The sequence below is a fragment of the Lissotriton helveticus genome, chromosome 11, assembly GCF_964261635.1.
Source record: "Lissotriton helveticus chromosome 11, aLisHel1.1, whole genome shotgun sequence".
Classification (NCBI taxonomy): domain Eukaryota; kingdom Metazoa; phylum Chordata; class Amphibia; order Caudata; family Salamandridae; genus Lissotriton; species Lissotriton helveticus.
The window spans coordinates 181,735,289-181,807,377 of record NC_136072.1 but is presented as its reverse complement, the minus strand read 5'-3'; the positions used below and the strand labels follow the sequence as shown (position 1 = coordinate 181,807,377).

The window sequence follows — 72,089 nt, the reverse complement described above, 5'->3', positions numbered from 1 at the left end:
GAATAATTACCTAAATTATAAACTTCATTTTCTAGATCTAACCCTGTTCTATGGGTGAGACCTTGCTTGTCTGGAAAACATGTACTATTCAGAAGGGACATATCTGTTGAGGATGACGTTAACGTGGACCATGCTCCACACGAACCATTATGTGAAAATGGATAAGGAAAGAGTGGCAGAACTCCCTTCGGTGTCTGGAAAGGGGGGAGTCGACCACACACCCAACAATTAGTGGCATTGCTGGTCTGGTGTGAATAGTGTAAAATACGGATAAATGTATTATTTCTCATAGCAAGACGATAGGATAGCTCGTGAGGAGGCAGATCACTAAATGTGTGCTCTACTGTAGCATTAGAAAACTTATTTACATGAGAAATTGGAAAACATAAATGCAATGCATAACTTGTGCAGGTAACCATCAAACTCAAAAATAGAAGAAAACATAGAATAACGATACATCTGATAGAGTTTTGACTAACTCTCTCACTATGGGGGTCTATCTCATACATGTCAGATACCTGTCTAACCGTTTCACCCGAGGGGGACTTAGACAATTAAACTGGCTGACTTATTTTACTAGACCGTAGTTTGGATTTATACTCCTGCTGCGGAGTTTCCTCTAACAGGGGAGGCTTGGAATCAAAGTCACTTTTTAGGCAGTCCTTAGGAATGGAACAGTCCAATGTTTTTATGCGACATCCATGGAATTTCTTGACGTGAGACAGGTGGACCCACCCCTTACGGCCTTCCAACTTCACGGCCGTACGGGTGGTCAGAAGGACAAGTTGAGGTTGTTTCCAGCGGGGCTCCAGCGGTCTTGAACGATCAAAATTCCTCACAAGTACAAAACATCCTGGAACGATTTCATGCGGTTTCACCTCGGTATTGTCTGGAAATGCGGCGGCAACCTGTGAACGACAAGAGTGTAGGGCAGACATCAAGGAAGCTAGGTAATCTGTCAGCATATTACTGGAAACATCTGTAATACTGCGGGGTCTAGGTGTACCCCACATGTTTGGGGGGCGGCCGAATACGACCTCATAAGGGGACAGACCTGATCTGGAGTGTGCGACCATGCGCATAAAGAACAAAGCAACTGGCAGGGCTACTAGCCAGTCTACACCTTTCTCTTTACATGTCTTGGCAATACGGATTTTTAGAGTCTGGTTATGTCTCTCTACGAGACCTGCTGCTTCAGGATGGCGCACACAATGAAACTTCCACTGGTACCCTAACAGAAGGGACACATGCTTCATTAACTCAGATGAGAATGGCTGGCCGTTGTCTGAATACACGACCCTCGGGAGTCCATAACGAGGGAAAAATTCACGAACCAGCTGCTTGGCAGTGGTCGCGGCTGTGTAATCTGGAACTGGATATGCCTCTGTCCACCTGGACAAAGCGCATACAACTACAAGGACATACTTGAAACCTCGACATCGCTCCATCTGAATATAATCCATCTGGAGGACCTCAAAAGGGTGGTCAGGAGGCTGGAATCCCCCTTGTTCCACCGGGACACTTTTACCTGGATTGAACTGACAACATATCATACAGGTACGGACTTTCTGCTTGGCTGCCGCTCGTAAATGCTTGTTGAACCAAATGTTCTGGATACTGTCTAACATGGCTTTTTCTCCTAAATGTGCAGACCTATGTGCGGTATTGATAATTACTTGAACCATTGAGTCGGGGAGAAACCATGTGGCTTTTCCCTTCGTCACCCATCCCTGATCTGTCTGGACCCCTCCTTGTTCGGACCATTTCCTGATTTCTTCAGGAGTAGCATGTAACTGTATGTCTATGACATCTTGAGTGGGGTCCTTAACTGTCATACAAGTAGTCGGATCTGGAGTGAGTGTCTGTGTCATGTTAACTGGAATGTCTGGGGTCTGAGCTGTAAGCTTGGCTGTTCGATCTGCTAGATCGTTACCTTGGGAAATAATGTCAGTAACTTTCGTATGTGCTTTGCACTTCATGATAGCGATAGCTGTCGGTAAATGTATTGCTTCTAACAGAGTTTGAATGAGGAGACCATGCTGAATCTTGGTTCCATGAGAAGTCATAAAACCTCTTTCCTGCCAGAGCACTCCAAAGTCGTGTACGACTCCGAATGCATAACGTGAATCTGTGTAAATATTAACTTTCAGGTTCTTGGCACGTATGCAGGCTTGGGTCAGAGCGACTAGCTCTGCTGCTTGAGCGGACAGGGTGTCAATACGGTGTGTCTCTATAACTTCAGTGTCAGTAGTCACTGCATACGCGGCTACTAGTTCTCCTGTACTTGTTCTCATACATGAACCATCCACATAAAGTGTCAGGTCGGGATCAGGTAACGGAATATCTGTCAGGTCTTGTCTTGGCTTTGTCATGGTGTTAACAACTTCCACACAGTCATGTGTGGCAGGATTTGAAGTAACTGACGGTAACAGTGTAGCAGGATTTAGAACGTTGCAGCGACTTATTTCTATGTGTGGCTGGAACAGTGTCAATTCATAACCTGTTAAACGTGCAATTGTCAAGTGTTGGGTCTGTGTTCGGTTTAAAAGAACTTCCACGGAGTGTGGAACTTGTACTGTCAGGGAGTGTCCTAACACTATGGAATCACTTTGTCTGATAGCTAGTGCTGTGGCTGCAACTGACTTGAGGCACGCAGGCAGAGCCTGGGCTACTGGATCTAGTGTGCTCGAAAAATAAGCACAAGGCTTGTACTGTCCGGCTTGATCTTGTGTGAGAACAGATAATGCAGTACCATTACGTTCTGTGACAAAAAGTGTAAAAGGCTTACTGTAGTTCGGTGTAGCTAGAACAGGTGCTTGGCATAAGGCTTTCTTTAATTCATTAAAACTAAGTGTATGTTCAGATGTCCAAGGGAGGACAGTCGATACGGCTGCCTCCTGTGTTGTTAACTGTATCAGTGGCTTAGCTAGAAATGCATACTGAGGAATCCATTGTCTGCAATAGGAAGTAAGGCCGATAAAAGCACGTACCTCCTTCTGTGTCTTGGGCTGTGGAAGACTCGCTATTAACTGGATACGGTCTGGTGTCAACTGCCTACCCCACTTGGACAGTAAGTGGCCTAAGTAGATCACTTGCTGGACACAGAACTGAAGCTTCGAAGGGGACACCTTGTGCCCCATCTCGGCTAGAAAATATAGAACTGTAAGTGACGCACGCTCGCAGTCACGTTCAGAACGGGCTGTGATCAGTAGATCATCGACATACTGGAGCAGGGCAGTGTCAGTTGGCATGTGAATATTGTCTAGTTGTCTCTTAAGTGCTTGACTGTAAATACTAGGACTTTCTGTGAAACCTTGAGGAGCTCGTGTGAATTTATAGCTCCTTCCATTTAAACAGAATCCGAAAAGGAACTGGCTGTCTGGATGAATGGGGACACTGAAAAATGCGTTCTTGAGGTCTATGACAGTGAAAAACGTAGCTTCAGAATCAATGGCTGTCAATAGGGAAGAAATATCTGGAACAACTGGGTACTGGGGAATGATACATTTATTAAGTTCTCGAAGGTCAATCACTAATCGATATACTGGAGGTGCTTTTGAATCAGTACGTTTCATGACTGGAATGATAGGAGAATTACATACATTGGAGTCAGTTTCTACAACCACTCCTTGAGCAATGAGCTCGTCAATAATTTTGGATAAGGCTGCTACAGCCTCAGGTGGCAATCTGTACTGTCTGATTCGTGGTAACACTACACCTGGTTTGAGAGTCACACGATGGGGTGTGATTTGCATAAAGCCAACATCAGTTGGACCTTGTGCCCATAGATGCTGCAGGACATTCAGTAATCTTGGATCAAAATCACGTAATACATAGTGACCCTTAAAGTCACGTAAAAACAAACGTATTCCTTCTGGGGAGCAGCAAATAACTGCACCTAATTCTTTTAATGTTTTAATGCCTAACAAATTTTCTGGACATGATTTCGTAAGTAATAAATCAGTAGTTCGGGACAATGGACCTACTTCTAGAGTAACTGGTTTGGAAATCTCGTTAACTATTGGCTTTCCTGAAAATCCAAGGGATACATTTCTAGAGCCTGAGAGCGGAGCCCCTGGAACCTCGTCATGACTGATAGTAGTCCTACTTGCCCCTGTATCCATCAGAAACGTTCTGTCTTTCCCTAATACTTGACTGTGAACATAGGGACCCTCTTGATCTACAGGTATCTCGATGAGAGGCAAGCCTACCTCCCTCTCTAGGCTGTTTCATGAATACGGCTGGTACTCTGGATACTCGGACTGGGCATACTGGTACATCTGCTGTGTAACATGCTGTGTTGCAGCTATAGGCTGCGGTGCTGGAACTGTCTGTTGTGCATTCTGTGGTTGAGAAGTCTGTGAAACTTGCTCTTGTCTAGGCGGACGTGGTCTTTCTTTAGTCTTACCGGTAGCTATGTTGTGTTTCAGAACTGCACACTCGTTTATAAAATGACCTGGTTGTTTACAATAATTGCATGTCCCTTTAACGGGAGCTGCAGGATGACTGGCTTGATTCGTACCCCTCTTCTGACTGTCTTGAGGAACAGATTGTGCAACTAATACTTTCATTTTCGTGTCTTTCATACGTCTCCTTTCGTGTTCTTGCTCTTCCCTGATTCTATTCTGGTGATACTGGAGCATCTGTAACATCTGTGACGGGGTACTAGCTTGCCAGGTACTTTCGACTTTCAAAACTCGATTTTTAACTTGTGGACTTGAATTCTCGACTAATTTAGTAACAAAAAGATGAGGGTATGACTCGCTACTCATCTTCAAACCACTGTTGATGATAAAGCATTTCTCAAATCTAGAATAAAAATCACTAGTATCTTCGTCTGGTTTCTGTTTACAGGCTGAGATTGCATCCCAGTCTTCCTTTTTCGTGGCTAGTAATCTTGGCAAAACCTGAATCAATAACTCTGGTAATTCTTTACATTTATCTCCTAGACCGGTACCTGGTACTCGTATCTTATCTTCAGCTTCTAGAACTGCCCAATCGATCTTTTTCTCTCCCACCTCCCATTCTTTTTCCTTGAGTTTTTCATATACCCCTGCGGGCAACAGGACCTTTAACATTTTAATAATATCTGGATACGTGTATTCTCCCATACGGAGCATGTCTTTTAATTCTCGATGGAACCCTGCTGGATCTTTGTCGTGACAGGGAATTAATTTCTTCATCTCTAAGAGTTCCATCTTTGTAACAGGAGTGTAAACAAACACTCGTTGCATTTCACCAGCCGGTGTCCTAACTGGATGTACTTCTCGTAACGGATGCTGTCTATCCATGTAAAATCGTTTACTTTCTGGAGGTGAGACGTGAACAAAATGCGGATTCAAAAATGTTCTATATTTGTGGCGCTGTTCTAGAATGACACTAATTAAATCGGTACCTAGACCTTTCCATCTATACTGGAGTAACTCGTTCAGAACATCATGTAACGGACCTGGATCAGAATGTTGACCCTCATACAGTGTAATGAGGTGTTGGATCATATACATACCCACCAGTCGCTGCTCGGCTGGGGGCAGTTTCAGAAACATTTGTGCCACTATTTCATCTGGAAAAGTGGTAGAATCAGTAGCCCATCGGACTGCTGATCGGGCTAGTTCTTGTTCATGCATGGTACTAAGTTCACTATAACCGATTCGTGATTTCAGAATATGATCGGTAGCTTGAAATACTTGTTCTAGAGAACCTTGTTCTGGTGCTGGAAGATGAAAAACTTTCTTGTGTTCTAGGCGTAAATGTCGGTCTGGAAATCTAGATTTACCTACATACGCTATTCTGGCGGTATTCTCGTCGTCTACCTCTTCAGTAGAAGAGTTGTCTTCTTTCTCACTTACTTGTGCTGCTTTACGATTGTCGTGTAACCTTATTATTTCCTTACGAATTTTCTTGTACATACTCTCTATACTGCTGAGTGTCTTGTGTCTTCCCTCGGCTATATGATCACTCCATTTTGTCAGAACTCTCATTTCGGTCGGATCTTTAGTCGGATAATCTTGTTCCCTTATTAAACAATTAATCAGAAACTTTAATAGCATGAGCTGGATCTCAGCTTTCCTTTGAGACATGGCTTCGCCAATACTTTCTGGGTCTGTTCCTGTACGAATGAAACGATATATTCTGTCTAGATCTTCTTTCATATTTGGTAGGGTGTCCAAATACTCGGTCACCCGTCTTACACGAAATGAATATATGACCATACTATCATCACCTGGGACTGGATCATAACGGCATTCGGTAAGAGCTCGCCTGATATCTGCAACGGACTGATGTTTGGGCGTACGCTGTAACGCACGTTCATGTAACTCGGCTAATATTACACGTTTGTGTGGCGGCGGGGTACCAGGAGGACCTCCTCCCGCGGCCCCTAAACTGGAATCGTCGACTGATACTCTTCGTGCTGGTAGAGTGACTGATGTAGCGGGAACTTGTACTATGGGCTGGACCAGGGGTACCGTAACAGGTACTGTAACAGGTGCCCCCGGTGTCTGGAGGAACAGGAATTACATTATTTACAGGAGCTGGCGGAGCAGGATTCGCATATTCTGGGACTGTGTCGTCCAAATAGGACGAGAGAAAAATATCAGCTGCGGTCGGTTTGTGACGTAGCTTAATCGGAACTAATGGCGGCGGAAAATTACATGGTGCTTCCGGGGTTGCTTTTGGCAAGCCCTCGGCAAGAAGAGGATACATACCCTTAATGAGGGCATTTCTCTGTCGGTCTGACTGTTCGGTTTTAACTCGTTCACCTACTTCAATTAATTCCCTTTCTTGGGCTCTTTCTGAGGATTCTCTACTTAATTCTGACTTTCTGATTTCTTTTTCTGTTCTTTTATGAGATTCTTTGCGCCATAACTCGATGGCATCTTTCTGGGACTGTCTGGCTTTCTTTTTCCATAATACTTCTTCTACTCGCATGATGCACTCGGCATCCCATGTACCTGATACAGGCCATCTATATTTCTCTTCTAGATCTTTAGTATACTCGACCCATAAGTCTAGATATAATATGGCACTTATGCCATGCTTATGATACATAAAATGACCTGGACTGTCCCTAGGCGGGACAGGAACTGCTTCCTCGAGCAGACCTTTCTTAGTTCTTAACTGACGTAATTTGGAGAACAGAGGCATGACGCAAACTGGGATCTGGACACAATACAATACACAATGAACACAATAATGACTGAGGGAACAACTCATTCATACCACGACATTGAAAACACATTGAAATGACATTAAAAATAACAGTTCGGACAGAAACATTACCTGGAATACTTGAGAACAAAAACACATGAATTTCTCGAGAACAGAACTTACTAGAATTACTAGATGCACTGCTGAAACAGTACGAAACATACCGGTCTCATAAAGAGACACGTCAGGACCCGCATCCACCTAGGTGGACACTTCGTATTGGATTTGCGTACCCAAACCCACGGACCAGAGACAAATTAATTGACCCTGTCTAGATACTACCCCAGCAACGGTACTCACCGGGCAGCAAGAACGGAAGGCCTCGGACTGGACTGGACTACTACGACGACGGACTACGAACTTCGGACTTCAGTTACGGGTGGGCCTCCGGATACCTCGGACCTTGGACTCTCGGCTTGGGCTCTGGTCGGGACTCGCCGCGTTCCTCCACCGCCTCGTCTGGATGCTGGACCGCAACCTCCGTCTCCTCCGTGGACCTGAGGGATACTTAAAGCAGAAATATCTGCCGGTGCGCAGGATGGTTCCGTCACGGCTGCAGAGGGTCAGGGGGCTTGCGTGGCTTCTCCGGCGCGTGGGGAAAGGGCAAGTCCCTGTTCGGGCGCCATTATGTGGTAAATAAATAATTAAATACCGGTTCTATTTTTGACTAGATATACGATAACAGATAGCTCAATAAATAAGAGTCAAGATTCGAGGTATCTTGAGTTTGCAGGTTTTAATACAGCATAAAGGACAGCAACAGGACAGCCTGCATGGGAATGGGATGGCAGCTGCCGGGGGGCAGGATCTGGGCAAGAGTGGCAACTTTTAATAACAGTGCACAATATTTATAGTTAAACAATAGCATTACAGTTAATACAGTAGGCGTAGCAGTGGGCGGAGTTCGTAGCAGTCGCGAAAGATAAGGCAGTAAGTAGGTGTAACAAGAGGCGTGTACATAGACATGTGATGTAAACGTAACAGAATAGGTCATAAATGGGGCGGAAACATGGAGGGGGCTACCTAAGGAGCCGGGACCTCTGACCTAGTGGTGCGCGCAAGCTGGCAATGACGTGTTACTAGGGAAAAACTGGGGGCTATGACTTCTGCGCTAGAAGAAGAGACTAATAGTCTGGAGAGTCAGAGCGACATGTACCTAAAGCCTATCTAGTATCTAGTGTTTAGAGAACATGTTGATAGAATCCAAAAGTTATCAGGGCAAAGGCTAACAGACACTAAGACTGGTGCATACATAATTCTACATGTAGTGCGGGTGCAGGGAATATTCTATGAATATTAATACAGTATTTCTCTTACATGGAGACATAAAGGCTAGACCATGACGGAAACTATTGATGCGATTCAGTAGCTTAGGAATGCAGAGAAGGAGAGCTGGACTGATAACTAGAATCATAACATACTCTTGGCAGACTGGCAGGCAGAGCCAGGCACTGTGAGGCAGGAAGTAAGCTAAGGGTCAGGGATACAGGTGGGGGCTGTATCGCTCCTCAGCGAGGGTTCAGGAGACAGAAGCTGAATCTGGTGTCCGGGCCCTTTTGAGGCCTAGAAACGGGGACTTTTACTGAATTAACGTGCACACTGTGAAACGTGGCAACATAGCTTTACATAGGCTTAATACTCGTAGCTTTCACGAGAACTGGAAACTGGCATACTAAAGTTGGACACAACTGTACATGCGTCTTTAATCGATCATAAGGGAATACATATGCATATTAATCATGCACATATAACATAAGATGGGGAACACGTAGGGACATATAACATGGCAAAATTTACTTTTCCACAATATAACGATTGATACCATTGTTACAGTAAAAAGAAAAGGAAACTAAAGTTATGTATTTAACAGAACATCCATAATGAAATAGTTTTGAGCGGTAATTATTTACTGAACTTCTTTTCTCCGGGGGGGGGGTGAAAAAATTAGATCTTCGTGGCGACAGGTCATAAACTCCACTGAGTTCATGACGATGAGAATAATAATATGTATATATTCTCACAGCATATGATCACAAGGGGAAAATAGACTGAAAGCCGCAAGCCGGTAACGTTGCTTACTTATCGTTACTGTTTGTGACAACGGATTGTGAATTCCGCTAGGATCACTAAGGCTGTTAATGTTATAATATACATATTAACAGTATGTGATCTCTAGGGGAAAACATAATAACAAGTGTATGATTGTCACGCTGATTGTAAATGATTAGGGTTTGCGTCGACGGGTTAGCAACAATTCTCGAGTGAAGTACAGTATCAATATTATAATATATTAGTCACTATATATAAGGTAAAAGGAGCCAGAAAAGGAGTAATATTTGTTATAATATATCTGTTTCTAAGAACAAGCTGCTGATGTTACAGAGAAAAAGCAAAAAACATACAGTAACATTCTTTTCTACATATAAATGTTTAAATATTGACAAATAGTCACAATTTATAACTAAGTACTCTGCCTATGCTATCTTGAAACAACTTACAACTCCGGAATATGTTTGTTGACGCAAAAAGAGAATCTGATGCTAGAGAACGGAACATGCCACAGAGATTGGCGAGTCAGAAATAACTCGGGAAAACAAAACTAATAGCACAGAAGGTGTGGTTTATATAGTTTTTTATTGTTTAGTAGTCTATGGAAGGAAGATGTGGCTCCGCCTATGTAGATGGCACGTTTTGCAGTTTACACGTGCTCACGTTTTAACTGTTTTTCATCCGCACGTGTTCGGAAAAGTTTCAAACTGTGAAGCCGTAAAGGTTTCGATTTTGATAGTAAGACATAGAAAGTAATATTATCTACATACTTTGGAGAGTTTAAAAAGTGTTACTTGGTAAAATGTGTTCTTTGCATTTTCATGATTAAAAGCATCTAAATAGAAGACGTATAAAAAATATAGTTATCATTAGAAGAAAGAAAAAAGGTTTAATATTTGTTATTTTTATGGTTCTTAATTTAAAAAATGCTAGCATTTGTAAATCGTAATCCTACCCTCGTAAAGGTGTGCTGGCGCTTGGGGATTTGGGAAGGTTATTAAATAATAAATGCCCTTTTCTATGCACCTGTAGACTTGGCTTTTAAAGTTTCAATTCCCTAGTCTGTATATTTACACTTCCTCCAAACATTTTAGCACTGCTATTTTAGTATTGTAGTGAGCCATTCAGTAGTATGTGTTTATGTATACACTGTTCTAAAAGTGAAGCTGCTGTACATTTTGCGAGACACTCTCCTTGCAGAATTGTAATAATTCAGCCGGTACCCAAGTAATCATGGTGCAAAGTGGGCCTTAGGGCATGGACTGCTTCAAACTACTATACACTATGCATGCAGTCTTCTATGCCTGGGAAACTTGTATTTTATAGCTTTTATTATCCAGTCTATATTCTTACACTTCCAGCAAACTCTTTGTGATTGCTGATTCAGTATTGTAGTGAAGTATTCAGAAGAATGCCCTTATATATGCACTGTGCTAAAAATGAAGCTCTTCTAAATTCAGACAGACACTCTCCTTGCAGAACTGTAATTATCCAGTCAGTACTCAAGTAATCATGGTTCAAATTAGGACTTAGGCCATGTACTGCTTTACACCTGTATAGAGTATGCATGCACTCTTCTATGTAGCTGCACATTTGTTTTTTATACATTCAATTGTCCAGTCTGTATCATTAGACTTTCACAATCACTCTCACTCCACTGTTTCAATATTGTAGTGAGCCATTCAGTAGTATTTCCTTATATATGTACTGTGGTAAAACTGAAGCTTTTATAAATTCAGTCATATACTCTCTTTGCAGAACTGTAATCATGCAGTCAGTACCCAAGTAATTATGGAGCCAAGTAGGCCTTAGTATATGGACTGCTTCAAACTCCTATTTACTATGTATGTACTGTTCTAAGCACCTTCAAATTTACCTTTTATATTTTGAATTCCCCAGTTTCTATCCTTACACTTCCACCAAACACTCTGTCATTCCTGTTATAGTTTTGTAGTGACTCATTGATTAGCGTGTAGTAATGCATTCACTGCATTCAAATAGTAATCAGCAGATGTACAATAAGTGGTACATTCCCAGAGATATGGCAGTTATTGTGCACTGTGATATCAGCACAATGGATGCACCGTATTTACAATGTAGTGCATTATGGAGAAAAAACGGCACAGATATGTGATGTATTTGTGTTGTGAAGGTGGTGCATTGCTTGACTTGCGTTCCAAGTGCAACGCAGCTCCAGCAATGCTCTTGGGGTTCTATGCTCACAAAGCTGTGTCAATCCTTACACCTGTTTCAAGCAGGTGCAGGGTTTCGATGTAGCATAGGCCTAAAAGTGACTGAATGAAATATTATAGATTTCACTCACTCACTTTTAGGAGGTGTTCCTATGCTAGAACACCTCCACTCCCCCACTCTCTGTGCAGGAAAGTCTCTTTCTGGCGCAGGGCTTTAGAATGTGATGCATCTTTTATATGCATTACATTGTAAATATCAGGTACTATGGTACACCTTTTGCAATACCGCTGCATCACAATAGTGACGGAAAAGATGTGTAAAAGAGGTACAAGGGGGTTGTAAATTCGCTCCTAACACATACAAATTCACCCAGGCAGTTTCACTAGCAGTGCAAATTGAAGTATAGACTCCTAACATATTTATATGGATGTGTTACATTGAAGTGCTTCGGAGGTACTACAGTATAGTACAGGTAAACACCTTATACATTTATGCTGTAGCACTCTCTTATAGTTTTGCACTTTCACATTCACCATACAGTCCTAATGCATTCGTTCATTTATGCACTACACATTCAATCTGACAAAATTTTACACACTAATATAGAAATATAGTTCTTTTTTAAGCCAGTGGAGGTAGTTTTGAAAAGAAGTTTTCTATTTTTTGTATTTTTTCAGCAAGTTTTTTTTTTTTAAACCAAAAATATGAAACTGGAAACAAAAAAACTGTGGAACAGGAAGAAAAAAAAAATATTATTGTTTTGGGCAACGGTGCTCTTCTTTGCTCTTCACAATGAGGTGAATAGACTGCTCACAGTAACTAAGGAGTTCTCTGCAAAATTTACAATGAATTGTAAGATCTGCTAACTGAGGCACAATAAAAGGATGCGGACTGCTCGGAGGAGGTGGTGGTGCAGTAGAAGGAACTGCAGGTTGAGGGTTCTCCTGGAACCTTTGTGTTGTCATCCTTCTATAATTATTTGGATGCAAATTTTTGACATGGCGAACCATTGAGGCTGCACCGAAAGAGTACTTTTTAGTGGGGTCAGCCCTGGAAAGTGTAACCTCACAGATCTTGCATGTTACTTTCGGTACATTCACCTTTTTTCTGTCCCTCCAGAAATGAAGAAAACTTCCAAATGAAAGCTTCTTTTCTCTTTTGCTGAGGTGGCTCAGTAACAAAATATTCCTTAGAGGAATGTACTGCTGAAGTCTCAAAAGGAGCAGCCATTGTAGAGTTTGGTTGTAAAAGACTACAGCTCCACAGAATAGATGATTTTCCTGGGAAAGTTGAAGTAGGATGATCAAAATGAGAGGGGTCTTTCAACAGTTGGAATAGGAAGTATTATGAACCAATCAAAACTCTCCTTTTATGGTCACATGACTTGCGTACGCTTACAGTGCTCTTACGGTGCTCTTAAGATGCAAGTACGTACGATGTACCTCTGCGATTTGCGTAATTGCTTTTAAAAGTAATAATCGCTTATTAAAAGTTAAAAAAAAACATTTTCATGATTGTCCTAGATACTGTCTTCCCTTAATATGTACATTAAATACATAAATATATGTTTTTGAACAATTAGAAACTTTTGCACCGTACGCTTACGGGGCGCCGTATATGATGTCACGCAGAAGCGTTGATGGGATGCGCAAGGTCAAAGCTTATCCGTAACGAGTGCGCGGCTACGCGCAGAGGACCATTTGCCGTACGAAGTGTGGTGCGATTACTGTACGCGTACGGTGCGATTACCCAAAAAAATATGAAAAAGGAATTATACAGATTTTAATTGTAAAAAATTGAGAAAAAAATGTATATAAAAAAAATGTGGGATTTAGTTTTGTTAATATTTTATATTAAGAATATGAAATATAATTTAAAAAATAAATAAATATAAATATTTTTAATAGAAATGTAAGAAATTTGTATAAAAACAAAGAAATGTAAAAATGTATAAATGTATACATTTAAAAATTATCATTTACTAAACTTTTGAAATTCACTCCACCCTGTGAAGCATTAAGACCCGAAGCAGGAGTAAGTCCTGTTTACCCTTGGCCCTCCTATGTGTGTTGCACGTGTGTCCGTCTAGTGTGTTTATGTATACCAAAGGATAAAGTATGTACTACACGCCGTTGTTATCTCACGCTAATGTCTGTATGAGAAATCGAGTCACGCACAGCTAATTGATGACTGTTTCTGACCGGTAAAATAACGACGTTTATATCACTGAGCGCGCTAATATTGATAAGTGTACCAGTATGAGCCCACAGTAGGCTCTGTCTTAGTACGTGTTTATAAGAAAAAGCGCAAGCACCATCAAAAGTAAAATATTGGTGGGTAGCTGTGCGTAACACGACCGATCCTAAGCTGCTCTGAATGGGATGCACAGTAAGTAAGTAGACACGTGAGAGTCAGCACGGCACTTCGTTACAGGCTTGTAACTAGTATACTCGTGACTTTTTGCCTTTTCTCTCCCACAGGTCTTTTTTACTTTTCTCGAGTCCATCTGGGCTTGAGATTTTCCCTACGACAGATTTTTGTCTGTAGGCTAAAGGAATCTAGGACTGGCAGGACGTTAGTGTGCCCTGACCACCAATTTTCCTATGGTCCTGAAGAAAACCCGGAAATCTGCTCAACACGGGTTGAAACATGTAGACCTAGCACATAGTGATACACTTGGTCATAACTCACCTTATTGTATCCACACACTATTGTCTTAGTAGCTTAATAATAAATTTGTATTTCACATAAGTTATACCAGGACAATTTTTAACATTTTTTTGCACTACTCACACAAATACCAGCTCCACTGTAGTCCAGGTGTCGAAGCACACCCTGATGGCACTCGGCTATCAGGGTGGACCCCGATGATGAAGCATGTCACCAACTAGGTTGGTGAGTGAGGGGTTTTTATAAACAAAAGAAGGACTCTCTTTTGTAGTCATCCCACTCAGACTGCTTTTCAGAGCAAGTTCTGATGGTACTCCTCTATTGTTTGTTGAATATACAATTCCTCACTCTGGTTCAGACCATGGGGGGTCAGCGAGCGCATGTTTAGAATATGGCGTGATTCTTTTCGCCGTAATGTTCTTTCTCTGTCCCCTCCTCTCACATTTTTTTTGCTGTGTTGATTCCATAAAACTTTAATAGTTTCCAGTCTCCATCGTGGTGCGTTTCCATGTGTTTTGCAACCGCATTTCCTCGATCTTTATGTTTGGTTGCTCTGACATGTTCTAAGATACGCTTTTTTAGTTCACATTTAGTGCTTCCTATGTCTCTTAACAGACACCGACATTCTATTACGTATACAACGTATTGACTTTTGCACGTAATCAGCTCCTGAATGTTCCACGTTCTGCCATCTGCCATTTTTATTTCCTGGGTATTCTTAGCGATTTGGCAAACTTTACAGTTATGACATTTTTTGAAACCTTTGCTCTGTAGCCTTTTTTTATTTTTCTCCTTCTGAAAATGGCTTCGAATTAAGCGATCTTTTAAATTTCTTGCTCTTCTGCACGTGATTTTTGGAACATTACCCATTCATTTTCCAACTGTATTGTCCAATTGTAAAATTTTCCAGTTCCTTATTAGTACCTCTCTGATTTTATTTGATTCTTTAGAGAAAGTTGTAATGAACCTGATTGGCTCTGGTTCTGAAATTCTTTGATCTTTTGCTTGTGTTGGTTGCAGTAGATCTAATCTTTTCATGTTGTTTGCCCTGTCCCAGCCCGATTCAATTTGTTTTTTAACATTTCCTCTTTATTCAAATCTCTTTGCTGTATGTATACTACTTTTCATCCATTCCTCAGGTTCTGAGCATATGCGTCTCAATCTCAGAAATTCCCCATAAGGGATGTTTTGGAACAAACTCTGTTGGTGAAAGCTTTCCGCGTGCAGAGTGGCGTTTGTGGCTGTTGACTTTCTGTGGAGAGTTGAGTGAATTTCATTTCTGACAATGTAAATTTCAGTGTCAAGGAAAGTCACTCGTGATTTGCTTAAATCATAGGTGAATTTGACATTAGCTGGAGTTTCATTCTGAATTTTGAAATACTATTTAAATTCGTATTCAGACCCATCCCAGATTATCAGCAAATCGTCTATGAAACGCAACCATAGCACTATTTTGTTTAGGAATTTATTGTTTTCCGATTGCCATGCACAAGTTTGTTCCCACCACCGCATAGTGAGGCAGCGAAACTTGGACTAAAAGAAAAGCCCATTGCAGTTCCCTTTCATTGGAGAAACATCTCCTCCCCAAACATGAACACATTTTGCTTAAGGCATATGCTAATCATCTCCTTCAGCATTTTATTGGGTTGAGTGAAGTGAATGTTGCGTTCTTTCAGAAAGAAATTGCATGCTGCAACCCCAATTTCATGGTCTATGTTGGTGTATAGGGAAACCACATCCATCGTTATTAGTACGTAAGATGTTTGCCACGGGATACCATATAGTTATCTCAGCATCTCACTTGTATCCTTGATGTAAGAACTTAATTTCGAGGCAAAAGGTAACAGAAAAAATCAATATAATTTGCCATTGGTTCCAGTAAGGATCCTATTGCCGATACTATCGGACGCCCTGGTGGTCTAGTGCAATTTTTAAGGATTTTTGGCAAAAAATACATTGTTGCCATAGTCGGATGTTGGACCGTCAGGTATTTCCATTCATCATGGTCTATTAGTTCTAGATCTCTCCATTTTTTTAATATCTCATAAACTCAGTTCTTTATTTGAGCAATAGGATTTATTTGTAGTCTTTCGTAATAGGATAAATCATTTAGTTGTTCATGTGCCACACTGAAATAGTCTTGATTGTCCGATATGATTATGTTTGAACCTTTGTCCACCATTTTGATTTCTATTTGATCATCTTGAGTCAATCTTGTATGACTGCCTCGTGAAAGTCATACAAGATATCTACAAAATAAAAAGACAACATTATGGGGATAATCTAAATGATGCTGAAAGAAAAGCTTTGACAACATTGACTCAAGATGATCAAATAGAAATCAAAATCAAAATTTCAGTAAAGACCGAAACGTAGGTGGTTTGTTTGCTTAAGGAAATTTGTTTAAATAAATATCTGCATGACAGAAAGCACAATGGAGTGCGACCTAATTTATTCCTCGTTTAAAAAAAATATATATATATTACGTTTTTTAGATATCCCTTTTACCACGTTTTCCAGTACATATTACAGCACAGATGCACAACAAAGAGAAAAAAAGCCCATAATAACACAAGTATTTTTCCAAAAATGAATGGATGCAATACATATAATACATTTAGTTTCCTCTCCCAGCCCAACAGTGGAGATCCCTCCGCTATTCTGCCCTCTTTTTCCACTGATCTAATGGTTGCCATATCCTTCCTCCCAGTGCTCTCGCCCTTCTACCCTTCCTTTCGTATATAGCTTTCTCCAGATTATACGTATAAAGTAACCTTGCTATCCATGTTTGAAATGTCGGAGGAACCCTATCAAACCACACCCTTGCAATGCCAATCCGGTATACCGCCGCTACCATAAACACAAATTCTATAGGGAGGCCCACTACACCTGCCGACACCCCTAACATTATTAATTCATCTGTCATTTTAGTCTTAATCCCCAGTGAGCCCTCCAAAAATTCCTCAATTGCCCCCTTTAATGTATGCAGTTGTGGACATTGCGCGAACATATGGACAATATCCGCATCTCTTGAATCACACCGCGGGCAAGTTATTCCTGTATACCCCCCCCCCCCCCACTGTGCAATTCTGGCCGGAGTATGATAGAGAGAATACAGTGTTTTATCATGCTGCGCTTGTAGCGTCGCTGAGCATAAAACTGTCCGCCCTAAGTCTAAAGATGTCTGTAATCCCTCAGAGCAAGATCCCACTTTCTCCACCCATTTGCTAGCGTATTTTTCCCTATCATCGTTTTTTAACACATACAGTTCTGCATACAGCTGCCGAATTGTACAATGGTTACTCTGTTCAATATAGTCCATTATTCTGCAGTGGTTAAACCCTAACAGACCTCCTCTTTTGTTTGCAAAATAGCTTCTTACCTGCAGATACTTAAAAAAAACTGTTACCCGTTATCTCATATTTCCTTTCTATTTCCTGGAATTGCAAACCCCCCCCCCTCCATGTCCAGTAAATCCCGTACCTTCTTAATCCCCTTGTTATCCCATTCCTTCATGACTGCATCTCTAAAAATATCCCCTGGAAGTGAATAGTTTGTGTACAGTCGGGTGTATCTGTTGTATCTGCCTATTCCAAGATTTTTTGCCACCCCCTTCCAGGCCTTATATACCGCTCGTAGAGTCTTGAATCTGGTATGTTTAAAATAACTATAATCAACCGTATTTAGTAAGCTGTTCTCGGCCTCCCCCCCACCAGTGCTCTATATACATTCGTGAAACCTGGTCTACCAGCCCATTGTTCAGTTCCCCCTCCACCTAGGAGCCCTTGAAAGTACTGCAGGGCCGCTTCCCAGTAATAAAGTCTGAAGTCTGGGGCCCCCCAGTCCCCCTTTTCCCTCGGAAGTACCATGAACCGATAAGCTCTTCTGGTCTTCCCTTGTGCCCAGATAAGTCTATTGAGTATTGTTTCCAGTTTACTAAACCATGCCTGATCAAAAAAGAGTGGTATCGCTCTAAAAATATACAAAAATTTAGGAAACGTGATCATCTTGATCACGTTTATACGACCCATTAGAGTCAGATGTAGAATATTGATCCTTTCTGTATTTCTTTTTACTTTTTCTAATAGTGGTTTCATATTTATCCTCACAAGGCTGTCTAAGTCGGTGGTCACTTTTATCCCGAGGTATGTTGCTTCAGGCACCACTCTAACATTCTGGCATGTTGTGTACCTATTCTGCACTATCTGAGTATTCCCTTTGTTAATCAGATATCCAGCTATTGCTCGGAAGTTCATTGCCTCTTGCTCGATTTCGACTATCGCTCTCCCTGGCTTCGTTGTTATAATAGCCACGTCGTCCGCATATGCGAATAGTTTATACTCATTTCCTTGCAGCCTAACCGGAAAAATGTTGTTGTTGCTTGCTAGTCTCCTTAGCATGGGATCCAGGTATAAAGCGAACAGCAGAGGCGAGGCTCGGCAGCCCAACCTAATTCCACATTTTATCTGAACTGCCTTTGTATAGCTTCTATTGATTCTTACCCTTGCCGTCGGCTGTTCATATAAGGCCTGAATTGCTTTAATGTAGCCCGCCTATCCCAAACCACTCCATGACCCTCCACAGATAGTCCCAGGAGACCCTGTCGAAGGCCTTCTCCGCAGCGAGAAATATAGCCGCGACAGGGTCTCCTGCAACCTCCGCGGCATCCAAGATGGTGATCATTTGTCTGGTATGCTGGGTTGTCCCTCTCCCCGGAATGAATTCGTGTTGTGAGGTGATGACTATACCCTCAATAACCCTGCTCAATCTTTGTGCAAGTGATTTGGAGAAAATGTTTGCATCCGCATTTAAAAGAGTGATTGGCCTATAAGACCCTGGTTCTAGTGACGGTTTGTCCTTCTTTAATATCACTATAATATCTGCCCCTGCCCAAGAGTGTGGTACTGCCCTGCCTAGCTGTGCCTGCCTAAAAGTTTCCAGCATATCCTCCCCCACTGTGTCCCAAAAGGTTTTATAAAATTCAGCCGCTTTAGACTGCTCCATCCTAAATGCCTGCCAGTCCGTCACCTCATCTTCGAGCCTGCCCGTCCGTTCCTCTACCTGCACCACTCGCTCCTCAACCTCCTCATATTTTTTATTCATTTTCCTAATTGATGCTTGTATTTTCTTGGTGTCATGCCTGGCTCTCCGACTCTCTGCCCTGGCTTCAGCCTGCATTTGTTTTAGCGTGTTAAACATCAGATCCAATTTGGCGTGCTGTGCAGCTCCACTTTCAACCCCTCCTGATGCTCCTCCTCCTTGCGTGCCCTCCTGATACACACTAGAGGTTGCAGAATAATCCCATAGGAGTTTTTTGTTTGTATTGGCAGGGGATCCTCCACCTCCTCCTCCTCGTCTTGCTGTCGATTTCCTCCTTTTCTGTGTGTTTTTATCTTTAGATCCGCTACTCCCCTCTGAGTCCGAGCTAATCTCTGTAGAATCTTTACCTTCTCCCTCGCTCGAGGTGGAGTCCGAACTCTCATTAACCGAGAAGAATTTATCACCTTCGCGCTCTTTTTGCGAGTCCAAACTTGTCTGGCTCCCCCAGTTCGTGCACTGATTCTGTTTTATATCGTTACTCATCTCTGCCTCCACTTGTAGCAAGGCGTCCATCATCTGGGCATTGTTCGTACTTTCCACCCCCCAGTAGCACCGCTTATGGCTAGCAAAGACCCCCTGCTCACCAGCTACTTGCTGCTCATGTCCTCCGTCTCCCCCACCTCCGGTGTACCCGCAAGAAGCGTGCAATCTGTGTCTGCTCTTTCTGGTTGCTCGGCAACCGAGATGCTTGCGTCCTCGAGGATGACTCTTTTTGCTTCCGCGTCTGTATCGGCGTCCACAGCAGCGTTTTTCACAGAGGAATGCCTTGCCGGGGTCCTGATTGCTGTTCCTGCCGCTGACTTTGCGATAAATGACTCCGTCAAGGTAGGCTGTCTAAGGTTGGAGTCCTTAGCGTCTTTAGCTACCATCAGTCTGTTATTGCGTCCGGAAATGGAGATATCTTTGTTTATCCCCTGTGTTGTGAGCGGCATTTCAATTTCGACCACCCTGGTTTCCAATTTTCTTTCCCTCTCGGCTTTCCTTTGCTGTGCCTTCTGAACCGCACTTGCAGCCGGGGTTGTTCGTTTACTTGGTGGCGGGATCTTGGGGATAGTCCCGGTTCCTAGCGCCTTAGTCGCGCTAATTGCTGCCGGTACCAGTTTTTCTTTATCCTTGTTCTTTTCGTTTCTCACTCGTTGGAACATTGTGCTCAGACTGCTGTACAGAATCTTCCAGCGCTCTCTCACAATGTTAAATGCTGTCAAAACTCGTTGTTGAAAGCGGAATTCTGGGGCGCTAGTTGCCTTTTGATACCTCCTTGCAATCCACAAGACCACCCGCATATCCGCCTCATAATCGTCTCAGGGCTGCTTCATCATTTTCCTAGTCAGGAGAGGGAGTAGAGTGCGACTGTGCTCTACAACACACTAGCGGCCATCTTGCCTCCGGCTTGGATTGACTAATTTATTCCTCTTTGAGGAAATGTGCGCAAAAAAAATGTATATATATATATATATATATATATATATATATATATATATTTATTGCAGTTCCAAAATCCTTTGTTTGAAAAGGAATAATCCGCACTCACGGGGAATATTTTTAAAGGTTATTTATTAACCCACAAGCAACAGACGCGGTCGTGTTTCGGCAAAGTGCGTTCTTCTATGTCAATAGCCATTTGAAATCGACATGTTTTTAAGCAGTTTCATTTCCAGCATGATAGAGAAAGGACTATCGCGCTTCTCTTTACTCAGCGCCATTTTAAAGTGTCACATACTTATATACAATGTACAGCTTCATCAACTGTTCATGTAAAATTACACATACTCAGAACTAAGTACTGTCGCATTTTCTAACCATATTTTGTATACTGTCAAATATATCACATTTTTCATATATGATTACCAAATTAATGCCGTGTATCGGCTTTTGCGACAGTAGTTCTGAGACTCAAATTCATCTTGCCGTGGATCGGCTTATGTCCCTTCCCTATTCAGTTCTGATTTTGAATCACATTGTGAATAAAATTGAGATTAACGTTCGCGAATCAACCAATCATCTTGTACTTTCTTAGTCTACAATTAATGTTTACACACTAAACAGTTATAAATTCACATTTTCAAAATGTCAAAATTTCAATTCCCTGAGGTGCCTATTCCTAGTTTCATAATTCATCAAATAATTTGATTATATTGTGACATGTTACTACAACGTTCCAGGTAAGAGATTTGCTTCAGTGACTAGACAATAAATGGATCTCTTGATCCCCTTTGCGTCTCTATGCCCCACAAACATTCTACAAATTCATACAGTTTTCAAGATTTCATATTCCTATGTGAACAGTCAATTCTTCCACAGTATTTAATCCCCCAGGAGTTATCGTTTGGAGGTCTATTATGTATCGGGCTTCGAGCCTCCGTAGCCTCTTTAGTCTGTCTCCATCTCGGACATTCAGGGGAACATGGTCTAAACCAAAACATTGTAGCTGATTTCTATCACTTCGATGGTGTTCCGCGAAGTGTCGCGCCACTGGATAGGACTGATCTAGCTTATCGCTTGCCCTCATATGTTTTAATACTCTTATTTTCAATTGATGTACTGTACTGCCTATGTAACACAGCCCGCAAGGGCAGACCAGGCAGTACACTACTTAGGGCGTGCTACATGTGATGAATTTATTTATGTGCTTTACCATCCCTGTGTCTGGTATAGTGTATGTTAAAACACTTTTGCTGTATGAACAGGCTTTACATCGACTACAAGGATAAAAACCCATCATCTCTTTGAGGGTACCTATTCTTGTCGGTATCTTTTCCAGATGACTTTTTACCAACTTATCACGTATAGATCTTGCTTTTTTGAAAGTTACTAGTGGGAAGTTCAGAATATCCTCTCCTATTACACTGTCCATTTTTAGAATGTGCCAATTCTTTCTAAGCATGGATTTCAAATGATTGGCCTCCACTGAATAAGGCGTAATTAGTCGAAATTTACCTTTGTCTTTCTTATTAGTCTTTTTATCTGCTAACAGTATATCTCTTGGTGTAGCTCTAACTTTGCATAGTGTAGTGTTTAATGTGGTAGGATTATATCCTCGCACTACACATTCTGATGCTGCTACCTCAAAATCATGATCACGTGTGCAATTCCTCTTAAGCCTAAGAAGTTCACCATACAGTATACTTTGCACTAATTTCTGAGGGTGACTACTTGTCGCAAATAAAATGGAGTTCCCTGCTGTTGATTTCCGATACAGAGCTGTTTCTACATGGCCCTCATCAATGAACACTCTCAGGTCCAGGTAGTCCACTGCCACCGGACTAACTGTACCCGAGAAGTGCAGATTGATGTCATTCCTATTGAGCTGGTTGATATATTTTAGGTATCTTCTATTCCCTGCCAAACAATGAACAAGTCATCGATGTATCGATACCATTCGATGACTGTCCCACTGGTTGTTTCATCCCGGTAGGTTCTGGGCACCCGCTCCTCCCACCAGCCTACGAACAAGTTCACATAGCTGGGGGTAAAGCATGTGCCCATCGCCCTACCAGAGAGTTGTTTGTAGTATTGCTCCTCAAATAGGAAGATGTTATGCCTCAAGCAAAATTCTAAAAATTCTACCAGCATAAGGTTATGTTGTGCATACCTAAGCTGTCTTTTGTTTAAGTAGAATTTCATAGCCTCCACCCCTTTAGTGTGTTCTATGCATGTATAGAGACTTGTGATGTCTAATACCATGAGTACATAGTCCGGTTTCCATTGCAATCTGTGTATTTTATTCAAGAAGTCTATGGTGTCTTTAACATAGGAATGTAACTGGACCACAGACAAGGATAAAAAATGATCAAGGAACCTAGAAACATGTTCAGTCAGTCCCTGCACAGATGAAACAATAGGCCTACCAGGAGGATGTAAGCTGTCCTTATGTAATTTCGGAATGTGGTAAAAGGTTGGGCGGACCGGATTGGTGCTTCTAAGGAAAAGGTGTTCTTCCTGGCCCAACATCCCTTTATTATACCATTTCCTGATCAGTTGATCGTAAGTTTGAATGCTTTGTTGATAAGTTACAATGGTTGTTTTCTGATAACACCTTTCATCCGATAATTGCCGTATGGCTTTTTTATGATATTGCTCCCTGGTTTGTACCACCACATTCCCCTCCTTATACGAGGGCTTGATAATTATAGATTTGTCTCGTGCCAGATTATCCAATGCTCCTTTTTCATCTTGCGAAAGGTTGCTTCTGGATATATGTTTTCTATGTTTCTGCCGGAACTCTAAAAGATCCTTCACCATAGCATCCGAAAATGAGTCCAATGCATCTACTGGCATTCGTGAGTTAAAGAGGGATTGAGGTTTAAACTGGCTTTCTTCTCTTTCTTGTTCTATCTCCACATTTACGGCTCTGTCTCACATGTTTTGATTTGTTAAGCCTTCAGTACATTGTTCAGTTCTTAAACATTCCAAGAGTTCTATGGCTGGCAGATCTGGACCCAAGAGACAATCTGTGGCTGTTATCCTTGCTGTAGGCCTTTTAGTGTCTTTAGTATGTGTCCTGATTTTAAAATACTTGTGCAATTTTAGCTTCCTTACGAAGTTAAAAAGGTCAATCCTTGTCTGTGTGTATTCTAAGCGATTATCTTGGCAGAATGTCAATCCCAAGCTCAATACTTTGTGTTCCACGTCCGTGAGATTTCTTTCAGTGAGGTTCACCACAGTTAAGTTGCTTGTTTCTATTGCCTTTTGTTGGTTTTTCTGTGGTTGGTCCATCCCGAGACCTTGCCTCTTCCTGCCGCCCCCGGCTCATCGCCTTTTTCTGCGCCTTCTTCTGGGGGCTTCTTTTTCCCCCATCGTAGCCAGGACTGACGGATAATTTGAAACTCGTCGTGAAAAGGAGTCTGGGTTTTACTTCCTTGTGTTGCTCTTGCTGTTTGATCATCACCCGATTCATTTTCCGTCATTCCGGATTCGGAAGTTTCTCCTCTTTGTTATGTCAGTTTCGCTTTTGAGCCTAGCTTCTTTCTCGGATCATCAAATTTTTTTGCAAAGGTCAATACTCTGCCCTATAGATAATCGTTCTCACCTCTTTGGAATTTTTCTTGTTTGCGATTTTTGATTTTCTGTTCATATTTCAATAATCTAGTCTTCATTTGTTCCATTAGTTCTGTAATCTTTTTCTTGTCTCCCTCTTTATGCAAATCCTCTTCCAGCTGTTTGATCTCTTCCAGCGTCTTTTCCCGGTCGCTCCAGGCGTATTTTACCAACAAGCCCAGAGTTCCCTTACAATACTGTGCCGTATGCTCAGTTGAGGATCTGGGTTTTCATATGAGGGGACAGTATACACCCTTAGTATCCTCGGAACTCTATTCTCCTCAATTGAGCTTTGTAAGCTTGTGGCCTCCCACCACTCTCTAGTTTCCCGCTCATATAACTGTTCTAGTTCGAGCAGAGTCTCATTTAATTTACTCTTTGGCAATTTTGGGTCCGGGATATTGGAACGTGCTCCTCCTGCCTCTTGTTTTTTAAACATGTCCTTGGCTGCCTCACGTATGGTTGATTCACAATACATCTCTGTTTCAATTGGCTATTACGAGTGGTTAAAACTTGTACTCCGTTATAACCTTGTTTGTTATCCCCTCGTTACGCCGCTGCACATAGCTGTCCATCCATAACAAACAGTAAAGAGGTTTGGGGCTCACCTGCTGTGATTGTCCCGAATTCACTGCGCGTCCTCCAAAGCGCCGCTTGTCGTTTTCCTCACGCTGGGTTCTGCCTTCGATAGCCCTCCTTGCAGCGATCGTGGTGCCTCCACTTTTAATGCACGCTCCTGTTTTCCACGATTTGCGATGCACTCTTCAACGGGTGCGGAAAGCGGTCGTAGACACCGCTAAATATTGCAGCTCCAAAATCCTTCGTTTGAAAAGGAATAATCCGCACTCACGGGGAATATTTTTAAAGGTTATTTATTAACCCACAAGCAACAATGTACAATGTACAGCTTCATCAACTGTTCGTGTAAAATTACACATACTCAGAACTAAACCGTGTATCGGCTTTTGCGACAGTAGTTCTGAGACTCAATTCTCAGAACTACTGTCCCAAAAGCCGATACACAGCATTAATTTGGTAACCATATATATGAAAAATGTGATATATTTTACAGTACACAAAATATGGTTAGAAAATCCGACAGTACTTAGTTCTGAGTATGTGTAATTTTACACGAACAGTTGATGAAGCTGTACATTGTATATAAGTATGTGACACTTTAAAATGGCGCTGAGTAAAGAGAAGCGCGATAGTCCTTTCTCTATCATGCTGGAAATGAAACTGCTTAAAAACATGTCGATTTCAAATGGCTATTGACATAGAAGAAGGCACTTTGCCGAAACGCGACCACGTCTGTTGCTTGTGGGTTAATAAATAACCTTTAAAAATATTCCCAGTGAGTGCGGATTATTCCTTTTCAAAGGAAGGATTTTGGAGCGGCAACATTTAGCGGTGTCTACGACCGCTGTCCGCACCCGTTGAAGAGTGCATCGCAAATCGTGGAAAGCCGGAGCGTGCATATATATGTATGTATATATATATATATATATATATATATATATATATATATATATATATATATATATATATATATATATATATATATATATATATATATATGAGCACAGGTTCCACAGGCAGCAACAGCTCACAGGTTCGACTCCCACTGCTGCCGCCAAGAAACTGGAGACCCAAGTTGATCTGTGAGTAAATTTTATTCTGCAACAGACAGCATAACGTTTCGGCCTACACGAGGCCTTGGTCACATGGCACCTTTGAGGGCGGAAGCAGATTTAAAGTGCAAGTGCAATTGAATACTACATTTTCATTGGGTATCAGAAGTGAATACACGATAGATATAGTAAAAATACTAAATCATCACACGTGGCAAGCAAACTAATTGGATAAATCCATGAACAATGCTGCTTATCGTATGTATTGTAATATAAGTAAAGAGATATATCATTTAGGGAATTTGTCAAGCGATGTATAGAAAGAAATAATAATAGTGGTATTTCTAACTGAATTATTCACAACAATATAAAATGTATAGATAGTATTAATACACATGACATTTCCTACTCTTTCACATATACAATACATAAGGATGAATAATCTTTTAAAGTACCAGATATTTATCACCCTTACTGGCACTCCATTGTTCTATCTTGACATTATTTTGTGTATATCCAATATGAGAATCTTACATCCTATTCAAAAGTTGATACCCAACAATATATATATATATATAATAAAAGTTTTAAAGTGCCCAAAATGCCTAAGTGATACGAAAAAATTGTTTAAAAAGTAATGTGCATATTCAGCCAATTGAATCAAAGTTTGAGAAACTTAATCCTCTCTGATTAGACTTGATTAAGTGTTATGGGGAAATGTCACCTTTGTTGTGTTTGAAACCATAGGCAAACATACATTTTACAACAACCCCCACTTTTATGCTGATTTGATATTTCTATGCACAATTTATACTTGTTGCAATAAGCATTTGTTTTATATTGCAAACATATACAACGGTGGGTGTTTGGAGATGGAAAGTAGATCAGACTGATCCCAGTCTGATCACCAAACAACAGGGCCTTTGTGATAATTGTCAAGGTTAACTTGATGAAAATTATCATTTTCCACACAAAAGAAGTAATAATCGTGGCCAAACCATTAAATTATTACATTATCCAGTAGATGACATTTGTGGTTTACACAGCAAGTGAGCAAAAACAGTCTAAACCACCGGAGACCATGGTAGTAATTCCTCAGAGACAGGTGTAAAAATCTTCCGAGGCGTTTAATCCATGAGGTACCTTGCTGTCCAACTCTAAGATATATCTTGTTTCAAGGGCTCTGAGTGCAGCATCTCTACCACCTCCTCTCCTGAGAGGACCCACTGAGTCTATGGCAAAATATTTCAGGAGAACACTGTTGTTGTTGTGTTTCTCCTTGAAATGCCTAGCCACCGGATACGTGGAGTCACTGTTGTTAATGGCCCTCAAGTGCTGGAGTACACGTTTGTGGACCTGCAGCTTGGAACTGCCCACATACCTGAGCCCACACGGGCACTCCAACACATAAACCACAAATTCACTTTTACAAGTGAGTTTTTTTGTGATTTTGCACGGGATATCAGAAAAGGGGGTGCGGTATTCGGTGGTATTGACCCCATATATATATACTGGCAACATCCAAGTGCAATCATGCACACAATGGAATATATATTCCCTACTGGGGGTCGCCAGTAGGTTGTTATAGTTAGAACCTATTTTCCATTGGAAAAGCGTTTTTTGATTTGCCAATATCTTTGGCGCTGTTTGATGAATCTTCGCAAAATTTTCAAAACTAATGGGACGCTTCGATCAGCTCCTGTCTTGAAAGTCTCCCAATTTTTCATCAAGCGGGGGCAGAGAAAAAAGGGGTTCCCAAAACGCATTTTCAACACGTTAATTCAATAGGAAATTTTAGACACGGCTACAGCCCGAACTGCTGAACGGACTTACACCAAATTTGGGAAAACTGTAGCTTTTGGTTCAGAAAGAGCCATTTTCTTTTTAAATGGGGAAAATCCATTCAGTGGTTCCTGAGAAGTTAAAAAAGAAAACTTTCGATATCTGAGCACCGAGGAGGGTTTGCGAACCCTCCCGAGCATGTGCTTCACCTGATTGGCTGCCAACACACTAAACCAGGAAGTGTTGGAAGCCATCTTGTGACTCAGTAACAGAGTCACAAGAAAAGAGTCAAACAAATGGTGAAAAACAAGAAAAGAGGGCAGGACTCAAACACCCAGACCCCCTAGGCCTGCTCACGGGCCCCACAAGGACACCAGGGCCAAATAAAGCATTTTTTTAAAGAAAATTGGCCGAATTTGCACTGGGTGCGTGAATACATCCGACAATATTTTTAAAAAACAAAGCGCTTCCTTGTGCTTAAGCCCGTGGGTGGGCAAGGTCCCACGGGCAATGCGTAATTAATTTGCAGGGGCCAGCTGGGACCGCCACCTCCTCGGGGCTTAGTTAATAGTGTGCAGGGGTACACAGCACCCCTGCAGCCCCGGGGAGTGCCACCTCCCCGGGGCTTCAATAATGAATGTGTGGGGGGTCCGAACCCCCCACGCTGCACCAGGGACCACCACCTCCCGGGGCTTTTATATACTAGGGACTGGGGCCTGGAGGACCCCCCAAGCCCTGCGGACCACCACCTCCTCGGGGCTTCCTTGATTAGTGGGGGGCTTGTGGGCCGCCCCAAGCCCCAGACCACCACCTCGCCAGGGCTTCTGTTATTAATCAGGGGGGACCACACCCTCCCTGGAGCTTTGAAATGTAGGGAGGGGTGCCGCGCAGCCCCCCTCCTGGAGTTCTTGATGGCCCTGGGGAACGACACCCCCAGGGCGTGCTCCTGTAATGTCCCGGGGTGCCCACCCCTGGGACATTGCTGTTTGCTATGGCAGGCTGGGAGCCATGTGGCTCCCGCCCTGCCATAGCAAATACTGCTTTGGTTTTTGGACGCAAGAGCAGGAAACCTGCTCTCACTTCCAAAAACCAAAGCAGAATTACTTTTGCACAAGGGGAGCTGCATGTCACCAGCTCCCCTTGTGCAAAAGCAATGCCGGCTCCAGTAGGAGGCGGGGAGCTGGCAGTACCATGGGGGCATTGGGGCTCCCCCTAGCTCCACAATGGTGAGGCCAGGCCCTGGGGGATGGGGTCCCCAGGGCCATAATTGGCCTGAGGAGGGGGGCCATGTGGCCCCATTCCCCTGCAATAAAAATAAATACATTAAAAAATGTAAAACGCAATGATTGGCCCCGGGGGATGGGGTCCCCTGTCCCATAATTGGCATGAGAAGGGTGGCCACGTGGCCCCCTCCAAAGAATTAAATAATAAATAAAAAAAGACTGCCCATGCCCCAGGGGATGGGGTCCCCGGGGCCAAAATTGGCCGCAGGAGGGGGGCCACGGGGCCCCTTCCCATTTTTTTGTTTGTTTGTTTTTTTATAAATAGGGGTTAGGCCCTGGGGGATGGGATCTCCCGGGCTCAAACATGTAAAAGAAGGGGGGCCACAGAGGCCCCCTTGTAAACAATTAATTCACTTTTTTAAAGTGGGCATCTCACCGGAGGCGCCGCCCCCTCCCTACACCACTCTGCAAATGCATCCCCTGGTGCGCGGTAAGTTGGGAAATTGATTCCCCTTGAATACTGAGTGTCCCTGAGGGCCAACTAACCTACCAGGTACCTTCAGTATGCGCCACAGAGCTGCGTTGCGTGGTCCGAGGCCATGTCCCTTTTTACACCACTCATGGCGCACTACTGCTGGAGTGATGAGGCCTCTTGTGTCCTGAGGACCTCACCACACAAGTGGACTTCATCCTCTGAGCAGCAGTTTGCCAGAAGCCGCGTTTGGAGAGTGGTGTAAAAAAGAGTGTGGCCTCGAACCACATCTCTGCAATATTGCTCTGTGGCACTTACCAGAGATACATGGTGGGCTAGGTGGCCCCCAGGTACCCTCGGGATTCAAGGGGACTTAATCCCCCAACCCATAACGCACCAGGAGGAGCACCTGCAGAGTGGTGGAAAAAGGGGACGTGGCCTGTGCCCACCTTTCAGCAATCCCACTGTGTTTGGCTTACTGGAGGTAAGAGGTAGGCTAGTTGGCCCCTAAAGGACCCCAAGCAGCGAAGGGGACTTCAATCCCCATCCAAGAGCACGCCAACAAGTGCGTTTGCACAGTGATGGGCAAAAGGGGGTGTGGCCTGCTATAACAACTGAGCAATCCTGGAGTGTAGGATTTACTGGAGGTAATAGGAGGGGTAGTTGGCCCCCAGGGATGTCCTTGGGGGCCAACTACCCCTCTTGTTACCTCCAGTATGTCCCACACAGTGGGATTGCTATGACGTCTTCGGAGGCCATGCCACTTTGTCGCCACCACTCTGCAAACCCGCCTCCTGGCAGACTACGGGTTGGGGGATGAAGTGCAATTTTCTCCCGAGGGACCTTGGGGGCCAAGAAGCCCTCCTGGTACTTCCTGTAAGTCCTACCCTGCGGAATTCATGGGCGCGGGTCGGTGGCCCAGCACCCTTTTACAACTACTCTGCAAATGTGAGTACTACTTAAAGAAGCATCTTTCTGCACCTCTGACTCTGGTAGTTTATATCCCCCTGCCCACAACAGTAAAACTGTATGTATGATCTTTTCTTTATTGTGAATGCAGTGACAATAGAAACTTTGGTCCTGAAGAAAGCCTGGGGCAGTCATCCCTTAAGGCTGAAATATGTCGACCGTCTAAGCAGTAATTAGTTTCAAACTGCACCATATATAAAAAAGATAAAATTCTTTTTTTGCACTTTCACACTTTTTAATAGGAGAACTATCAGAGACGGATATGATCATCTGTAGTAAGAATAGCATACTATCTCACTAGTTCATCCTTTTTAAATGAACACTCTCTTTTTTGCACTAAATGAATATTTGCACTGCACCTCAGAGATTACCTCTATCCACACTCTCCCAATAAACACATTCGTATTTGTTGTTTTTCCTTCTTGAAACAAGAATAGCATAGAAGGATACGGTTCTTTTTCTCTGTCCTCTCTGATTGTTAAGAGAGGCAGGAAGAAAACCGTTTGGATTCAATTGTGTATTGATGGGATACCAGCTATCCTGAGGCGATCCTGAGTACTATTTTTTGTGTTATCATTGCCTTCTTCTCTATTACACACTTAACAACATAATGAGTTGCCAGAGTTCAAAAGACGTATATATTGTAATACTCTTTTCTTTTGGTCCTTTGGATTCTATTTGTTTTTGAATAGTGTAGTAAGGGGGACTGAATCCAGTTAGGACTTTAAAATTCCCTCTGACCCTCGTATTTGTATTTGTTCTTGTACAGCTAGTCTAGCTGCGGGTCGCATTAATCAACTCTGGAAAAACAATCCAGAGATACCGACCAGAACATTAGACTGTAGCAGTTGTTTCTTTCCTATTTAGCCATGACGGAACTCACTGGACTGGCATATGACGATGATATGTATCAATCCATTTTGGATAACACACCCAGCATTATTGATAGTTTTAGGAATACTACACCTTCACCAGAAGATGAATGGAATAAGGTTCTCTTCTTAAAGAAATCTCACTCATGCACCTTGGTACATGGGGCGATCATGGCGGAATACCTAAGGGGACATTGTGCCCCTTCAGGTCTAATTGTGACAAATAGTCTGTGACTTTTTTTGCAAGACCAAGCGTTTCTCAAAGACTGGTCAATGATCGCATGGCGATGTACACGCGATTGCCTTATCTTAATAGTAAGCACTGCCAAGCGAATAGCAGACAATATTTTGATAGAAATCCAGGTCCTAGAATCCCAAATCAAGACTACCATTACATCCACTCTCTTTAAGAAAAATCAGGACGAGTCTAACCAAACCAACAAAGTTGTCAAAGATGGCATATTGATGGCGAAAATTAAAAAATTTAAAAAAGATCTAGACAAATTCAACCTAGACATCATTTATCCATACACAAGTGAGAACTATTCTCCTCCCGAATCTAATAAACAAGGAAGGAGGTATGGGTCATCCTATGCAGGATCTAGTTCAGGAGATAGCTCCAGTGATGGAGAAGCACACACAGGGGAAATACAACAGTTTAGAGGGAGGACACAAGGTAGATTTAACAGGGGCAACTGGCAAGGAGGTCCACCAACAGGCCAGTACCAACAATGGTGGCCACCCACACCTTGGGGTTTCCCTCCTACTCAATTTCAACCTCATCTGCGCCCTTTTCAGTCATATCCACAGAACTTTCAAGATCAGCCTTTTTTAGGCTTTGGCCCCGGAAGACCGAGAGGAAGAAGAAGAAACAGGTCCCAAGTACACTGGAACCAGCACACAACATCATACATGGGGACACGGAGCCAAACCAGGAAGGCAGGCCAAACAAGCACCAATGTGGAACAAGCCTTGTAGTGAATCTCAGTCAGAGAACTCTCACAGAAGATGAAAATCAAGTTCTCAACCGAGGGCTTGGCTTCGTGGAAACACATCTAGGGGACAGCTTCAATGTAAAGTACGAGCTGGCACAATTCTTTAGAAAAATTCGACTCCACTACTTCTTTCGTGATAAAGACACAACGCCAGACGCTCCCTCCCAAAAAACAACGGGCCTCAAAAAACGTTCTACCTTTACTCCTCCCCTCACCAGTGTGCCTGCCAATGTATTAGCTTTTGAAAAAGCTGTCCAGGAAGAGGTATCCTTTTTTGCCACCAATGAAAATAGAAACATCTATCATAATCTTCCTAAAAAGGAACAGATGGCGATCCGTACTTTGTCGGCTGACCGCACCATCACTATCAAACCAGCAGACAAGGGCGGTGCAGTTGTAATTCAGGAGATATCAGCCAATCGAGAAGAGTGTTTGCGCCAACTATCAGACACTCATTCCTACCGCCGGCTCAAAGAAGATCCTACCGAGCGGCTAAAACAAACTATAATAAGACTAGTAGATGAAGGTCTCCTGAATGGGTGGATTACTGAACAAGAAGCGTCCTTTCTACAGACCAGCCATCCTGTTATGCCATATTTTTACTGCCTACCAAAAATTCATAAAAATCAAAGGCCTCTACCGGGGAGACCAATTATATCAGGCATTGGTTCTCTTTTGGAACCCCTCTCCACCTTTGTGGACTTTTTTCTACGCCCCCTAGTGAGAACTATGCCCACATATTTGCAGGATACTAAGGACGTTTTACGCCTACTACCTGATATTGAGTTCGACATTGAGTTAGATTATTTAGTATCATTCGACGTAGAATCATTGTACACGTCAATTCCACAAGATGAAACCCTTGAGACCATCTTTCAGATACTGAGTAATACGGTTTTTAACTCTATAACTCCATTTCCATTCATTTTGTCCTTGGCACAGATTGCTATGAAGGTCAATTTCTTTAGATATGAAGACAACATCTATCTTCAAGTGTCTGGCACGAGCATGGGCAGTATTTTCACGCCAAGTTTAGCGAATTTATATGTCCATGCTTTTGAGCAGGAGCATGTCCTTGCAATGTCCAATCCCCATCTTTCATCGATATGCTTATGGAAGCGTTATATTGATGACATCTTAGTAATATGGAGGGGCACATTAGAATCCATCACGATTTTCAAAGATTGGTTGAACAGCAGAAATATATTTTTGAAATTCACAGCAGAAGTGGAGAAAGAAAGAATTGCCTTCCTGGATCTATCTATTTTCCATACCAATGGACAACTGCACAGCGAGCTCTATGGGAAACCGATGGCGCGCAATTCATTATTACGCTTTGATAGTCAACACCCAAAATCTTTCCAGCACAACTTGCCCTTCGGGCAATTCTTAAGAGTGTGAAGGAATTGTACTACTCTCGCTAAGTATGAGGAACACTCTCAAAGTTTGAGACAACAACTATAGGAGAAGGATTACCCAATCAGTCTGATCAAGAGAGCCAAGAAACGTGCCCAGAATAATAATAGGGAGCGTTGATTGAGATACCAACAAAAAAAAAACCACTGGGCCGCCTGACTTTCGTTCATACTTTCAGTACATTGACCAACAACATTCAGAAAAGTGTCAGGAAGCACTGGCGGATTCTGAATAGCTGTTCTGATAAAATACCACAACGACTGTTTGCCCTTAAGAGAAGCACTAATCTCAAAGACAGATTGGTACATACTAGACCTTCTAACTCAAAACCAGATATGGCTACAACGTTATGGAATCTGCCGAAAGTCCAAGGACATTTCCCGTGCGGTTCTTGTGGAGTATGTGCTCAAACGAAACCATCCAAGTTTGTAGACATAGGAACTGCGAAACCCTGGGAGCAGAGTGTTTTTACAAACTGCAATAGCGAGAACCTAGTCTACCTTATTACATGTCCGTGCAGAAATACCTATGTAGGCCTGACTAGGAGGAAGGTGAAGCTCCGTATGATGGAGCACAAGAGCACCTTCAGGTGCAAGAAAACAGTGACAAAACTCACCAGACATTTTTCTGAACAAAATCACAAACCAGAGGATTTTGAGTGGACAGTACTGGAGAAATCAGTGATTCCACCGCACTGTACTGATATTTCAAATTTCCTGTTCCAACGAGAGCAAAGATGGGTTTTCAAGATGGCAAGTGATGTCATGGGTCTTAACGACACGATTCCGTGGATGGCTCTATCCACTAAATAATGTGTCATAAATGTTGAAGACTTGACTGTTTATACATATTTACAGCTAGATTTGAATCGCATACACACAATCTAACAGATTTACCTGATGATGTACATACATGAGATAGCAATGAAAACATGATATAGAACTGTGTGACAACACACAATTTGATGACTCTGACCTACTACATGTTTAGGTTCTACGTTCTTTCAATATAAAAAAGGGTTCTGGATCAGGGAGGATCAGTGGCAGTGATCCTCCTTGATCTAAGCGCCGCCTTCGATACGGTCAGCTATGCCACCCTGCTGAACCGTCTCCGGGACATCGGAGTCTCTGGCGACGCTCTAAGGTGGTTCAGCTCCTTCCTGTCCGATAGATCCTTTCAGATCTTCGATGGCGACACAATATCAACCAGCAAGCCTCTCAGCTGTGGAGTACCACAGGGCTCCTCTTTGAGCCCTGTGTTATTCAATGTCTACATGAAACCACTGGCTGTAATCGTCGAACCGTACGGCATCAAAATTGTGTCGTACGCCGACGACACTCAGTTAGTGGTATCATTGGCTCAAGAGAACATCAGTCCCCCCCATGGAGGCCTGCTCAGCTGCCTAGAGGACATCAAGGAGTGGATGACCAGCTCCTCCCTCAAATTAAATGGAGATAAAACGGAGCTCATGCTCCTAGGCCCAGCCTCGCCAACTCCTTTTATCTCCTTGTGGCCTCAAGCCCTAGGCACTCCTCCCACCCCCAAGGAAAGTGTCAAGAGCCTAGGAGTGTGGCTGGACAGCAAGCTGTCCTTTTCCACCCAGGCCACCAAGCTGTCCGCCACCTGCTTCGGTATCCTCAAAACTCTAAGGAAGGTCCTCCCACTTCTGCCTCGAGAAGCCAAGAAAGTGGCAGTCCAAGGCCTCATCCAGTCCCGCCTTGACTCAAACAATGCTCTATATCTGGGGGCTCCCGAGATGACTCTCCGGAAACTCCAGGTAGTGCAAAACTGTGCAGCACGCACCCTGTTAAAGATTCCACGAGCCCAGTCAGCCAGACCTGCACTAAAAAGTCTTCACTGGCTGCCAGTTAAACACAGAGTGTCATTCAAGGCGTTGTGCATTGCACACCGGGCTTTTTGGAAAACAGGACCCGCTATTAACAGCAAGCTTGTCACCCCCTACCACCCAAATAGGAATCTCCGCTCCTCTGAGGCTTTCCTGGCAGTGGTTCCCAGAGTGAAGAGAGCCAGATCCGGAGGTAGGCTGTTCTCATTGAATACCGCTAAACTTTGGAACACCCTCCCCCTCGCACTCCGTTCCAACCCAGACCTGTTGTCATTCCGTAAAAAGCTGAAGACTTTACTATTCACCCAAGCCTCCGAGCTCTAATGTGTCACGTCGCCTGTCCCTCCGATTCTTATCCCCAGCGCTTGGATGCCCCTGGGCAGCAATCGCGCTTAATAAATCCATTAATAATAATAATAATAAAAAAGAAAAGCGGAGTCTCAAAAGTATAATTATTGGTAGACTCGTTGTAACAACTATATCAATAAGTAGCCGCCAGGTATGTCCATCTATTAGTTTTGGTTTTGTGTCTTGAACCTGTCAGATTAACTTTGGCAGCATGACTATTATTTATAGACAGTACTGTTATAAAGCCTTGGTAATATCGGTTAATCTGTACAGACCTATTTTAGAGTCCAATAACATTCATAGTAAGATATCCTCGATATGTAATGTATACGTGCGAACAATATGCTCATATCGCGCTGTTATAAGATTAACATCTGCTAATAATATGTCATTGAATTCTAATGGGGGTATGAGTTATTCCCTCCTTTAAATCCTGGACTTCTGAGAAAGTATTAACAATTACTACTTAAATTTGAAGTTTTTTTGTCTTAAAAATGTTTTATTTATATCATCTAAAAACTACAATTCCCATCTACACAATTAGATCGAGGCATTGATCTCTTGACGACTTCGTTGACGAAGTAGGTCACTGGATGCAAATAAAACGGCAAACTAATGATTGGGCTTCGTTAGGGCTCCATATAGAATAGATATGAATCCAAATTACAAGTTTTTACAATATCTTTATTTCCGTAAAAGATCAAGGACTACATTTTCCATCGGCACCAGTAGTTCTTTTGATGACCCGATCTATACGCATTATGCACGCGCAACCAAGAAACGCCCATGCTACAGAAATACAATGGTGGAGTAGCGTCCGATCTGGTACCTCCATTCCAGTTCAGTCTCTTGACTGGGGGTACCGACTGACAGGTAAGCATTTACCGTTTGCTTTCTACTAGCGGTATAGACGCCTTTTTTACGAGTAAGATATAATTATGCGTGCAATCAGTCATCAGTTTACGCTATTTTGTTCGCCCATGAACGATAGATACTGGGTCTCTGGAAAGAGTTACGAAAGGTTTTTTGCCGGCTGCTTGTAAGTGGCCATTGAATTCAATCTACAAGTATGCCCACAGTTTGGCCGTTTGCGCGTCACGATGAAGTATGTTCTCCTGCACAATAAAGAAGAGAGACACGTAATACCAAGTGTAACATAGCATTCGAACTATTGACTATCAATGGTTTTTAACAAAGAGTACAGGTGTGTTTCTCCATTGTATATGAGAGATCTTGTGTCCTGCTTATCAGTAATGTGGCAATGATCGCTATTTACTACCATTTGCCGACACAAATGCTTTTTAAGAAGTTGTCTTCAGTCGGAGGCAATCGTTTGGGAGATAAAAACATAGATTTCAATTATCTACAATACGGTGTCTGAACTTGAGACAATGATAGATTTCTCATATTTTGATTCAGTCAGCCATCCGTTCCCTTCACGACAGTGGGTCTTTTACAGTCTGCTACACGTTTTGTGTTTTTTAGTTTTGGATATATTTACAAGTGTTGATGATTAAACAACATCAATTGTTTCCATACAAACTAGTATTGTTGGAATTTCTTTTGTAGAGGGGGGCCTCATAGAACATAACTTGAGCTGGTGCCGAGGGAGGTGAGGCTTACCCATTGGAAAGTAATGGTAAGCCCCAAATCTTTTCTAGAATAACCTGAATTCATATATTTCTTTGTGTAATTTTATGAGAGGGTGCTGGCACACAAGAAAATGTAATGTTTATTTTCCCTAGATGTAGTTTATCCATCGTACTTTCACAAGGGATTGAACATGATGATCACAACAGTAAAACTGTATGTATGATCTTTTCTTTATTGTGAATGCAGTGACAATAGAAACTTTGGTCAGAAGAAAGCCAGGGGCAGTCATCCCTTAAGGCTGAAACATGTCGACCGTCTAAGCAGTAATTAGTTTCAAACTGCACCATATATAAAAAAAGATAAAATTCTTTTTTTGCACTTTCACACTGGTTTTAATCGGAGAACTATGAGAGACGTATATGATCATCTGTCGTAAGAATAGCATACTATCTCACTAGTTCATCATTTTTAAATTAACACTCTCTTTTTTCACTAAATGAATATTTGCACTGCACCTCAGATATTACCTCTATCCACACTCTCCCAATAAACACAGTCATATTTGTTGTTTTCCCTTCTTGAAACAAGCATTACATAGGATACGGTTCTTTTTCTCTGTCTTCTCTGATTGTTAAGAGAGGCAGGAAGAAAACCGTTTGGATTCCCAGATGATGACACTGGGCACACGATTGTGTATTGATGGGATACGAGCTATCCTGAGGAGATCCTGAGTACTATTTCTTGTGTTATCCTTGCCTTCTTCTCTATTACACACTTGCAACATAATGAGTTGTCAGAGTTCAAAAGAGGTATATATTGTAATACTCTTTTCTTTTGGTCCTTTGGATTCTATTTGTTTTTGAATAGTATAGTAAGGGGGATTGAATCCAGTTAGGACTTTAAAATTCCCTCGGACCCTCGTATTTGTATTTATTTAATATGTATATAAAACATATTTAAACTTTACAGAAACACACAGTCACAGGATGATATCATCAGTGATGACATTTGAGATGTCATCAGTGATGTCACTGACCATGTCATGAATGATGTAATATGTGACATCATCAGCAGTACATTGCGGTGGCATGAGTTATAGTTAGCTCAACTAACTATAACCGCAGAATTTCTATGGTTTTGTTTGAGTGAAATGTCCAACTAACTATAACATCCCTGAAACCTATGGTTTTTTCAATGAATTTCCAAGGTTTTTTAATTGCTAATTTGTAACTATAACATCCCTGAATCCTTTGTCCTTTTCAGTGAATATATATATATATATATTAAAACATTCCACTTCATTACCAGAAGGAGCCCGAACTCGAAATGAGGATGAAATATTTTATTCGAAGCAGCGCTTGTGAAAATTTCAGGAACATGCTTCGGCTGTTCCAGCAGCCTTTGTCAACTTGAAAAGGTGTGTGATAACAACTAGGCATTTATCAATAAAGTTGCTCATTTCCGGCATTCTGGCAGTTTTTCCAGCTTTAAATTTGAAGGGCCATCCTCTTTGTCAGAGCAACTTCTGAACAATAAAGTTTGTTTTCCAAATAGCAATCCGGATTCTGGTAAGTGTGTGTTTATAATATACAAATGTCAGCGTTCACATTAATTGCAAAATACAGGCTTAATTATAAATTCATTTAAATCAGGGCAGGATATGGGAATATTAAATCGATTGAAAGCAAAGTTGCAGTCATAATTCATGAAAAGACAAGTGTCTCCAATGCCTGCACTAATAATGCAAGTTCCCTTGATGTAAAAGCCACAGTAATGCATCTGCTGATGATCGTAATTGTCATGCTGTTGAAACTTTGCAGATTAAAACAATCGCTGTTCAAAGTAAAGTTCCTCATTTACTCATGGACAATGCCACAAGTCCCGGCTCCAAGATATTAGATATCCTAGGCTCCCGGCAGAACTAAAAATCTGCAGTGGGCTGCCATTCAATACAATGATCGGGCCTCCAATCTTTTAGACAAACTCCAAGGTGTGGCTTTGTTGGTGCATTTAGACCGCCAGTGGTACAGGTCGTAGGAGAACACCACACACGCCCATCACATATGAAAGCACTCCACTTCATTAACAGAAGGAGCCCGCACTCGAAATGAGGATCAATTCTTTTATTCAAAGTGGCACTTGTGAATATATCAGGAACGCGTTTCAGCTGTCCCAGCAGCCTTTATCAACCTGGAAAAGTGTGTGATAACAACTAGGCATTTATAAATAAAGTTCACAGGTGTTGCGCATTTCTGGCATTTCTGCAGTTTTTACCAGCTGTAAATTTAAAGAGCAATCCTCTTTGTTAGAGCAATTTACGAAAAATAAAGTTTGTTTTCCAAACATACATATATATATATATATATATATATATATATATATATATATATATATATATATATATATATATATATATATATATATATATATATATATATATATATATATATATATATGCAAAAAGAGAAGCAGAGAACTCTGGGGAAGCGACGCGCTTGACCCTTCCAGGTAGGTCGCTGCCCCTCCGCACAGCACTGCCTGTGTCTCCCTGCCCAGCTGCCGCTGCTGAGGACGTTCGAGGCCCTCCTCCACCCGCAGGTTACCACCTGCACTTCCTCCCTGGTGGCCAGTGGTAGGCTGTAGGTTTGCTCATCCTCCATTGTATTGCCTGTATTTTCTTTAATTTTACCCGTTGTAGTGACTGCATTTTCATTGTTGTGTCTGTGACTGCTGTTGTCTGTCTCCCCGCTGCCTGTACGTGGTCTATGCCCAGCATTTCTGTGACCTTTTGCCTTCTGTGCCACTCGTTTCCCCCGTTTTTTGTGACCTATCTGCCCTTTCTTGGGACCTTTCTGCCCTCTGTGCCACTCGTTCCCCCCCATTTTTTCTGACCTTTCTGCCCTTTCTTGTGACCTTTGTGCCTCTGTGAAACTCGTTTCCCCCCGTTTTGGTGACTTCTGCCCTTTCTTGGGAACTTTCTGCCCTCTGTGCCACTCGTTTCCCCCCGTTTTTTCTGACCTTTCTGCCCTTTCCTGTGACCTTTGTGCCTCTGTGCCACTCGTTTCACCTGTTTTTTGTGACCTTTCTGCCCTTTCTTGGGACCTTTCTCCCCTCTGTGCCACCTGTTTCCCCCTGTTTTTTCTGACCTTTCTACCCTTTTCTGTGAACTTTGTGCCGCTGTGCCACTCATTTCCCCCTGTTTTTTGTGACCTTTCTGCCCTTTCTTGGGCCCTTTCTGCCCTCTGTGCCACTCGTTTCCCCCATTTTTTGTGACCTTTCACCCCTTTCTTGGGACCTTTGTGCCTCTGTGCCACTCGTTTCCCCCCATTTTTTTTTACCTTTTCTGCCCTTTCTTGGGACCGTTCTGCCTCTGTGCCACTCGTTTCCCCCCGTTTTTTTTCTGACCTTTCTGCCCTTTCCTGTGACCTTTGTGCCTCTGTGCCACTCGTTTCCCCCAGTTTTTTTGTGACCTTTCTACCCTTTCTTGGGACCTTTCTGCCCTCTGTGCCACTCGTTTCCCCTGTTTTTTGTGACCTTTCTGCCTTTCTTGGGACCTTTGTGCCTCTGTGCCACTCGTTTCCCCCCATTTTTTGTGATCTTTCAGCCCTTTCTTGGTACCTTTATGCCCTCTGCGCCACTCATTTCCCCTGTTTTTTGTGACCTTTCTGCCCTTTCTTGGGACCTTTGTGCCTCTGTGCCACTCGTTTCCCTCTGATTTTTGTGACCTTTTATGCCCTTTCTTGGGATCTTTCTGCCTCTGTGCCACTCGTTTCCCCCATTTTCTGTGACCTTTCTGCCCTTTCTTGGGACCTCTTAGCCTCTGTGCCACTCGTTTCCCCCTGTTTTTTGTGACCTTTTCTGCCCTTTCTTGTGACCTTTGTGCCTCTGTGCCACTCGTTTCCCCCCGTTTTTTCTGACCTTTCTGTCCTTTCTTGGGACCTTTGTGCCTCTGTGCCAGCCATTTCCCCCTGTATATTTGTGATCTTTTGCCCTTTTTGTGACCTTTCTGCCTTCTGTGCCACTCGATTCCCCCTCAATTGTTGGGCCCTTTTTGTCCTCTATTTCCTTCGTCGCCCCTCGCCCCTGCATCCCCTGCGGCCTCGCCCCCCTGACTGCCCATTCGCTGCCCCCACCTCCCACCTCCCAGCTGCTCCTCCCTCCCACTTCCCCATATAGGCCGGCCGCTGCGCGGTGAGGAGAGCGACCCTTGACCCTTCCAGGTAGGTCGCTCCCCCTCCGCACAGCACTGCCTGTGTGTCCCTGCCCCAGCTGCCGCTGCTGAGGAAGTTCGAGGCCCTCCTCCACCCGCAGGCTACCACCTGCGCCTCCTCCCTGGTGGCCAGTGGTAGGCCGTAGTTTTGCTCATCCTCCATTGTATTGCCTGTATTTTCTTTCATTGCTCCCGTTGTAGTGACTGATTTTCATTGTTGTGTCTGTGCCTGCCTTTGTCTTCTCCCTCGCTGCCTGTACGTGGTCCGTGCCCGTTCTCTCCCTCTGTTCCCCTCGCTGCACCCGTGTCTTTCTGCCCGGTTTCCCTTCTGCTCCCCTCGCTGCCCTAGTGTCTCCCTGCCTGGTTTTTACTTCTGCTCCCCTCGTGGCCCTCGTGTCTTTCTGCCCGTTTTTGCCTTCTGTTGCTTAGCTGCCCCTGCATTTCTGTGACCTTTCTGCCTTCTGTGCCACTCGTTTCTCCCTATTTTGTGACCTTTCTGCCCTTTTCTTGTGAACTTTTGCCTTCTGTGCCACTCGTTTCCCCCGTTTTCTGTGACCTTTTGCACTTTTCTGAACTTTCTGCCCTCTGTGCCACTCGTTTACCCCTCAATTGTTGTGCCCTTTGCCTTCTGTTTCCTTCGTCGCCCCTCACCGCCCCACCACTGCGTCCCCTGTGGCTTCGCCCCCCTGACTGCCCATTCGCTGCCCCGCCTCCCGCCTCCCAGCTGCTCCTCACTCCCACCTCCCCATACATGCTGGCCACTGCGCGGTCGTGCTGCTGGCGCGCGGCAAGCCCGTCTGCGCATGGACCGCACCCAGTGCTAGCACCCCTGGCCCCCGCACCCGCCATGACGACCGCCGCCACTATGATGCCAGCACTCTGCACCCTCTCAACCCCGGACGGACCCACAACCGCTTCAAGGCCGCCCCTAAATGCACACACGGTCCCTTCACCTGTCGGAACTTCAGCTACACCATCCTCAGAGCCAACGAACCACCCGCCAAGAAAGACCTCAACCACCTCCGATGCATACTAGTGAACACCCGCTCTGCACGCAAACACACCGTCGAGCTCTGGGACCTGCTCAACACAACTCCCCGGACGTCGCCTTCCTGACAGAGACCTAGTTGAACAACTCCTCCGCACCCGACATTGCCATAGCCATCCCAGACGGCTACAAGATCACCCGCAGAGACCGCACCAACGGAGTCGGAGGAGGAATCGCCATCGTCCACAAGAACAGCAACAGGGTCTCGACTAGGACCGATGACGCGCTCAGCACCGCCGAACACATGCATTTCCAGATCCACACAGACCCCAACTCCACCCTCAGAGGTACCTTCGTCTACCGACCCCCCGGACCCCGCCCCCAGTTCTGCGATTCCTTCGCTGACTTCATCAGCACGCACGCTCTGACCTCCACTGACTACATCCTCCTCGGAGACCTGAACTTTCACCTTGAGAACAACAACGACAGCAACTCCACAACCCTTATCGATAAACTAGCCAACCTCGGACTGAGACAACTTTTCACAACGCCCACCTACTCCGCCGGCCACACGCTCAACCCCGTCTTCTCCTCAAGCCCGCACGTCTCCGTCAGCCACACCACCGAACTCCTCTGGACCGACCACCACTGCATCCACTTCACCTTCCAGAAACCCACCACACACCACCGCACACAACAGATCCCCCGCTGCCACTGTAGCAAAATCACCGAAGACCAACTACATGCAAACCTCGCTCTGAACCCACCCACCGAACCCTCCAACACTGACGTCGCTGTCCACAACTTCAGACGCTGGATCGAGGACTGCGCCAACACCCTCGCCCCGCTGAAGAAACCCCCCCACAGAGACACCAGCAAGAGGGCCAGCTGGTTCACAGCAGAACTCCTAGATTCCAAGCAAGCCTGCCGGAAACTAGAGAAGAAATGGCACAGTGAACAAACTCCGGACAGCCACGCAGCACAGGATACAAGATCTTCCTGAGCATAAGCACACTTATTTAAGTGTTTGAGCATGGCATTTCTGTAACAAACAACTAAGCAAGATGGATAATAACTGTGTGTCTTATCTTCTCTCTTTCCATATTTGTTATTGTCATTTTCTCCACAGGTGCAATCTGGTTTCCCTAAATTATAGGGCAACCTCACACTTTTTCCTCTGATTGCATGTTTTACACCTTTTCACTTTCACGTCCTCACGTTAGAGTGAGCCTTAGCGCGCCCATACCGCCGAGGTTCAGTCCTGATGAATGCCAGGTAAATCATACCACGATGGCAGAAACATGCCGACCCCACTTATTTTATTGGGAAACTGCTGCACAATTTATTTAGCCCAATTTCCCACACTTTGTTTTTAGCGTGTCTGATTGGCCATCTAATAAAGTTATTTAGGACCACAATCCAGCCATTTTTAAACCACCAAATAACATTCTCACTTGTCAAAAAATCCAGCTCCACAGTAATTCTGGCGTCGCAGCACCCGGGGAGGCATTCGACCTCACCCGGTAGGGCCCGATGATGAAGCATGTCACCAACTAGGTTTGTGAGTGAGGGCTTTCTTAAAAAATCTAGAACGATTTTTCCGAACCTAGTAAGATTCCCCATGCTCGCTCCACTCCATCTACAAAGTCTGTAGATGAAAAAAGCCCCATGTTACTCCAACATGGAGACGGAGTATTTTAAATAATTTCAATTTCAATTTTAACTTTCAAAAAGTAAATTCTGAAGCAGGATTATCTGCTATGGTGTGTGGATCATTGAATGTTTTTACTCTCACTTGAGATTGTGATTATTGTGATTTTGATGATCATCATAATTATGACTATTAGTCATAATAATAATAGTAGTAGCAGTACTTTATCATGAATAATGCACCAAGCAATTGAAGCCCCAAATTATCAATATCAGAAGTATAAAGGTCTGAACAGGTAGGGGAACATATTAGTTACATTTCCCTTTAACTTCTTGTGCCGACATCTAAACATACATTGAGAGCATACAAATGTATTGAATGTCTCCATTTACAACTAGACTCATAACCATTGAAAGCTAAAAGTAACCATGTAACAACATCTTTTTTGCCTGTAGTGGGAAAGCACCCTAGTCCAAAAGGATGACAGACTGCTTTACAGGCCCATGTTTATCCACGTGTTCTTATGTTAACCTGTATATGTCCACATAATAAATACCATACTGATGGTCTCTCATTTTTCTAATTAATACCAAAAATGGACAGCTTATATCACAAGATGATAGAAGTCTTAACAGAATCTCTAGGAGTACTAGGTAAAGAATTTTCATCTGTACTCACAGGAAGATATAGAGCTTGGGTGTCCAAATTAGGTCCAAGAGGGTTTGATTAATGCCAGACTTTCAAGATATCCATGTGAAGGACATTTATTACTGTTATTTTAAAAGAAACTCAATTACATAGCCACTAGTTTCCCTGAAAACCTAGCATGCATCTGGGTGTGCTCAATCTACATTGGCTACGCCTGATACAAGGGGTTAAACAGAAGTGAGTGAGATATGAAAATCTTCGGGGATACATATTGGTCATGAGCAATTTTCAAATTGTAGCATTGAACAATACTGAAGTAAAAATGGTTTGGAGCAATAAAATATTAACTATTACAGGCAGCGGTTCATGCACAAGTGAGCAAGCGGGTGAAAAGCTAGAGACTATGTAGGATATGCTTGTCACAATTGCTGATTTTAAGGTAGCCTGCCATAATTTCTTTGGATAATAACTGAGGAAATGTGCAGCAGCTTGATTATAGATCTCGCTCAAGGTAGCTTTTTAATTGTCTGTTGAACGCAGACACATTGTATCGAATATATCCTTACAGTGTGCTTTGAGTCTGCCCCTTACTCATAATTAAGGCTCCCTGTTTTCCTTTTTTTCCTGATTTTTACAGATAAATACAGACAGAAAACCATTTATTTTCTTGTCTGTATTTATTTTTAAATGTGGATATATACGGAATTTGGGTGCTTTTTGAGTGATTCAAAAGACACTTTGCCATGACTGCCAGGCCAATATCTGTGTGGACTGATAGGCAATGAGGTTAAAAAAGAAATGAATTTTAGTAAAGAGGCTTAAACAGCAGTAGCTATGCTCAATATTGATACAGAAATGTGCCTAATTTCATATAAGTGCATTGATTTATCTTCTGCTGGTGTTCATATCACTGAAACCTGGCAGGCATTCAAGCATCACTGCATATTTATCGTTTAAATAAATGTGGAACTATACCAGTTACTGCTTTACTTTTTTCACAAAACCCAAAATAAATATGGATAAATACAGATAAAGTTGACAAAAAATAAATATGGATAAATACAGATGAAAATGACAAAAAAATAAATACCATGAAACTGGGAGCCCTACACATAATTCAATGGTTATCTTGTCTATCTAAGTTCCATGTAGAAGCAGGTCGCAATTTTGGAAGGGTTTTTAAACCATTCTTAGATGGACAGCTTTGTGGGTGCAAGCATGCGCACGGACGCAGACGTGGTATTAATCTTGGAAACCTTATTTTGCTTTAAGTAAATTCATTACATTGAGAGCACCATCTTGAAATGCATTCTCTTCAACTAAAATGTTTTATTTCAAAATGACCTTCATAGATGTACACACGAGTGTGCATGCATGTGGCCATTTTTTTCTGTTTTTTTCGTAATGTAAAGACAAAATCATTTCAAGATGGCCACTATTCATATATATATACAGCATAGCCACCCGGGCCAAAGAGTTTTAGTAAAGCAAATAGGTCTTTAGCATGTGTTATCGGCAAGGTTTATTACCTTTGTCAGTGCTTATTTTCTTTGCTGCCTGCTAATGATCTAAATGATATTTTGAGCCCATCAAGTAAAGAGCACTGATTGCAACCTATACACTTGTAAAGTTAGTTCTCAAAAAAAGGTACTGATTTATGGGTGATTTGATGATTTATTAATCAAGACATCATTCTCTGCTACTTCTTAAAAAGATAATTGTTTTAGAGGCCTTCCAAATGTATTGCTTTATAACGTCTTGAACAATCTTATCTGATGCTGGATCGAGCATAGAAAGAAATGAATGAAGAAAGACAGACCTGCCTCTGTAGTGTAAATCAGGTGGATTCGGTTAATCATGCCCCCTGGGGAGGCTCCTTTCATAAGGCACAGGGATTTTGCTGTCCATTTTGGTACATTTTAAGAATGTGAATGCCTCTACTAACTATAAAGTCAGTTCAAGCTCTTAAGAAGTGGCGATAAGTGCACCTCTGGTAGCAGTCATTTTTATTATGTTAATGTTTAATTGTCTAAAACTTTATTTATAAAGTTAGCGCTAAAACGTGTTAGATATGATGCATCAAGTTGTACAAAATACTTTGGATAGTGTATGTGTAGTATGTGATTTCAAACCTATGCTTGTGTCACATCAAATTAAAAAACATGAACAATTTCAACTAATTTCCAGAACCACGTCTTTCCTTCTTGAAATACAGGGTTCCACTCACGAAGCTTTGTGCCACATAATAATAATTTTTGCGGAAACACATCTGTTCTGTGATCTGAAACTCCTTAATCCCAAAATTAGGATCATCAGACCTTCTTTCCACCCACAACCTAGGACACTTATGCATACAATGCAACAGATTTCCTGATTGTTCATTGGAGTAATCTTCCAACAGGGAGCAGGGCATAGGCTTTGAGGTTCATGGCTGGTACCAGCAACATTTTGGAGAAAAGCAGAAACTCCTCAGTGTATATTCACAAAGATTTGACCAGTTTTGTCACCCCTTGGAAAGTTACTAAAGTCTCAATCAGGATTCATTAACCTTTTTACGGTGTGAAATAAATCAGTAGATCATGTTGTACGGATCAATTCCCCCGGCAAGTGGCAGTGAGCAGGGAGGATGAGGGAGGGTACAAAAAAACAGGTGCAAGTGCAGAGCAGAATGATGAAAGAGACGAGCTGGAGGTTGGGAGAACAACAGAGAGAGAAGGGGCAGGGCAGACATGTGCTGGAGAGAGCGGCACACAGATGACAGGGGGAATAAAGAAAAACAAACAAAAGTTCTGTCACGAAGTGGTGAAAAAGTAAAACAGGAAGGGCAGCTATTGAGTAAGAAGCAAGCAAATGAGAAAGTAAACTAATGATAAACAATCGGGTGCACCAAGGACCACTGTAAGTATTGATATTGTACCCGTACATCCTTTGACAATAGACAGCTGAATTTGTCTTTTGGCAAGACTTAAGAAAAATTTATCAAGACATATATTTCCACTTTTTATTATGTTTTACTATTTATTTACTGCCTTAAAATCTAATAAAAAAATTTGAACTAAAAAAAAAAAAAAATACATATATTTCCACATTTGTGTCATGCATACACCTTCAACTGCACAACATCCAGACAATTTTCTGGAGGATGGACCTTGAACCATGAATACAATGACATATCTACAATTTGCGTACAATCCCATGGCAATCACATCTCTGAAATCCTGAATATGCCCAAATCTGGGCAATTTATAGGTGTGAATCTACAACAAATATGTTTACAGATTTTCTGTGGATGAGACCTTTTGTTGCCACAGCTACTTATCTTCAGATTTCTGACAGTTAAGAAATCTTAGTATTTTCAAAATAGTATCTCCAAGTTCCAAAAAGATTCTACTTTGCAATAAATTTTCCGACTGACTCACTTAGATTAGAGCTACACTTACTAAAGGGTTCCTTTGTGGAAATCTACTGAAAGTTGCATGTTTCCTTCTATTTATTTTAATAGATATTCTGCATTTGTGTTTTCTGCTGCTCTGTAAAATGGTATTACTTCGTCTTCTTTACCGCGCTAGGCCTCTCCTGACTCTGTGTTAGGGAACTAGCCTGTCAGTGGAGCCTGTCCACAATACCAACGGCTGGGTAAGTCTCTGTAATGCAACAATACGTCCTCGGACACGGTGCCATCCCTTCATTAGCCCATACACAGTATGATGAGCATTATGCACTGAGGGCCTCATTTACAATATTTTGATGACCAGCAGCACAGCAAGCCTTCCTGCTGTGCTACGGTGCGTCAAAATAAACCGGCCAGATGGTGCCGTATCTACAGGATACAGCACATTCCCATTCTTATCCCCTGTGGGGGTGCACAAACAGCAGCTGTGCGCCAGCACAGACACCCTCTCATCATTTTGTACAGGGTGCCTGCACTGTGGGGATGATTGTTTTCCTGCATGAAGGGACACCTTTCTGCACAAAAGACAAACATTAAAGGCATTTTCCTCTTTCTAAGCATGCTGCAGAAGGCTACAGTGTAGAATTGTCCAAACAAATTGACAGATAATATTCACCAATGCATGTAGTGGGAATTACACTCTGGAATTGCAATATGCATTATAATGGTATAGTAATTAAACATATTCTTATTTAAACTTTTGCAAAGTCAGTCTAGAACATAGTTATGTGTTGGATTTTGAGATAGGTATGCAATATTGCATAGTTGACTACTGTTAATGCACTTAAAGCCTGTGCATATCATGAGTGCCGTGCTGAGGAGGTTCAGGGCGAATAAGTAATCACTCTACACTCTGTAGTCTACAGGGTTCAGGGACTAGAGAGACTGATCACAAGGTATACACCCTGAGCATGCCATAGACTAGAAAGGGTTCCTGGGGTGGGGAGAAAGAAAATGGGGCATGGCCCAGGGATCTGCCATAAGTAGGGTGCTTGGGCAACGTATATCCTTTAAATAACTGATTTTTTAACTGCAAACGTTCTCATAAGTGGATGCAGTAGTTGCCTACTATTCCATACTTAGCCATTTAAAATACTTCAGTGGAAGGTATATATCAAAACACTAAAAAACACTGAAAAGTGTCAATACCGATACTATACAAAATAACAAATCCCAAATGCACTACATGGGATCTTAAGCATGCTGGCACTGAATACATCATTATTGCTACCAATAAATATGACACCTTGAGCATGCTGGCACAGATGACATCATTATTGCTATAAATAAATATTACACCCTGTATATCGGTTTTGGGATAACATCCACATATTATTTATTCACTTTCACTTTTTAAAGTCTTTATTTCGATAATAAAATCATGAAAGACAATGATTAAAAAAAGAAGGCAATACCGGGGTTTTCTTCATACACAAAAAGAAACCCTTAAAGTAACATAGTATACATTTTAAAAATATGGCGCCAAACCAATATAATCTTCAAGCGGTATAACACAACCCAATCAACACCGTTAATTTATTCACTTCAGAGGAACATCTCCCTCAGGAGTGACGTAATTCTTAATAGCCTTTCGATTCAGGCCCTGAGGTTTTGTCTTAGGTTGACTTAGGAAGTGAATCGTATTTATTCTTTGCTGTGAGCACCACAAGTTAATTATGTCATAAAATTCAAGTTGTGGCTGCAATCTATGGCTAAATGCATTGGATCAGTTCTTTATTTTAGTAGTAACTATTATCCACTCTTTTATATCTGGCAGACAAAATCTGTCTGAATGTGAGATCTGTTGAAAAGGTATGGGGCAGGGACACGTAAATATCACAACTTCTATAGAATTTCGAATTTGTGTCATGCAATTTTGCACTGGCAATGGACAACTTTGCATCAGTCTTGAACCAATAGTTTAAAAAGCTAAATCGAACAAAATGTCAATTTGTGCACTGATCAGTCATTGAAAATGTTTTGTTCCAGAGCAGACAGTAACCATCCGCTGACCTGAGCCAGGAAAAAAATAATATGAACATAGGCAGAGGATATATTTCACTGGGAAATAGTATTTCAAAGCACTAGCGTGTTCTGTATACTTGGAGCCTCATTTATGAGGCTGTGCGTCACTTTTACGCTGCCGGTGCGTCACTTTTTGTGACGCACCAGTGGCGTAAAAAATGCGCCCTCTTGCGCCATATTTACAAAGTGACGCATCTAGTTAGATGCGTCACTTTGTAAACCCCTGCGCCACATTATACCTGCGCCAGGTATAATGTATGGAAGGGGGGCGTATTGACGCAAGAAAGGGTCATAGAAGTGACGCAGTGAAATCTATGAGATTGCACTGCGTCACTTCTAGGACACCATTGCGTCAAAATCTTGCACCTGCCTCACAGCAGGGGTAAGGCTGACGCAGGCCCTTTCACATGGGGCTTGCCCCATGTGAAAGGACGCATTGCTGGAGTTGCGTCACTTTTGTGACACACTCCAGCAATGCGTCACTTTTGCGCCTACAGATACGTCAGAAATACTGACGTATCTGTAACTCCTTGCGCCATGATGCATCATACATTAAATATGACGCATCAGGTATGTCGCAAGGAGGACGCACTGAGAAATTACGCATCGCTGCTTTCGCGCAGCGATGCGTAATTTCTCATAAATGAGGCCCTTGGGCCATTAAGTAATACATTAAAGAGAAAGCAAACAGAGCGATTTGAATGTAAGAAAATCAAGGGGTGAGAGCTGCTGAAAGGTTATCTCAGCAAGTTCCCTCACCTCTTTTATTGGTTTTTTTAATTATTATTTATGGTTAAAAAAAAGATACGGATCTTTAAACATTTTCTATTTCTTTTCTCGTCTTTTCTTTGGTGGAAACAGCGCTAAAGCTCTGAAACGAAACAGCACTACATTCTATGTGAAACGCCATCCCTGCAAAACATTTTTATTAATGTATTCCCTGCGCTTTTGACACGACTTCGATGACCTGCGGTAACAAAAAATAACCTTATCTTGTCAAGTGTATTCTTAAGACCGGCAGAAAGACAGCCCTGTGTGACCCCAGAATATCTCCCTTAAACGTGTTGCCATGGTATTACTTTCACACAGTTTGACAGAATTGCCAAAGTGGGAAGTCGCACCTCCAGTCAATCACTAAGAGGAAGATTTGCTTTTAGAAAATGCTGTATGACAGCAGAGCAAGAGGCTGACAGGCAAGTGACAACCACACGGCAAATGCAGTAAACCATACACTGCCAAGCACCTAATGGCTGGCCAGTGCATAAGGACTGATGGAGAACAAATGAGCAGCAGGTGAACCACACGTCTTGGCAGACAGAACTCTAGTAAATAATGAGACCTATAAGAATACATCTACCAAGTTACTAGTAAAGTAACTAATACATTTAATTTACTCCAAAAGCTGCTCTCATGTAAACAATCTACTGAAGGTTGGTGTTGAGTCCTCAATTCCATCACTTCAAAAGGAGCGATGCACCACTGCAGGTAATCCACGCATATGTGTTTTTGGATGGGATCTTGACATTTTAATCCGTATTTAATTAAAATCATATTGGCCACCAAGACAGTGTAATATTGATTTTCTCTCTGATGTCCTAAAATAGGGCAAGGAAGTGTCTCAAGGAATGATAACAGATAAGATGTCATCAGTAATAACTAAAAGGGTATTCCAATTTTGCTGAGGATCACATAAATATGTAGGTGTGTCAATTTAACTCACACACATGAAAATAACTGAATTCATTGGCGCTATAAATTCACAAACAGTGACCATGCACTTGTAAATCCTTTCACTCAGTCGGAATATTAGCCCATGCAAGATTAATATTGCAGGTGGTTAAATGCCACTCAAGGGATAGGGAGTGGCCATTATTTGTTATTTTCCTGTCCGTCACCCCCCGGTTTTACCTTTTGGTAAAGGAATGAAAAAGAGGATGTTACATTGTCCACTCTAAATAAGGTCAGCTGTGTAATGCCCTTACCCCAATATCCCCTTCTCCATTAGGACATCAGAGGAAGCTTTTGCTAATTGAGCCAACAGGAGCTGGAAATGGAAACCTTATGGTCCACACATCTCTATAATGAGGCGAGTAAACTGGGAGTTTGGCAGACAGAGTACTCTGTTGTGTTTGTGATGGAGTACCCTGCCTTCTAAACTCTAAATCGGTCACTATGTCACTTTTCAGAGTGAGAAGGGAAGGATGGCGCCCAAAGTTGGTAGGTTTATTTGTGGTAGGCGATTCTCCAAGGGGGAAAATATTATCCACTTGAAGAAAAACATATTAAAAAAAGACTGTGCCCCTTTACAAAGAAGATGGAATTTCATAATATGCAACTGTCTACACATAAAATTATACATGGAAAAACGACTTTGTATTGTTTCAAATAGGAAATCACAAACGTTTTCCAGACGTCCCTTACCTTACTTCTCCATTATTTATGGTGCATTTAGCAAATGGTTTTATCCCACTGCACAGTAGGTATAACCCATTTTTGGACTAAATCTACATGCATATGCATAGCAATCCCCCTTGGGAATATATGTGTGCACCCAAAATGTCTTTAAGGCCAACCTTACCACATGCCTGATGACATACATGTTCCTATCCCTACTTATTAAATTAGTACTGTGGCAAAACCGTCATAATATTGGGTTTCCTTGACACTAAACTGTATCTGGATGTTCAAAGCACTGCAGAATCTGAAACTGTGAAGTAAGCTCTAATAATTATGTCTGTATGTCGTTTTTTTTCTGCATCTACATTCTGCTAAGATGAAAGCATGAGATGTAACATGGGTGAACGCCACTAGCTATTGCTCCTGGTAAACATGGGGGGTGTTACTGAGTAACAAAGATGCCTCCAGAATGAAGTCGAAAAAGTACACCTAGCAAAATTGGAAATATTCCAGTCGTTACATCTTGTGAAAAAAAACAGTACTGGGCACATATACATTACACTGCAAAAGACGAAATTGTACGCATAATATATAGATGGTTCTATGCACCCAGACTGTGCAGCATGACCTAGACCAAAAGCACAGTCCAACATACCAACATGAATACACCCTCAACCACAAAAGGGAGTCCATGTAGGGACATAGTATGGCGCTCTCAGAGGCTTCCCCTAATATAAACATATCACTGTTTGTCCCAACATGGCAAGTAGACGTGCTACTGCATCCATAAACTAAACAATTTTTTTTTATATCCATGAAAACTTAAATAAAAATGTTTGCCAACCCTTTAAAGCAAACATTTCGAGTGACATCTTGGGTGAAGGAAATTATTTATAGTATGATAATATAGCTGTTTGACTTTTTCTGTATTATATGCCTTTAGAGATTATTTGCCAATTTACAGAAAGCAGCTGTATCAAGAACAGTTTTTTTCAGTCAAACGGTAGGCTTTACTGCCTTTCTTTATTATGGCAAACATGCGCACTATGGGGCAGATTTACAAGAAAGTGACGCATCTGTAAAGATATGGCACTTTCCCTGCTCCACCCTGAGAAACCCTTTCGCCACTATTGATGCGCCGTATTTACAATACGGTGCACTGTGGTGCAAGGATTGACAGATGCTTCAGAAATTCTGACGCATCTGTTGACGCAAAAGTCAGGCATTGCTGGAGTTGTGTCTATCCTCACTGTGCTGCGTCACTCCTTATGCCTGCTTCAAGCAGGCGTAAGAATTGGACGCAGTGGTGTCCTAGAAGTTGCGCAGTGAAATCTTGTAGATTTCACTGCATCACTTCTACAAGGCTTTTTTGTGTTGGAACGTCCACCCTGCATACATTATACCTGATGCAAGTAAAATGTGAAGCAGGGCTTTACAACGTGATGCGTCACGTTGTAAATGGGCCACATTTTTACACAGCCCCTGCGTAACAAAAAGTGACGCAACGTCAGTGCAAAAATGACGCAAGGGGCTTGTAAATCTGGCTCCGTTTCATTGCTGATATTATACATTTCTGTTCATATTTAAATGTAACCAGTGTGCCCGTCGTAGCTGAAAACGTGTCTAATGTAACAAAAACCTCTTTCACTGTCATCCATGGGAGTTGTTTTTTTAAAGTTTGAGTTTAATCCATGGGAGTTTTTAAATATGACTTCTTTTGCAGGGGTGGTAATTTTCTTTTAAATTAACTAGTGTCTTCAATGGTAATGGTAGCTGAGGGACTAACTTTTTCCAAAAACCATCTGTAATTTTAAATTCCATTGGGATTTCAGCAACGTCACATCTGTCACACTCTGAACGTATTAAAAACATTGGGTAGGTTTGGTGGAGGTTATTTAAACTTTCAATTTGTCTAGTTTTGGCCTATGCTTTCGGAACTTTAGAGGGAGAACTTGGTTCCCATTTTACATATTTTGATCTCAGACAACACATGATATTGGTCTTTTGATCCCTCAAGTCTGTAATATTGAAAGACTTTGGATTAATAACTGAACACACAGGGACTCCATCTCTGAAATATCACCAGCCATCTTGGGTACCAGGATAAATATTCTAATCAATCAAGAGAGGAATGGGAGAGGCAACCCACAAAGCCATCAGATATCTCACAATGTCAATATTATTACAGTAATTAGTCAGTTGGTACTCACAGTTGGATGTAAATTGTAGAGCAAGAGAGTTTCTGCTGTACTTGTGGGTTGTCCAAGGTACTAGGTTACATTTAAGAATGGAGACTCTGATTCTGTGACTCAGGATCAGGGAATTATGCCTGTTTTGACAAGAGCAGGTCTTCTTGGAGCTGGGCCTAGGATCCTCTTAGTATGCAGAAATGGTCTACTATTTCTGGACGCAAACCCAGATGCCAGAATGAAACTGGAAGTCTAGGATTGTTCTAGAAAATAATATCCAGCAGGATGAAAAAGCTGGGGACCAGAAAAACCTTCCAGCTGTCTGGCGAACCAGAACAAGGTATAAGAAGCAGGAACTGGAGAAGGATGGGGAATCCACAAATTCAGTGAGCAAGGAATCAAGCAATGCATGACTAACCTGTGGTTCTTGCCTGAACATTCTCAGCACGCAAAGCTAGGCAACAGGACTCAAAATGAGCATCCCTTTTATAGTGCCAAACAGGATGCGAGGTATTTCTCGAATAAGTTTGATCATCTTGGATTGAGAACAGAGAATAAGTAAACCTTCAAGTTCTGATAGTTGTCACAATGTAACTTTTTGAATCGGAAAGTAAGTTCCTGATTTTTGTGTCAATAAGAATACTGTATAATATAATATTCTCCTGCATGCAGCTTTGAGAGAAATCAACATGCTGGAGGAAATTGCTCCTCTATTACACGCACCGGCTCAGGGAAACACGAGATTGCTGCAGCGGATAATACAGTGCCTTGGACTCAAGGAAGGTGTTTGCATAGGTGGGAGCTAGCAGATTGTGGTACGTAAGAGGAAGGCTGTTGCTGGTGGAAATCGGCGTGGGGAGAATCTGTTGCAGCCCGATCAGGATGCAAAAAACAGAGGTAAAGAAAACACCCTACAGTTCTATGTGTATATGCAGAGCAAAATTAAGTGGACAAAAATGTTTTTCTTTGGTTTGAATACTTTATTTTAGTCAAATAGACCATAAAAGTGAATCTGCAATAAACGTACAATACATTTAAACAATCATAATAAAATGTACAACCCAAGTAATAAATATAGAGAGTTAAAAATGTTGTTGAAATGTACAGCCAAAGCCTATTAATCCCAATAGGTCCTTAATTAATTACACCATTTGCCCACCTCCTACAACATCATCACGTGCCTGCTGCTTCCCAGGGGCAACCAGCAGAGTGAGAATAATCCCCCTTATTAAATACATTTGAGTTAAAGGTCACTACTCACATAAAATTGAAAACAAGTAAAAACCAACTAAAAGCGAGGTTAGCATTGATAAGTATACCAGATAAGAAGAGAAAAATACATCAACCTAAGACCGTAAGTGGGTCTTCAAAAACAACTTACGCACACACCACATAGAGATTAAGAAACACAACACGGCATATACAAGTGGCGTGTGGGTGTTATATTTCAGGATCCTAAATAGGTCTTCACATTGCTGGACCCTATGTTTCTGCACAATTGGATCAGCCACCACTGCCTGGCTGTTTTATATCCCTGACAGAAAAAAGAAACATGAAGTTCTGTCTCCACCTCACAGTTACAGGTGGTGTAAAATGGTTTGAGTTGAGTACAAGCTGGCAAAGTGGGTACAATTATTCTTTTGTGGTAAACATGAGAGTAACTGATGGGAAAAGTGGTTTACAGATTGGATTGGAAAACAATTCAATCAGCAAAATTAAACAAATATTAATAAGCACACATTTTTTGAAAAAAAACTAAAATAGACATCAACAAGCCAAAATGCTTGGGTCTAAGTCCCTTTGAACTCAAAACATAGAACAGTTTTGGCCAGGGTTGATCCTCGCACCATTCTAGATAAATATAAATCTGTGTGGTATGCCATTGTGCAGTTTTCCCTTCCTCACCCTTTCCAGGTACCAATGTCTAAAAGTAATTGCACAAAGTCTTTCATAATTCAATCTATGATCATTATTTTTTTCTACTTGAAAAGTCTTTAACTGCTCTGTATTGGTATTTGACTCACACAATATTACATAGATAAAGTGTTTAAAACTGTAAGATTCGAGCCCAAAAGTACACAACACAGAAGAGCATTAACAGACCCTGAACCATAAACGTAAATGCATAAAAAATAGAAGTAAAAAAGGTAGCATAACTTTGTTAATGTTTGCAAAATTGATACGTTACTGTTAAGATATCTAGACCACAATACAAAATTGAGCAGAACAATATTCCTGGGTAGGATACCTCTCCACCCATTTGCAAATGGCCCAGTGTCCGGCACTTGGATTTCCAAGCACTGGAATTCCAAACATGATTTTACAGCCCATAAAACCCACCTGTTAAATCATTTTGGAATTGGGTTGCTAGTGCAACCAAGTCACTTATCTGATTCCTTCTAATGCATAAAGAGGCATGCAATGCTCCCCCTCCGTCTAATGCACAGGGATGCATGCAGTGCTCCCCCTGCCAGGCCACATCCTCCACTTCCTCCTGCCACATTCAACACCTCCTACCTGAACCATTCATTCTACACCATTGCTCCACTCTCATTTGCGCCCTGCGAAGAGCAGATGGTAGATGAAAATGGTAGTCCCCATGAAACAAACAACATAAGGAAATTCACACTGAAACAAACAAGTCTGCATTTGCCATTCCATATAGATTTAGTCATAAAATGTGGATTAGGTGTGGAGATATTGAGAACAATTGAAAATCCCAGCCACACACTATCCCCACACCAAAGTCCACCCTACTAGCTATTTGGACCCCTACTAAGCTATGCTTAATTGTTTGCCTTAATTAGGACTCAGTAGCTATTTCCGCTTCATATGCGTACTCCCAAGTTGGGCTGTATTTGTTCATCTGTTAAGGGCACGTGTGTAAACTGCCTACTCCAAGATATCTGACCAAGATTTCCAAAGGTAATAAACAGGTAACTCCTCAAAAGAGTCTTGTTGGCAAATAACATGAAATTCTGATTAGTGCCGTCCTGAATTCACATATGTGTTGTGGTTTGCATGCTCTGGAAATAATATTCAAGTTTCAAAGTGTGCAAATCAGTTATTTACCAATAAGGTTTTTTCTAGCTTTAGGCAAGAACCACAGGTTAGTCAATTTGCACATGGACAAATAGTACATGTGTAATTCGCACACAGGCCAATACCTTTTGACATGGAAGTTTCCAACTGAAGTAGAAATAGCGCCAATAATTGATCATGGCCTATCACCACTAGAGGTGGCCGAAACTCGCGGAGTTTCATTCTGTGGAATTCTGAAGTTACATAAAAACTCAGCGAGATTCTACAGAGTTCTACCAACGGGTGGAAAATATGCAGCTTGCACTGATCGCGCTTCCATTTAATGGCAGTACCATGAGCACAGGCCCTATGATGAAGCATGACACCCTGTAAGGGTGTGTGAGGACTCTAATTCCAAAAGGGAACCACCGCCCCTTGACTCCGTACACTAATCGACATGTTAGGACAAGTGTGAAACTCATTAACTTGTATACTCAATTGTTCTCCAGCAGAAACTTAGGAGCTTATTTACAAGCCCCTTGCGAAAATTTTGCGTCTAGGCAGATGCGTAACCTTCTAAACCCCTGAGCCACATTATACCTGCATCAGGTATAATGTATGCAGGGTGGGCATTCCCACACGAGAAAGCCTTTTAGAAGTGACGCAGTGAAATCTCCAAGATTTCACTGCCCACGTCTAGGACACCACTGCATCAAAACCTTACGCCTGCTGGGAGCAGGCATTAGGAGTGACGCAGTGTATTAAGTATAGCCCTTCCCAAGCATTGCTGGAGTTGCGTCAGGCTTACAATACAACTTCAGTAATGCATGACTTTTGCGCAGACAGATGTGCCAGGATTCTTGATGCCTCTGTCAATCTTTGCGACATGGTGCGCCATAATGTAAATATGAGTCATTCCATGGTGGCACAAAGGTTTCTTTCCCCAGTGCAAGGAAACTGATGCATCGCTGCTCTAACACAGAGATGCGTCATCTTTTTGTAAATAAACCCCTTGATATTTAGCAGCCAGATACTGATCTGATTGTAAATATTAGAACTCAAGGAGAGGATACACATGTACTGGGCTCCACCACACTAACAATGCAACACAAAAGATTAAAGCAACAGAACAAAACACTAAACAAAGCATTGCAGGACAAAAACAACACAGTGGCAGGAAGCAAATTAAACTATCAACACATTTAAACAATGGAATAATTACAGAACATATTAACAGAATGAGTATTTCATACACCACCGCATATCACAACTACAAATCAATACAGCCACATAATAGTGTGACATAAAGCAACAAAATGCAATGGAAGAGAACAAAAGCACAACCACAACAAAATAACACCACACCACAAAAAACAATATACACTTTACTGCCCACCCACATTGCTGTTATATGCCATGTAGGGTGAGGCCATGTATTTAGGTTTTAAGTTATTTTACAATTTAGACCATGGCACAGGTCCACCAGTCCATGGGGGAGCAGAGACTAGAGCAGCCACCATGTGGCTGAGGCCTGACCACCCTCTTTCTAGATCAATGTCTGCCTGGCAGGGGCATCTGTGCTGTAAAGAGAGCTGCTGCATCAGTGGCTCAATTTACAGCACTGAAGGATTGCTGTGTAAGGGCTACCTTTGAATTGGCCACTAGGAAAAAAACTAAACAAAAAACAAGCTTTCCAAATGGAAGATTTATTTTCCTTTGAACACAAATTAAATGGCATAGATAGGCAGGAAGTTTTCTTCTCTTTTTGGGGGCCGTTCTACCTTTCCCTGCCCAAGTCTGCCGTGCCTCCCATGTTGGATACTGGTAGGGAAAATGAATGGTAATAGTCTGACCATCAATAGGCCAGATAACGTGTCAAAGCAACCTGGTGGTCTCTTGGCTGATGGGCAGCTAAGTCAATAGTTTACAATGGCAGAGGCAGCCGAGGCTCTGTCGGGGTATGTCTGGTGCTTACTTAACATGAAACAGAGTGTCAGTACCGTGAACTTGGTGTAGCAGGATCACCGCTGAACTATGACAGTGCTCTCACTTTTGCCAAACTCTAAATCAGGCTCTAAGGACCTTATTTAGAGTTTAGCAGATACAGGACACCTTATACAGAATGATGCGGGTCTTTTCTGGCCTAATTAGAATTTGTAGGGTCTCTATAAAATCTAAATAGGGCAGATGGGACATCCATCAATTTTGGCAACGCCCCACACTCTCCAAACTCCATATATTGCCCTATGTCTTTCCAAAGTACATTCATATCTGAATACAATTATTTAAGGATAATTATTTATAATTTCAATTCATGTTTTTGTTACTTTTGTCAGTTCAACTAGTGATAACCTATTTTCACAAGGACAATCCTTCCAAATTTGTGAGAACAACTAAGGTGATATTAATTCCACTTTGATGCTTAAACAGGACAACTGAATATGTTCAAGTGAACCATGTAAAGCCAGGTGAGAGCAATCAATTTCTCTCTCTATTGCTCTTTTTCTGTCATTTTTCTCTCTTTTTCTGTCATTTTCTTTACAGTTTTCGAATTCTATTGGCATATTACCTACTTATGTTCTTTTCTTCCTAGATGTAATATGAAAATAAAAAAGGAAAGACAAGAGAACAACAATTAAGAATGATTGTTATAGCCACAGCCCAATAGATGGTTTTCTCACACAGAGTTGTCCAAAGCAGTGTCATGATTATACTTTTAAGAAACCAGTTTGTAATCCTTTAACAGTATACACTTTGTTGTCTACCTTGAATAAAGGTGCTTGCTCAATGTATGCCACTGGGATGGTTGGATAACATTTAACTGCTACAATCATTGCTCTTGGTAGATTGAGCAAACCTCTTCAGAGAAAGGCTACTCGTCCCAGGATCGAATTTCTTCATTCAAAATGACTCTACTTGCTATGTCACTTCTGCAGCTTGATTAGCCAGAAGGTTGAAACTTTTATTTCATCATTTTAGGACCAAAATATTGACATGTTCTCATATGTTTGGATCAGGAACTTGTGTGAAGGAACTATAGATGGCACAGACATGTGGGAATTTGTTAGAGGCTTGCTGTGGCCAGTGCAAACATTCATCTCTTCCTCAGGTGTACCAGTGTAAGGATGTGAGTTTGTGCCTTCATTCTTGAAGATACCTTGCCATGGGAAGTTATGGAGGTTCGATGCTTTTCCCTGCGAGATGTAGCTTGATCTATTCAAGGTAGGTTGAGTAGATGTGCACCAATTTGTTATTTTTCTTTCTTTATTTTATTTTATTTAATGATTTTTTGTATAGCACTGGCTAGACCCGTAGGTATCAGAGCGCTCTAAATTCGGTTACACAATGTTACAGAAAATGATAACAATTACACCTAACGTCAAAAATAATCAACACATTGAAATAGGAAAAAAAGGTGAGGGAAGTAGGGAGGAGGGGGGGGGGGATGAGGCAAAAGACGGCAGGAGAGACGAAGGGAAGTCAGCCCAAAGACCGACTGGGTAGGTGACAACCAAGGAGGGAATCCACAGCCCGTCTCCCCTTTAGCTAAACAAGGTAGCTCCATCGGGCATCATTCAAATAGCTAGGTCTCAACTGACGAGGGAAAGTTCACATAAGAAAGTCCAGTGGATAAACAGGGTGGGAACTAAGAGCAAGGACGGGTGGGAGCAGGGGTCAGTAGCTGGAAAGAAGAGAAGAGTAGAGCAGTAGGGTGAAGGAGGAGGAGGGCGATATGGTGAGGAGAGACGCAGGAGAGTTTGCCCAAGGACCAGCTGGGTAGGTGATGGCCAAGGAGGGAATCCGTAGCCCATCTCCCCTTTAGCTCGCGAGGTAGCTCCACCGGGCATCAGTCAAAATGGGTAGGTCTCAGATGCCGATGGAGAGTTCACAGAGTCAATGACTGAGGCGACCATTTTGAGGTCAGGCAGGGGGGGATGAGTCCTTGATGTACAAATTCAGAGGATCCCCACAATTTTCTATAATCCGGATGAAAGGGGGGGGTGCAAAACTAAGCAAAGTAGGGAAATAGTTTTAGGTTGGAGCCTGACAAAGTTATTTCGTATGTCTGGCCAAGTATGGAAGCACTAGTGCAAGGTCCGGCTGAGAGAAGAAAATAGAGGCTGATCAACTCACTGTGTTGTATTGGAGCAATGCCCAAAGTTATCCACTTTCCAAATCAGCAGGAGTGTACATTAGAACACAAATTGTCCTATCAATCACAAATTAAAAGCAAGATTGTAACTTACTGATTCACATTCCCTTAGTTTCTTCTGAGCACCATCAAAATCAAAGTTAACATTAAGGGTGGGCGTAAAATCCGTTTCGCGGGTGAATTTGCAGATTTTCCGCGATTTCGCGATCCGCGAATCTCACGAAATCGCGGAAAAATCCGCGAATCAGCGGGGACGACTTTTCAGCCAAGCAAGGGTTACAGCAGCGGGTGCAAAAGTTGAACCTAATTTCTTTGTAACCTTTTACAAAAGGGTTACAAAGAAATTAACTTCAACTGCACCTGCTGCTAAGTGCTTCCTGGCGCCTCGTTGCCTACTTGCAACTATTCTCTGACCCTGCTCTGACCCTTGAAGCAGGGTCAGAGAATAGTTACAAGTAGGCAACGAGGCACCTGTCCCAGGAATTAAACCTCATCAGGAACCACTTACAGATGTAAAAAACAGGAAGAAGGGAGAGGATGGCAAATACACCCATTTTGAGTTGTCAGGAGGGGTTAAACTAAAAGAGACCTTTACAGCACAATTTTCATATGCATTTTGCTAAAAATAAAAAGCTGTATGTTCTGTAGGGGCAACTCAGAAATCTGGCCCTTCAGGGATCCGGCCTCTCTTTCTTTCTCTTGTTCTCTCTTTCCCTTTCTTTCTCTCTATCTATCTCTCTCTCCCTCTCCTTTCTTGCTCTATTTATCTCTTTCTCTCTCTCTTTCAAGTTCTTCCTCTTTCTCTGCTTATCTCTTTCTTTCTCCGTTGTTCGCTCTCTCTTTCTCTCTATCTCCCTCTCTTTCTTTCTCTCTCTCACATCCTCTCTTTCTCGCTCTGTCTTTCTCTCTCTTTCTTTCTCTCTCACTCTCCCTCTTTCTCTCTCTCTTTCTCTTTCTCTCTCTCATCCTCTCTCTCACCCTCTCTGTGTGTCTTTCTCTCTTTCTCTCTCTCTTTCCATGTCTCTCTCTCTCTTTCTCTCTCTCTTTTACTTTCTTGCTCTTTCTCTGTCTCTTTCTTTCTTTCTCTCTCGTTCTCTCTTTCTCTCTCCCTCTCTTTCTCTCTCTCGATCCCTCTCTCCTCTTCTCTCTCTCTCCCTCTCTCTCTCTCCCTTTCTCCCTCTCTTTCTCTCTTTCACTTTCTTGCTCTTTCGCTGTCTCTCTCTTTCTTTCTCTCTCATTCTTTCTCTCCCTGTTTGTTTGTTTGTTTGTTTGTTTGTTTGTTTGTTTCTTTCTTTCTTTCTTTCTTTCTTTCTCTCCCCTCTCTCTCTTACTCTCTCTTTCTCTTTCTCTCCCTCTCTTTCCCTTTCTCTCCCTTTCACTTACTTGCTCTTTCTCTGTCTGTCTGTCTCTTTCTTTCTTTCTTTCTCTCTCTTTTTTTCTTTCTTTTTTCTTTCTTTCTTTCGTTCTTTCTTTCTTTCTTTCACTCTCTCTCTCCCTCCCTCTCTCTCTCTCTCTCTCTCTCTTTCGAAACATTGCAAAGATCTCGTAGATGACAAAGTACAAACAAGCATTTGCAATGCAATAGGTCTTGCATGTTTTGTATTTACGTGACTTAGCTGTATTGATATTACAAATTACAATGGCTTTTAATTTTTTTAAATAATCAATACTTAAATAAAAGTGATTTTAATTTATAATGGCAATAGCTTAAACTTTTGTAAATAACTTTTGTGAAGATTATGTTCAGTGTATTTTATTGTGATGAAAATTCAAGAACAGAAGTGAAATATTAACATCTTTTTGTGACATTTGTAATAAAGTTTGAAACATTGAGAGAACATATTTGAACGAGTTGTTGTTGAATGGTTGCACAGATTGATGCAGGGGTGGCGCTGAGTGGTGCTGTGGTGGTGCTGAGTGGTGCTGTGGTGATGCTGAGTGGTGCTGTGGTGGTGCTGAGTGGTGCTGTGGTGGTGTTGAGTGATGCTGTGGTGGTGCTGAGTGATGCTGTGGTGGTGCTGAGTGGTGCTGTGGTGGAGCTGAGTGATGCTGGGGTAGCGCTGAGTGATGATGTGGTGATGCAGAGGGCAGAAAGGCACAAAAAGCAGTCTAACAAAGGGCAGAAGGGCAGAAAAACAAGGGAAAAACTAGTCTAACAGAGGGCAGAAGGGCACAAAAAACGAGTCTAACGGGGCAGAAAGGCACAAAAACGAGTCTAACAGAGGGCAGAAGGGCACAAAAAACGAGTCTAACAGAGGGCAGAAGGGCACAAAAACAAGGGAATAACAGAGGGCAGAATGGCACAAAAAACGAGTATAACAGAGAGCAGAAGGGCAGAAAAACAAGGGAAAAATGAGTCTAACAGAGGGCACAAGGGCACCAAAAACGAGTCTAACAGGGGCAGAAGGGCAGAAAAACAAGGGAAAAACGAGTCTAACAGAGGGCAGAAGGGCAGAAAAACAAGGGAAAAACGAGTCTAACAGGGGGCAGAATGAATCCCGCCCTGCATGTTTGTCCACGAAGATGCCACCTTTTTGTGCAATACCTCTACTCAACTGGAGTACTTTCTACTGTCTAATCAGTAAGCGCTCCCTCGTTGGCTAAATGTATAGGGGCAGATTTACAATAACTGGCGCATCCCTGTTATTGTGCGCCGCAGCTCCGCCACCCATGGTGCGCTGCATTTACAATGCGGCGCACCATGTGGCAAAAACGGCACAGATGCGTCACGCATCTGTGCCGTAAAAGCAGCGCATTGCTGGAGCTGCGTCGCGCTTGCGACGCAGCTCCAGCAATGCTCTGGGGGGCCCTATCTCCCCAATGCTGCATCAAGCCTTGCGCCTGCTTCAAGCAGGCGCAGGGATTTGACTAAGCATGGGCGCAAAATCCGTTCCGCTCGCGGATTTTGCGGATTTTCGGCAAATTCACGATCCGCGAATTCCCGCGAATTTGCCGTAAAACTGCAAATCCGCGAGCGGAACGGATCCGGGGGGGGGGGCAAAAGTTCAAGCTTCAAGCTTGTAACTATTTTAGAATGGCGCCGGCAAGCTGCCAGCGCCATTCTAAAATAGTTACTAAGTTAGCTTCAACAGGAAGCATTGCAGGTGCTCAAGTTTAACTGAATTCGAGCACCTGCTTTATTTTATCTATTAGTGCTTCCTGATGAAGCTAACTTAGTAACTATTTTAGAATGGCGCTGGCAGCTTGCCGGCGCCATTCTAAAATAAAACAGGAGAGGGGCAGAGGGCAGAAGGGCACAACAACGAGTGTGGCAGAGGGCAGAAGGGCACAACAACGAGTGGGGCAGAGGGCAGAAGGGCACAACAACGAGTGGGGCAGAGGGCAGAAGGGCACAACAACGAGTGGGGCAGAGGGCAGAATGGCACAACAACGAGTGGTCTCGCACAAAAAAAACCTGCGAACACGCAAAGCGCCCCACGAACATGCAAAAAAAATCCGCAAATTTGCACAAATTCGCGAATTTTGCGGATCGCGAATCCGCAAATCCGCAAATTCGCGGATCGCGAATTCGCAAAATTCGCCCATACTTAGTTAACATACACAAACTCTGTAATGGGGTCCTTGTATGTATAAGACTCCTAATGAATGACATTAACCAGATCTTTAAGGACTTGCCTTCGTTTTCTGCCATCTTTGTTGGCAATGACAGCTGACGTTAAATAACCGAGAATATGGGGCACAGTGTCTGAATCACATTAAGATGGTGTGGCTGGTACAAGAAGAGATGGATGATGTTGGGATGGTTAAAGAAGACAAACAATGACCAGTGAATGAGCCATGTCCTCTGCTGGAGAGATTGTAGAGGAGAACTAACAGAATTATTATCTATTCTCTCTCTTAATCTTGTGAGATCCTCCATGGCTGCATCCCAATTCTGCATCAGAATTTCTGATGCTAGCTTTCCCCACAGAGAACTAAAAGTATTTTGATCTGTCGCAGGAACCAGTACTCTAAAAATGTAGAGGTATTCGGCAGCCCCTGAATAGTTGCCACATTCATACTGGAACTTGGCATATCTGTACAGAGTATCAAGGTATTCTTGCCTAAAATCATGCTTATGAGCCAGGTATTCAAAGAGCATCCTTCCATCCCTGGTAGACTGCATTTGTCTTATTGTTTCTGGATCTTCAAACACCTTCACTAGAGGCTAAGTTTCAGACTGAAGTTGCTTCAGTTTTGCAACAACAGTGGTTCTATTTTCTCGTAAAGCATGGGGAATTTCTTTGTCTGGGTAAAGGTATTTGTAGATATCCATAACAAAGTCAACCATATTGGTATCAAGGGTCCGAAAGGGTTTTTAGTCAGGTTAAAGAAAAGGGGGCACAGCTAAGTGGTAGCGCAAGAATAATAAGGGATTTCAGGTAAAAGTGAGGTGCAAAAAGGAAGAGGGGATGAGCCCTATAACCCCTCAATGTAGTGTCAGCACAGACTAGCACTACGTATGATACAAGACAAACACCTATGCACACTCTAATTATTAAACCGTAGTGTCAGTTTAGACAATCGAGACAAAAGTTTATCATTTAGAGACAAATAGGTATTCTTGGAAACAGTCATCAAAAACAAGGTGTCTTTAATATTCATGAGAACCAGGCTGGTCAGAAGGTCAGGTCCAGGGCAATCTTGGTCTATGTGGGTAATTATCTGTTGAGGCAAGAAATTAACAACAAAGTAAAGCCGGAGTCTAAGTGCTCATTTAAAGACGTCACATTCTTTGCCAGACCCGACTTCTGCCACGCCACTGTCGAGAGAAGATGGAGTCTAAGGCAGTTAATAGCTCCCTTCCAGGCCTTAGGCTCAGAGGCATACCTGCTTTACCCCGCTAAACTCAAGGTGATCACAAGGGGGCAGATTAAAATGTTTTTCTCAGAGGGTAAAGCACAACATTATATGGAAGGATTAAAGGGACAGAAGGGCGGGTAAATCACTCTAGATAAGGCACAGCTTTTTTGAACAGGGGTCCACATAAGGAGGTATTGGTTGGCACTGGGGAGGGAGAAGGATGCAATAGCTGCAATCTAAGCGGCGACTCATAGGTCATGACTGACCTATTTGCCTGTAAGGGGAGGGGGCTTTGAGGGGTGGTCCTTCGGGTGGGGGAAGGGGGAGGAGGGGGGTACATGCAGCACACACAGCACAGCTCAGCACACTTTTTTTTTTTTGAGTTTGAAAAGCTTTATTATGTTGAAGAAAACAATGTAAAACATCAGTACAATAGCACAAATAAAGAGCAATAGGAATCAAAATAATTGTGGAGAATAGTGTGCCAATAATCAAGAAAGGCCCCAAAAGGGGAGAACGTTATACAAAGAGAAAATGCTTTTATAACTTTTCATTTTGTGGGGAAGGAAGAGAGAAAGAAAGAGGGAAGAAAGGGGAAAAAAGGGGGGATGGAAGGGGAACAGCAATAGAAAAATGTATGGTAAGAGAAATAAAGAGGTATGAAATACAGAGAAGTTCACAGTGATAATAATAACCGTAATACTAAATATAACAATAACATGTGATCAAGAGGCACTGTAAGATAAAAAGTCTGTTAAAGGGGACCAAAGTATCAGCACACTTTTTAAGTTCTTTTAATACACTGGCAGGAAAGACAGGACAGCCCTATGACGTTTTCTAATGAGCATGCGGATTGCCTCAATTAATGTTTGTGGACTTAATGACTGCACCAAAAGGCAGCGGTTGGCTGCACTCCTGAGGTCAATGAGGCTAGATCTTGTTTGTCTACAGGAGACACACATAGAAGGGACAAAGGGATATCTTTTGGAACAATTGGGTTTTTCTCTGTTAGCACATACTAAACAAGGTTTAAAGATTAGGGGTGTCGCCGTACTAGCCAAAGGCAGGGTTACAATAGTCAAAAGAAAAAGGGAGGCTCAATGGGGGAGATGGGTCCTTCTTGAGTGTACAATTAAAGTGGAAACATTTACGATAGTATCAGTATATGGCTCGACGGAAGACGAACCAGAAATTTTCAAATTCCTGGACTCTGAATTAACCCTATGGCCAGAACCTATCATTTGCTGTGGGGACTTCAACATCAATGGGCTCACTGGTTTGGGGACCGAGGCTGGTCAGGTATATACTGGTCGTAATAAAAAGACATGTTGTGCGATAGTTGACCTGGCACACCACAACTCACTAACGGATCTGTGGGCACGGTTAAATCTGATGGGTACCGGCAGTACTTTTTATTCAGCACCACACAAGATCTCTGTGAGACTAGATTATTTCTTAGTGTCAAACTCTTTAACCGCAAGAACTCTGATGGAAAAGCACCCGCGGATAATCTCTGACCACAACCCCCTAGTAATTAGTCTTAAACTTGGGAGGGCTGTTAAGTGGGAAAACAACTGGACTTTTGAAAGGACACTACTAAAGAATGAGGAATATATTAAACATATGAATGAGTGGATTAGAGCGTATTGGGAGATTAACAGAGGAAGCACCTCCTCAGCCTTTGCATGGGACACATTTAAAGCTGGGGTACGAGGAGAGACATTGAGCTACACATTATATAAACAGAAGCAGGAAAAGGGTAGAGTGGAAAACATATTAATGCTTTGTCAGAGGCAGAGGAAGAGCTAAATGTAGCAATACAGCAGAAGGCACCTCTGGAGACAATTCTGTTTATAATTGTAGCTGGGACAGCTGAGGGAATAGAGAGCATCGTGAGTAAAATGGCAGCTACCTATATGGTTAAGAAGGAAAGGTGCTATGAATTAAGTGAGAGGGTAGGGTACATCTTAGCAATTCGCACAATGCAGGAAATGGCGGCAGGGGAAATTAAAGAAGTCGTAGATAATAAAGGAGATATAGTAACAGATTCTGGGGCAATGCAGGAGGTTTTTAGACTCTTTTATGCACGATCATGTAATCAAGACAGGATAAGTGACGAAGCGGCCATACAGGAGTACCTTAAGGATATTTCAGTCCCGGTTCTCCCTGAGGAGGAGAAGGTAGCTTTTGAACTCCCTATAACTCTTGAGGAGATGACTGCGGCACTAAATAATCTTCCCTCAGGTAAAGCGGCAGGCCCGGATCAGCTCCCGGCCGAGTGTTATAAGGTTTTCCTAGGGGTTTTAAGTAAGGATATGCAGGACACATTTGTGCAGGCACAAGAGGGAGACTACATACCAAGATCTTAGGGGGGGGATGATATTGTAGTATTTCTGAAAAAGGGTAAGCCGGATCATATAGGCCTATAACGCTTATGAACACTGATGCGAAGATTTTTTCTAGAACCCTCGCTATGAGATTATCCAGGTTGTTCAAGGGCATGGTTAGTGCAAACCAGCACGGCTTCATACCAGGAAAGGGCAATACACAACATATAAGACAAGTCCTTACCCTCTTTGATGCTGCAGAGGTCTCAGGGGACCCTACGGCCGTTTTGTTTCTCGATGCAGAAAAGGCATTCAATAGGGTCTCCTGGGACTACCTCTGGATGGTTACGAGGTGAAGTGGCATAGGGGAAGGTTATATCAAAGCTATTCAGGCTCTTTATAGAGATCCTAAAGCCTGTGTGAGAATTAATAAAGCATATACTGCCCCGCTGCAGATTAACCGAGGGACTAGGCAAGGGTGCCCATGTTCACCGCTTTTGCTTGCTTTGTACATGGACCCACTTCTAGGTAGGTTGGAATACAACAAGAGGATCCTCCCGGTATTAATGCAGGGCCAGGAGTTTAAAACTATGGCCTACGCAGATGATGTTGCGATTGTTACATCAGCTCCTGTTCTCGCTATTGTAGAGGTAGAAACAGAAGCCCAGGTATTTGGGCAGGTCTCAGGGTACACACTCAATAGGGCTAAAACCCAGAGGATCAAAAATACTAGGGCAGTTTGTGAGGATAATTGGGTGGTTAGCTCGGCCATTTATCAAGGGATCAGCATCTCGGCAGACCTGGACAGTACAGTAGATCGGAATATTGTGCCATTGATTACCATAGTGAAAAGAGATCTTGACAGGATTCATAACCTTCAGTTGTCACTAGTGGGTCGTACAAACGTTATAAAGATGATTATCTTGCCCAAATGTCTTTATTTGATCAGGGCGATTCCTCTCTTTTTTGAGGCTAAATGGTTTTTGACATTAGAACAAATTTTGAACAGGTTCATATGGGCGCCCGGTAAAACAAGAAGGGCACTTTGTTAAATCACCCACCCTAGGGACAGAGGGGGAGGGGGAGCCCCGGATTTCAGAATGTTTTATTGAGCGGCAGCACTCCAGTACATGCAGGGGTTGCTAGGGGTGGCTGAAAGAGATCCCAAAGTTAGATGTAGCTCTACTAAAGTATATGCGACGGTACTGGGGGCAGAAGCGGGTAATTGTTTTCTTAATTGCACAGATTTTAGTTATTATAAAAGGACGAGGTTCAAGACAGCGCAGGCGGTGTACAAAATAGGGGCAGCCTTCACGAAAAAGTTTGGCCTAGGAAGATTTAACAGATACACTTGCATGTTTAAGAATGCATCCCTTCCAGGGGAGATATTTGCAGACTCAGCTATGGCCGAATGGGCGAGACAGGGAATCCTGAAATTAGGTGACATCATTGGTCCTAATGGGGTACTTCAGTTCACGGAAATACAAGCAGTTTTCGGGAATTGATAGGAGGAGATTCTTTAAATACTTGCAGGTACGGAGTTTTATGAACAATAAACATGGTGGGCCATCTGGGTTTAGTGATAACAAAATCCTGGATGCTATCGAAAGGGGGGAGATTGTACTATCCGTAGATTTTATTCAGAACTTGTTGCCACTAAGCCCGATGACTTGGAGAAGTTTGGTACAAATGGGGTGAGAAATTAGGCATTGAACAGAATTGTTTTCAGGATTCACTAGAATTGGGGTAGGACAATATTATGCTCAGCTCCGCTGCAGGCTCAGCATTATATGACAATATACTCCCTATACTATACGCCTGCAAGAATAGCTCGGTCGGTGGGCACCTCTGGTATTACTTGCCAGTGCTATGACTCCTTGGAGGCAGATATAATCCATATACTTGCTACTTTCCCGCAGATGCATACACTTAATAGAGCAATTGAATTGTTTCTTGATAGATCCATGGGGATAAAAATTACCCTTTTACCAGTTTGGATCATACTCGGGGTTAATGCACATTATGAGGGGCCCCATGGGAATTTTTTATTTTTGGCCATGTCGGTTCTCCGAATATGTATTGCTAAGGCATGGTTGGACAAGATGCCCCCCACGGTACACCAGTGGCTCGCCAGGCTGATTGCTGTCTTTAATCTGGAGAAGGGAATATACGCTAGGAAAGTGAAAAAGGGTGGATTGCTGGGGAGACAAATATGGGAACTCATCCAGCGGTGGAAAGAGGGTCTTCAAAATACTCAGTAGACGGGTGTCTGCTGGTTTTATGTTGTTTTTTTTTCTTCTTTATATGTTTATCTGCCTATTTTTCGCCCTTCCTAAGTGGGTAAAAAATAATTTCGTTAAGGTTTAAATGTATACGCTGTGATGGCTAAATGGGGGGGGGATGTTCACAAGGTGTAGAAATCAGATTTTTGCTGTGCTGTAACTCAAAATCTTAATAAAAATATATATATTTTAAAAATGTACATATATGCAGCGGCCCATGCAGATAAGCGCGGTGGGGCAGTGGGGCAGGGCGGATGTTGACAAATAACGGAATAGGATTTTTATTTATTTTTATTTTTCCCTAGTCCGTCGTATGTCGACTCCCCTCTCGGCCCTGCCCCTCCCCTGCCCCGCCTCACTGCGCTTACCTGCATGGACCACCACCGCATATATACGGATTTAAGTATAGTACCCCTAGATGAACAGATTAATACTTGACAGCATTGCTTTGGTAAGAATGCTTTCACCCACTTGAAGATAGTGCATTAACACTTTTTTTTACAGATATGTTATAAATATGCTTCCTATTCAGTTTCATA

At 42.5% G+C, this 72,089-nt stretch overlaps 1 pseudogene; it reads right to left on the bottom strand.

The window, feature by feature from the left end:
- Positions 1-36,873: 36,873 nt before the first annotated feature.
- On the bottom strand, positions 36,874-66,441 carry LOC144790764 (eukaryotic translation initiation factor 3 subunit E-like; annotated as a pseudogene).
- Positions 66,442-72,089: the final 5,648 nt, after the last annotated feature.